Genomic DNA, 69,813 nt, shown 5'->3' on the forward strand with positions numbered 1-69,813 from the left:
TTGAAGATTAGTTGACCATAGAGTTGAGGGTCCATTTCTAGGCTCTCTATTCTGTTCCATTGATCTATGTGTCCATTTTTGTGCCAGTACCATACTGTTTTGATGATGACAGCTTTGTAATAGAGCCTAAAGTCTGGAATTGTGATGCCACCAACATTGGCTTTCTTTTTCAACATTCCTCTGGCTATTTGAGGTCTTTTCTGGTTCCATATAAATTTTAGGATTATTTGTTCCATTTCTTTGAAAAAAATGGATGGGATTTTGATAGAGATTGCATTAAATGTGTAGATTGCTTTAGGTAGCATAGACATTTTCACAATATTTGTTCTTCCAATCCATGAGCATGGAACATTTTTCCATTTCTTTGTGTCTTCCTCAATTTCTTTCATGAGTACTTTATAGTTTTCTGAGTATAGATTCTTTGCCTCTTTGGCTAGGTTTATTCATAGGTATCTTATGGTTTTGGGTGCAATTGTAAATGGGATTGACTCCTTAATTTCTCTTTCTTCCCTCTTGCTGTTGGTGTAAAGAAATGCAACTGATTTCTGTGAATTGATTTTATATCCTGACACTTTACTGAATTCCTGTACAAGTTCTAGTAGATTTGGAGTGGAGTCTTTTGGGTTTTCCATTTATAGTATCATATAATCTGCAAAGAGTGATAGTTTGAATTCTTCTTTGCCAATTTAGATGGCTTTAATTTCTTTTTGTTGTCTGATTGCTGAGGCTAGGACTTTTAGTACTATGTCGAATAGCAGTGGTGATAATGGGCATCCCTGCCATGTTCCTGACCTTAGGGGGAAAGCTTTCAGTTTTTCTCCATTGAGAATGATATTTGCGGTGGATTTTTCATAGATGGCTTTGATGATTTTGAGGTATGTGCCCTCTATCCCTACACTTTGAAGAGTTTTGATGAGGAAGGGATGTTGTACTTTGTCAAATGCTTTTTCAGTATCTATTAACAGTATCATATGGTTCTTGTTCTTTCTTTTATTAATGAATTGTATCACATTGATTGATTTGCAGATGTTGAACCAAACTTGCAGCCCTGGAATAAATCCTACTTGGTTGTGGTGAATAATCCTTTTAATGTACTGTTGTATCCTATTGGCTAGTACTTTGGTGAGAATTTTCGCTTCTGTGTTCATCAAGGATATTAGTCTGTAATTCTCTTTTTTGATGGGATCCTTGTCTGGTTTTGGGATCAAGGTGATGCTGGCCTCATAAAATGAGTTTGGAAGTTTTCTTTCCATTTCTATTTTTGGGAACAGTTTCAGAAGAGTAGGAATTAATTCTTCTTCAAATGTTTGGTAGAATTCCCCTGGGAAGCCATCTGGCCCTGGGCTTTTGTTTGTTTGGAGATTTTTGATGACTTCTTCAATCTCCTTACTGGTTATGGGTCTGTTCAGGTTTTCTATTTCTTCCTGGTTCAGTTGTGGTAGTTTATATGTCTCTAGGAATGCATCCATTTCTTCCAGATTGTCAAACTTGTTGGCATAGAGGTGCTCATAATATGTTATTATAATTGTTTGTATTTCTTTAGTGTTGGTTGTGATCTCTCCTCTTTCATTCATGACTTTATTTATTTGGGTCCTTTCTCTTTTCTTTTTGATAAGTCTGGCCAGGGGTTTATCAATCTTATTAATTCTTTCAAAGAATCAGCTCCTAGTTTCATTGATTTGTTCTATTGGGTTTTTTTGTTTGTTTGTTTCTATTTCATTGATTTCTGCTCTGATCTTTATGATTTCTCTTCTCCTGCTGGGTTTAGGCATTCTTTGTTGTTCTTTCTCCAGCTCCTTTAGGTGTAGGGTTAGGTTGTGTATTTGAGACCTTTCTTGTTTCTTGAGAAAGGTTGTATCAGTATATGTTTTCTTCTCAGGACTGCCTTTGCTGTGTCCCATGGATTTTGAACTGTTGTGTTTTCATTATCATTTGTTTCCACGAATTTTTTCAATTCTTCTTTAATTTCCTGGTTGACCCATTCATTCTTTAGAAGGATGCTCTTTAGTCTCCGTGTATTTGAGTTCTTTCCAATTTCCTCTTGTGATTGGTTTCTAGCTTCAGAGCATTGTGTTCTGAAAATATGCAGGAAATGATCCCAATCTTTTGATACTGGTTGAGACCTGATTTATGACCCAGGATGTGATCTATTCTGGAGAATGTTCCTTGTGCACTAGAGAAGAATGTGTATTCTGTTGCTTTGGGATGGAATGTTCTGAATATATCTGTGATGTCCATCTGGTCCAGTGTGTCATTTAAGGCCCTTATTTCCTTGTTGACATTTGCTTGGATGATCTGTCCATTTCAGTGAGGGGAGTGTTAAAGTCCCCTACTACTATTGTATTATTGTCAATGTGTTTCTTTGATTTTGTTATTAATTGGTTTATATAGTTGGCTGCTCCCATGTTAGGGGCATAGATATTTAAAATTGTTAGATCTTCTTGTTGGACAGACCCTTTAAGTATGATATAGTGTCCTTCCTCATCTCTTATTATAGTCTTTGGTTTACAACCTAATTTGTCTGATATAAGGATTGCCACCCCAGCTTTCTTTTGATGTCCATTAGCATGGTAAATTGTTTTCCACACCCTCACTTTTTTAAAAAAGATTTTTATTTATTTATTTTGAGAAAGAGAGAGAGACACAGTGAGAGAGAGCATGAGAGGGGAGGTCAGAGAGAGAAGCAGACTCCCCATGGAGCTGGGAGCCCAATATGGGACTCTATCCCAGGTCTCTGGGACCATGACCTGAGCCGAAGGCAGTTGCTTAACCAACTGAGCCACCCAGGCGCCCCTCCACCCCCTCACTTTAAATCTGGAGGTATCTTAGGGTCTAAAATGAGTTTCTTGTAGACAGCATATTGATGGGTTTTGTTTTTTTTTTTTTAATCCATTCTGATACCCTGTGTCTTTTGATGGAGCATTTAGCCCATTTACATTGAGGGTAACTATTGAGAGATATGAATTTAGTGCCATTATATTGCCTGTAAGGTGACTGTTACTGTATATTGTCTCTGTTCCTTTCTGATCTACTACTTTTAGGCTCTCTCTTTGCTTAGAGGACCCCTTTCAATATTCCCTGTAGAGCTGGTTTGGTGTTTGTGAATGCTTTTAGCTTTTGTTTGTCCTGGAAGCTTTTTATCTCTCCTTCTATTTTCTTCTTTTTTTTTTTTAAGTTTTTTTGTTTTGTTTTGTTTTGTTTAATTTGACAGACAGAGATCACAAGCAGGCAGAGAAGCAGGCAGAGAGAGAGGAGAAAGCAGGCTCCCCTCGGAGCAGAGAGCCCAATACAGAGCTCGATCCCAGGACCCTGGGACCATGACCCGAGCCAAAGGCAGAGGCTTTAACCTACTGAGCCACCCAGGCGCCCCTCTTCTTCTATTTTCAATGATAGCCTAGCTGGTATAGTATTCTTGGCTGCATGTTTTTCTCGTTTAGTGCTCTGAATATATCATGCCAGTTCTTTCTGGCCTGCCAGATCTCTGTGGATAAGTCTGCTGCCAATCTAATATTTTTACCATTGTATGTTACAGACTTCTTGTCCCAGGCTGCTTTTAGGATTTTCTCTTTTTCGCTAAGACTTGTAAATTTTACTATTAGATGACGGGGTGTGGACCTATTCTTATTGATTTTGAGGGGGGTTCTCTGCACCTCCTGGATTTTGATGCTTGTTCCCTTTGCCATATTAGGGAAATTCTCTACAATAATTCTCTCCAACATACCTTCTGCTCCCATCTCTCTTTCTTCTTCTTCTGGAATCCCAATTCTTCTAATGTTGTTTCATCTTATGGTATCACTTATCTCTTGAATTCTCCCCTCAAGGTCCAGTAGTTCTTTGTCTCTCTTTTGCTCAGCTTCTTTATTCTCTGTTATTTGGTCTTCTGTATCACTAATTCTCTCTTCTGCCTCATTTATCCTAGCAGTTAGAGCCTCCATTTTTTATTGCACCTCATTAATAGCTTTTTTAATTTCAACTTGGTTAGATTTTAGTTCTTTTATTTCTCCAGACAGGTTTCTCTAATATCTTCCATGCCTTTTTTGAGCCCAGCTAGCACCTTGAGAATCGTCATTCTGAACTCTAGATCTGACATATTACCAATGTCCATATTGATTAGGTCCCTAGCCTTTGGTATTGCCTCTTGTTCTGTTTTTTTTTTTTTTTGTTTTGTTTTTTTTTTTTTTTTTTTTTGTGGTGAATTTTTCACCTTGTCATTTTATCCAGGTAAGAATATATGAAGGAGCAAATAAAATACTAAAAGGGTGGCAAAGATCCCAGGAAAAGTGCTTTAACCAAATCAGAAGAGGCCCCAAATTGTGGGGGGAAGAAAGGGGGTAAAAAGAAGTTCAGAACAAAAATTTTTAAAAAGAAAACAAATTAAGAAAAAATATAAAAAAGAAAAAATATTTATATATTAGGCTGGTGAATCAAACAGGGTCACCCACTTAATTTTGGGAGTATTTTCGTCTCTTAGAAGAAACTACCTCCCAAAACTTTAAAGAATGAAAACCACATATAAGGGTAAACATAATGAAGGGATGGAATATGACTATAAAGATGAAAAATTTTTTTTAAAATTTCTAAAAAAGGAGTTGATAAGATAAGTTGGTTTGGAGAATAAAGAAAAAGAACGTGGAGAGAATTTGCTCAGGCTGGAGGCTAGAACAAAGCCCTGTACTAGATTTAGGGTGTATTTAGATCTATTAGAAGAAGTTGTACCCCAAATTTTTTTAGAAGAATAAAGCCTATGTGTATACAAAAAATAAAGTTAGATACAATGAAGGATAAAATATGACTATAATAATGAAGTTTCAAAAAAGATTTTTTTTAATGAAAGATATTGTTAAGATAAACTAGTTAAAAATGTTAAAAGGGGAAAGGGTAAAAATTTTTAAAAATTAGCAGAAGAAAAAATAAAATAAAATAAATTAACTTTGCAAGACTAAAGAATCATGGGGAGAAAGCCATGTACCCCATGCTTTGCTTTCTCCTCCTCTGGAATTCCGCTGTTCTCCCTGGTAAGTGAACTTGGTCTTGGCTGGATTTCTTGTTGATCTTCTGGGGGAGGGGCCTGTTGTAGTGATTCTCAGGTGTCTTTGCTGGAGGTGGAATTGCAGTGCTCTTACCAGGGGCCAGCTAAGTAATACGCTTGGGTTTGCTTTTGTGAGCTTTTGTTCCCTGAATGCTTTCTGTAGAGTTCTGGAGGACAGGAATGAAAATGCGGCCTCCCAGTCTCCAGCCCGGAGAGCTTGGTGCCCCGTGCCTCAGTGCGCCCTCAGAGAAAAGCGCTCAATCACTCCCATCTCCCTGGCCTCTGTCCACACTCCGAGCTCACCCAGCCTGTGACCAGGCGGTCTCTGGCACACACCCCCGCCTGGAGTCTCTGAGCCGCACAGATCCCTGAGCGTTTCCGGGGGGTCTCCCTGGATCTTGTGGAGTCCCTAATAACAGAGCAGTGACCTCTGCCACGGATCACGATTTAAGGTAACCCCGAGTTGAGAGCTCACTCTTCTGCTCCATCTCTGTAGCCGGCTTCCCTGCTCTAATACCTGTGAGCTCTGTGACAGTCAGCCCCAATCCTTTTGTGACCTCGTGGGACCTGAAGCCACACTGTCCCCGCATGGGCTTCACCCCGGCTTAGCCTCTGGAGCGATGTCCCTCAGTGGAGCAGACTTTTTTAAAAGTTCTGATTTTATGCCCCGTTGCTCTGCTGCTTGCCGAGAGCTGGCCCTTCCCCCTGCAGGCTATCCTCTCATTGCTTTGGATTCACTTCTCCGCCATTCCTACCTTTCAGAAAGTGGTTGATTTTCTGTTTCTAGAATTGTTGCTCTTCTTCTCTTCAATCTCCTGTTGGACTTGTAGGTGTTCGGAATGGTTTGATAAGCTATCTAGCTGATCTCCTGCTGCCTGATGTCATCTCAGCCTTCTACTTCTCCACCATCTTGACTCCTCCCCCCAAACCAGACATTTAAAAAAGGATTAATACCTATTCTTCTGAAACTGTTCCAAAAAATAGACATGGAAGGAAAACATCCAAACTCATTTTATGAGGCCAGCATTACCTTGATTCCAAAACCAGACACAGATTCCATCAAAAAGGAGAATTACAGATCACTATTTCTGATGAACATGGATGCAGAAATTCTCACCAAAATACTAGGGAATAGGATCCAACAGTACATTAAAAAGATTATTCACTGTGACCAAGTGGGATTTATTCCTGGGCTGCAAGTTTTGTTCAACATCCACAAATCCATCAGTGTGATACACTACATGAATAAAAGAAAGAACAAGAACCATATGATACTCTCAAAAGATGCAGAAAAGGCATTTGAAAAAGTACAGCATCCTTACTTGATCAAAACTTTTCACCCCTATCACCACTGCTATTCAACATAGTACTAGAAATCCTAGCCTCAGCAATCAGAAAACAAAAAGAAATTAAAGACATCCAAATTGGCAAAAAAGTCAAACTCTCACTCTTTGCAGATGATATGATACTATATGTGGATAACCAAAAAGACTCCCCAAAAAACTGCTAGAACTCATACAAGAATTCAGGATATAAAATCAATTCACAGAAATCAGTTGCATTTTTGTACACCAACAACAAGACAGAAGAAAGAGAAATTAAGGAGTCAATCCCATTTACAATTGTCCCCGAAACCATAAGATACCTAGGAATAAATCTAACCAAGGAGGCAAAAGATCTGTACTCAGAAAACTATAGAATACTCATGAAAGAAATTGAGGAAGACACAAATGGAAAAACGTTCCATGCTCATGGATTGGAAGAACAAATAAAGAAAGCCAATGTTGGTGGCATCACAATTCCAGACTTTAGGCTCTATTACAAAGCTGTCATCATCAAAACAGTATGGTACTGGCACAAAAATGGACACATAGATCAATGGAACAGAATAGAGAGCCTAGAAATGGACCCTCAACTCTATGGTCAACTAATCTTCAACAAAGCAGGAAAGAATGTCCAATGGAAAAAAGACAGCCTCTTCAATAAATGGTGTTGGGAAAATTGGACAGTCACATGCAGAAAAATGAAACTAGGCCATTTCCTTACACCACACACAAAAATAGACTCAAGATGGATGGAAGACCTCAATGTGAGACAGGAATCCATCAAAATCCTTGAGGAGAACACAGACGGCAAACTCTTTGACTTCAGCCACAGCAACTTCTTTCTAGAAACATTGCCAAAGACAAGGGAAGCAAGGTCAAAAATGAACTATTGGGACTTCATCAAGATCAAAAGCTTTTGCACAGCAAAGGAAACAGTTAACAAAACCAAAAGACAACTGACAGAATGGGAGAAGATATTTGTAAACGACATATCAGATAAAAAGGCTAGTATCCAAAATCTATAAAGAACTTACCAAACTCAATACCCAAAGAACAAATAATCCAATCAAGAAATGGGCAGAAGACATGAACAGACATTTCTGCAAAGAAGACATCCACATGGCCAACAGACACATGAAAAGGTGCTCCACATCACTCGGCATCAGGGAAATACAAAACAAAACCTCAATGAGATACCACCTCACACCAGTCAGAATGGCTAAAATTAACAAGTCAGGAAATGACAGATGCTGGCGAGGATGTGGAGAAAGGGGAACCCTCCTACACTGTTGGCGGGAATGCAAGCTGGTGCAGCCACTCTGGAAACAGCATGGAGGTTCCTCAAAATGTTGAAAATAGAGCTACCCTATGACCCAGCAATTGCACTACTGGGTATTTACCCTAAAGATACAAATATAGTGATCTGAAGGGGCACATGCACCCGAATGTTTATAGCAGCAATGTCCACAATAGCTAAACTATGGAAAGAACCTAGATGGCCATCAACAGATGAATGGATAAAGAAGATGTGATTTATATATAGAATGGAATACTATGCAGCCATCAAAAGAAATGAAATCTTGCCATTTACAACAATGTGGATGGAACTAAAGGGTATTATGCTTAGTGAAATAAATCAATTGGAGAAAGACAATTATTGTATGATCTCCATGATATGAGGAAGTGGAGAGGCAACATGGGGGGTTTGGGGGTAGGAAAAGAATAAATGAAACAAGATGGGATTGGGAGGGAGAGAAACCATAAAAGACTCAATCTCACAAAACAAACTGAGGGTTGCCAGGAGGGGGGGCTAGGGAGAGGGTGTTGGGGTTATGGACATTGGGGAAGGTATGTGCTATGGTGAGTGCTGTGAAGTGTGTAAACCTGGCAATTCACAGACCTGTACCCCTGGGGCTAATAATACATTATGTGTTTATAAAAATTTTTTTTAAAATTATTAAAAATTTTAAAAAAGGAAAGAAAAAAAAGGTCTGGTTGAAGTCCCCTGGGAAGTCATTTGGCCCTGTGCTCTTATTCTTTGGGAGATTTTTGATTACTGCTTCAATTTCCTCACTGGTTATGGGTCTGTTCAGGTTTTCTATTTCTTCCTGGTTCAGTTTTGGTCATTTATACGTCTCTAGGAATGCATCCATTTCTTCCAGATTATCTAATTTGCTGGCATATAGTTGCTCATAATATGTTCTTATAATTGTATTTGGTGTTGGTTGTGATTGCTCCTTTTTCATTCATGATTTTTTAAAAATTTGGGTCCTTTCTCTCTCTCTCTCTCTCTCTCTCTCTCTCTCTCTTTTTTTTTTTTTTGATAAGTCTGGCCAGGGGTTTATCAATCTTATTCTTTCAAAGAACCAGTTCTTAGTTCTGTTGATCTGTTCTACTGTTCTTTTGGTTTCTGTTCCATTGTTTTCTGCCCTGATCTTTATTATTTCTCTTCTCCTGGGCTTAGGCTTTATTTGCTGTTCTTTCTCCAGCTCCTTTAGGGGTAGGATTAGGTTTTGTATTTAAGACCTTTCTTGTTTCTTGAAAATCATTGTATTGATATATACTTCCCTCTTAGGACCATCCTTGCTGCATTCCAAAGATTTTGAACAGTTGTATTTTCATTTTCATTTGTTTCCATGAATTTTTAAAAAATTCTCCTTTAATTTCCTGGTTGACCCATTCATTCTTTTTTTTTTTTTTTTTAAGATTTTATTTATTTGACAGAGAGAGATCACAAGTAGGCAGAGAGGCAGGCAGAGAGAGAGAGAAAGACGGAGGAGGAAGGAGGCTCCCTGACTAGCAGAGAGCCTGATGTGGGACTCTATCCCAGCCCCTGAGACCATGACCCAAGCTGAAGGCAAAGGCTTAACCCACTGAGCCACCCAGGTACCCCGACCCATTCATTATTTAGAAGGATGCCCTTTAGGCTCCATGTATTTGAGTTCTTTCCAAATTTCCTCTTGTGATTGAGTTCTAGTTTCAAAGCACTGTGGTCCAAAAATATGCAGGGAATGATTCCAATCTTTTAGTACTAGTTGAGGCCTGATTTGTGACCTGGAATGTGATCTATCCAGGAGAATGTTCCATGTGTACTAGAGAAGAATGTGTATTCCGTTGCACTGGGATGAAATGTTCTGAATATATCTGTGATGTCCATCTAGTCCAGTGTGTCATTTAAAGCCTTTATTACCTTGTTGATCTTTTGTTTAGATGATCTGTCCATTCAGTGAGGGGAGGGGGTTAAAGTCCCCTACTATTATTGTATTATTGTCGACATGTTTTGTTGATTTTGTTATTAATTGGCTTATATAATTGGCTGCTCCTATGTTAGGGGCATAGATATTTAAAACTGCTAGATCTTCTTGTTAGATGGACCCTTTAAGTATGATATAGTGTCCTTCTTCATCTCTTATTATAGTCTTTGGTTTACAATCTAATTTGTCTGATATAAGGATTGCCACCCCAGCTTTCTTTTGATGTCCGTTAGCATGGTAAATTGTTTTCCACCCCCTCACTTTAAATCTGGAGGTGTTTTAGGGTCTAAAATGAGTTTCTTGTAGACAGCATATTGATGGGTTTTTTTTCTTATCCATTCTGATACCTTGTGTCTTTTGATTGGGGCATTTAGCGCATTTACATTGAGGGTAACTATTGAGAGATATGAATTTAGTGCCATTGTATTGCCTGTAAGGTGACTATTACTGTATATTGTCTCTGTTCCTTTCTGGTCTATGTTACTTTTAGGCTCTCTTTTTGCTTAGAGGACCCCTTTCAATATTCCCTGTAGAGCTGGTTTGGTGTTTGCAAATTCTTTTAGCTTTTGTTTGTCCTGGAAGCTTTTTTTTTTTTTTTTTAAGATTTTATTTATTTATTTGACAAACAGAGATCACAAGTAGGCAGAGAGGCAGGCAGGGAGAGAGGAGGAAGCAGGCTCCCCACGGAGCAGAGAGCCCAACATGGGGCTCGATCCCAGGACCCTGGGCTCATGACCTGAGCTGAAGGCAGAGGCTTTAACCCACTGAGCCACCCAGGTGCCCCTGTCCTGGAAGCTTTTTATCTCTCCTTCTATTTTCAATGATAGTCTAGCTGGATATAGTATTCTTGGCTGCATATTTTTCTCGTTTACTGCTCTGAATATATCATGCCAGTCCTTTCTGCCCTGCCATGTCTCTGTGGATAGGACTGCTGTCAATCTAATGTTTCTACCATTGTAGGTTACAGACCTCTTGTCCTGAACTGCTTTCAGGATTTTTTCTTTATCTCTGAGACTTGTAAGTTTTACTATTAGATGATGGGGTGTTGACCTATTTTTATTGATATTGAGGGGGAGGTTCTCTGTATCTCCTGGGACTTGATGCCTCCTTCCTTCTCCAAATTAGGGAAGTTCTCTGCTAAAATCTGCTCCAACATACCTTCTACCCCTCTCTTTTTATTCTTCTTCTGGGATCCCAATTATTCTAATATTGTTTCTTCTTAGGGTATCACTTATCTCTCAAATTCTCCCCCTTGTGATCCAGGAGTTGTTTATCCATCCTTATCTCAGCTTCTTTATTCTCTATCATTTGGTCTTCTATGTCACTAATTCTCTCTTCTGCCCCATTTATCCCAGCAGTTAGAGCCTCCATTTTTTATTGCACCTCAATAATAACTTTTATTTTGACTTGATTAGATTTTAGTTATTTTATCTCTCCAGAAAGAGATTCTCTAGTATCTTCTATGCTTTTTTCGAGACCATCTAGTATCTTTATAATTATCATTCTGAACTCTAGTTCCGACATTTTACTAATGTCCATATTGATTAGGTCCCTGGCAGTCAGTACTACCTCTTCCTCTTTTTTTTTTTTTTTTTTTTTGAGGGGAGTTTTTCCGTTTTGTCATTTTGTCCAGAGAATAGATGAATGGGGGAACAAAATGCAAACAGGGGAACAACCACCCCAGAAAAATATACACTAAACAAATCAGAAGAGACCCAAAACTGGGGGTGGGGGGTAAGGAAAAAAGCGAATATGATCAGACTGGTGAATAGAACAGAGCTACACACTAGATTTTGGGTGTCTTTTGGTCTGATAGAAGAAACTGTCTCCCAAAATTTTAAAGAAAGACTTACATAGATACAAAAATAAGGGTAAATATGAAGAAGGATGGAATATAACTATAAAAATGAAAATTAAAAAAGATTTTTAAAAAGGTATTGTTAAGATGTTGGTTAAAATAGGAAAGAGGAAAAATTTTTAAAAATAGAAAAAAATAAAGACAATTTTAAAATTTTGAAAAATGAAAGAATCATGGGAAAAAAGCCAAGAATTCTATGTGGTGTATTCCCCTAACTCTGGAGTTCAGCCGCTCTCCTTGATTGGTAAACTTGGTCTTCGCTGGATGTTCTTGCTGATCTCCTGGGGGAGGGGCCTGTTGCAGTGATTCTCAAATGTCTTGCCTGAGGCAGAATTGCACCGCCCTTGCCTGGGCAGGCTAAGTAATCTACTAGGGTTCGCTCTCAGAGCTTTTGTTCCCTGAAGGCTTTACATACCGCTTTGGAGGACAGGAATGAAGCTGGTGGCCTCCTAGTCTCTGTCCCTGGAGAAGCCAAGAGCTTGGAGACTCACTCCTCAGTGTGACCTCAGAGAAAAGCAGTCAGTCCCTCCTGTTTCCCTGGTCTCCAGCCGCTGTCCATGCTCACCTGGCCTACGACTGAACATTTCTATCTCTGGTGCATGGCTCCGTTTGGAGTCTCCAAACCCAGCAGATTCCTGCAACGCACTCCTGCGCCACTCCTCCTAGGGGGAGGAAGATGAGTCTCCCTGGATCAGCTGCTTGTGGAGTCCTTTCTCAAAGGGTAGTGATCTGACTGTGCCAGGTATCACGGTTTAAGGTAACCCCAAGCTGAGAGCTCACTCCTCAGCTCTGTCTCTGCAGCTGGCTTCCTGGCTCTGATACCTGCCACATCAGGCACACCTGGTCTTTCTGTGACCCCATGGGTCCTGATACCACATTGTCCCCATGAGGGCTCCACCCCCACTTAGCCACTGGAGCCACACCCCTCCATGGAACAGACTTCTAAAAGTTCTGATTTCATGCTCCACTGCTCTGTCACTTGCCGGTAGCCGGCTGATGGAGGCTCCCTCTCCATAAGGTCTGTCTTCCCAAATATTGCCTTGGATTCACTTCTATACACTTCCTACCTTCCAGAAAGTGGTCGTTTTTCTGTTCATAGAATTGCTGCTATTCTTTTCTTTGATCTCCTGTGGAGTTTGTAGGTGTTCAGAATGGCTTGATAATTCTCTAGCTGAATTCCTGGGACCAGATGAAGTTCAGGTCTCCTGCTCCTCCACTATCTTGCCCCCCCACCCAGGGTTTCTTTTCTACCTCCTTAACTGGTTTTGGTATTCAAGTCCTGGCTGCTTAAAAGAATGAATTGGAGCTCTCCATCTTCTTGATTTACATAACAATAACAGAAAGTGTTAAATGACATTAAATTCATCTGATTTTTGATGCATTAAACATCATTATAACATCATACTGTAAAACACATAAAACATAAACATACCATTCAACAAAATTATGAAGCAAACACCCATATCACCACCACCCACTCAATAGAGAGCGGCCAGCACCCGGGAGCCCCCTGTGCTGTCCCCTCTTTCTCCCCAGGTAGATCCATTCTGACTTCCTCTTCTTTAGATTTGCCCCTCAAAATGGAAGCATCCCCAAAGAACACTTTCACTGAAGCCTGGTTTTGAATTTCCTTCTGATGCAATCACACTGTGTTATTTTGTGTCTTAATTACTATTGATGAAATAGGCCTTGCTCCCCAAATAGGTCATCCTCCCCCCACTTTCTTTTTGAGAGAGAGTGCAATTAGGGTGAAGGGCAGAGGGGGGAGAGAGAGAATCTTGAGCAGACTCCCTGATGAATGCAGAGCCCGACACAGGGCTCAATTTCACAACACTGAGATCATGACCTGAGCTGAAATCGGGTCTAATGCTTAACTGACTGAGCCACCCAGGTGCCCCATTGTATTCTTCAAGATTCTTCATGATTCTTGGCTCTGACCTTCCATGTGAATTTTAGAATTTGCTTGTCAAGTTCCACAAAAACCTGATTGGGATTTCAAGTGGGAATGCCTTCAACCTGTAAATAGTTTTGAAGTCTACTCATATCCTATTGCTGCTGTAACAAATTATCACAAACATAAAACAACACGGATTTATTAACTTGAATTCTGGAGGTCAGAGGTCTGAAAGTGTCTCATGGGGCTAAAGCCAGGGTGTCAGTGGGGCTATGTTCCTGCTGGGGACTCTGGTGAGAATTTGTCTCTTCCTTTTCCTGCTTCTGGAGGCAGCCTGCATCCTTGGCCCATGGCCCCTTCCTCCACCTTCACAGCCAGCAACCACAGACTGGGTCCCTCCCACACTACTGCTTTCTGCTTCTCCCTCCTCTGTCCCCTTCTTCTACTGTTAAGGACCATTGATTACACTGGCCCCACCAGATGGATCAGGGTAACCTCCCCATTGTGGTCAGTGGATTAGCAACCCTAATTCCATCTGCAAACTTAATCCCCTTTGCTATGCAACTTAACACAGTCACAGGTTCTGGGGACCACGGACATCCTTGTGGGGAGCTATTACTCTGCCAACCACAGGGATTATTAGCATCTTGACACAGACATCCATTCTATGACAAGGACATACCCCCCCTGCTTTAGGTCTTCCCTGAACATCCTCCATAATGTTGCCCATGAGGCCTTGTGTATTTTTTAATCCCAGGTACTTCATTTTTTGAAGGGGGGGGTACTGTTGTCAATAGTTTGTAGTTGGCTTAAGGCTTATTCTTTTTTTTTTTTTTTATCATAAATGAATGTTTAATTTTATCAAACACTTAACCTGCACCTATTGAACTGATGACCATAAATGTTTTCCTTCCTTACTCTTTCTAAGGCAGTGGATTAGATTAACCCATTTTCCAGCATTAAACTGATTTGGTCTAAGATTTAACCTTAGACCCAAGGTTATGTCCTTTGTATACATCCCCACTTCCCCTCTGATTTTTATTTAGGATTTTCACATCTATGGCCATCAGTGAGATTGGCCTATCATTTTCCTGTTTCATATTGTTTTGAGGAAATGCTGGTCTCACAGATGAGTCAGGAAATGTTTCCTATTTTTCTGTTCTCCGGGAGAGTTTGCTCAATTCTCTTTTCTCCCAGTGAGTGTTGGGTAGAGCTCTCCTAATAAGGCCATCTGGGCCCGGAGCTCTGACTGGCTCTGGCTCTTTAGTAGCCATAGGACTGCTCAGATTTTTTTCTTTCTTTTTGGGTCAGCTTTTGTCCTCTAGGAACTTACTCATGTTAGTTAACACTTTCAAGTGCACTGGCACAGAGTCACTCCCAGCATCCCTCACCCCTTTTGGGGTTTTCGGGTAGCTTGGACAAGGACAGCCCCTCCTGGGTGGCTGGAGCTCCGGGGGCACGGGCGGCCTAAATGCCCCGTGAGGTGGCAGCTGTCCTGCTCTAACCTCTTTCATGTTTGAGAAGCTGCAGTAATGTCTTTCGTTGCCAGTGAGAGTAACTTGTGCCTCCTTTTTATCTTGATCCAACTTCTTAGCAGCTTTATTCATTTTTTAAAAGAACGAACTTATAGTTCTGCTTTTATCGAATGTTTGTTTTCTATTTCCTTCCTGTCAGCTATTATTTCCTGCTATGCTTTTAGTCTTTTGTTGTTTTTTTCTGATTTCTTGAGATGGATGATTAGCCCACTGTTCTCAGTCTTTCTCTTATATATACTATACTAAACATCACATACAGAAAAGCTAATAGTGGGAGGGCTTGCGGACAACCTTGTCCCAAGCATTGCTGGGAACAGAGGCCCCCCCTCTACACTGCAGATGACCACTCTCTCTGTCCCACAGGGGCTCTGGGGGCTGCAGCTGGGCCTCCAGCGATGGCAGTGAGGATGAGAAAAGCTGTTGGGGCGCCTGGGTGGCTCAGTGGGTTAAGCCGCTGCCTTTGGCTCAGGTCATGATCTCAGGGTCCTGGGATCGAGTCCCACATCGGGCTCTCTGCTCAGCAGGAAGCCTGCTTCCCTCTCTCTCTCTCTCTGCCTGCCTCTCCATCTACTTGTGATCTCTCTCCTCAAATAAATAAATAAAATCTTTAAAAAAAAAAAAAAAGAAAAGAAAAGAAAAGCTGTTGGACCTGAGGTCTTCTGGAGGGAGGCCAGGCTATGGATATGGGTGTTGGCAGTGAGGGACGGGGCATCAAGTGTGCCTCCAACAGCCCTGGCCCAAGCCCTAGGCCACGGCAGTATTCTTTATTCAATGCAGGTGAGAGGCCAAGCTCCTACTTGGGCTGATGCCCACTAGTCCTCCAAGGGCGAGCTGGGTGATATGGGAGAGGGACAGGGGAGAACAGCCCTTGAAGGCAAGAGTGGGTGATCCAGGCGGGGCCAGTGGCACAGATGGGGGTGGCAGGTGTGAGGCAGGTGCCCACTGTGGGAAGACAGGGTGCTTCCTGCCCAGGAGCCCCTGCCTTAATCCCCTCTGTGGACCAGGTAGCGGTTCTCAAACTCCAGTACACGCGTGAATCATGTGGAACCTATGAACGCTCCTTGGCAGGTCAGGGTAGATCTGTGAATGTGCATTTCGGGCGAGCTCAGAGGGGACACTGACGCTGCTGCTCCGAGGACCGCACTCTGAGGGAGACCATCGGGCCGGCGCGGGGGTTGGTGGGAGCCCCGCACCTGCCCCTGCTCACCCAGGAGGAGTCAGCCACGTGCCGCATCAGAGGGAAAGCAGGCAGCACCTTTAAGTAATGGAATTTAATGTAATCGTGACACGAACATAGACAGGGTGGTGGTGGGGTGACCCAGCACAGATGGGGGTGACTTGTGCCCCCAGCCCTCTGAGGCCACCACCTCCTTGGTGGGACAAACACTGATGTGGCTGAGTGACAGCATCGCACGGTGCGGCGGACTCTGGGAGAGCATCTCCGAGAGGCCTCAGTGAGGGTGCGGGGGAGGCCGGGAGCCCCCAAGGAGGAGCCTCTGCCACAGAGGCGCGGGCCGGGGTCCACTGGGAAGGAACCCAGTGTCACGTGGGCCTCGCTGCGGAGGAGGGCACTGTGCCCTCACTAAGTGCTGCCCGAGAGCTTCAGGACAAAGGGCGGGAGGCACGGACAGTGGGGTGAACGTAAACAACCACGAACAGATGGGACAGAAACTAGGAACACTCATGAACCTGTAACATTCGACAGAACAGCAACCGAACAGCGGCCCAGCCGGCCTGGCCAGAGGCCGCGTGCAGCCAGTGGCTGGGTGAGCGTCTCCCCATCTTTTTGGTGCCTGGGGGCTCAACAGCACAGAAGGCTGTATTTGATCTCTAGAGGGAAAGATTTCATTTCCTTCCCCTCAAACTGACTCAGGGGGCAGAGAAACAAGACTTCTCGAAGACGAGCCTCGTCCAGGAGAAGGGACCCAGAGACAAGAGCGGCAACGGCAGAGCAGGTGTGCCTGGAAGAGGAGGGGTCCCCGGGAGGAGCCGGGAGGGTGGCCGGTGGCCAGGGGTGCCCCCTCCATCCAGCAGGCTTGGCAGGTGCTTCCTCCGGGTGCTTCTGCCAGGAGCCCCAGCGCCGGGGCCGGGGGCCGCTGGCTGCAGGGCCCCTCACTGGGTCCGAAGCTGGTAATCTACAATCAGGGAGGGAGGCGTTGGTTTTCTGCTCTGTTGGGGCGGGGGTAAGTCCCCGCCCCCAGACCCAGGGGCTGCTGCACACCCACCGCCCTCTCAGCCATGCGCACCTCCGTTCTGAGTGATGTAGCGAACCCACGGCAGGGCCTGGTAGCCGCTCTTCTCGATGATCTTCAGGTAGCGCACCTAGGGCACAGGCAGCAGGGCGTATATGCGCTGTCCCCTCCTTGTCCTCCCCCCCCAACCCCCTCCCAAGGTCAGGGAGGGAAGGCTGTGACGAGGACCAGGACAGCACAGGCAGAGAAGGAGACGGGTGGGGCAGGGCCTGTCACTTGCTGATGCCAAGGGAGGGAGGAGTCACTGTGGAAGGGGTGGGAGAGAGCTGGAGGTGAACCCTCAGGCCCAGCGCTCCAGCAGACTCCTGGGGCGGGGGGCCCATAGTTCCCCGCCCCTCACAGACTTGCCACGGAGGTGCCTAGGGAAACAGGCCCCGTGGTGGCAAGTGTGTGGCCACTAGAGGCTTGGACTCGAGTTCTGGGGGTCAAACGAGTCTCTGAGCTTGGGGCTGAAGCGCGGGGTCAGGTCCGAGGAGACAGGTGTGGAGAGAGGCAGAAGCAGGGCAGCACCGCGGCGCCCCAGGACAGGCTGTCTGGCACCCTCGCTGAAGTGGTCATCTGCAGCTCTCTGAGCCGGGACAGACAGCCGGGCCTGGCCACGTCTGCTCCGGGGCCCTGGCGACCCCAGCCGTACGCACCTGGATGCCAGAGGTAGTGAAGTAGGGGATCTCAAACTTGACGCTGATCGGGGGCTTGCCCTCCTTGTCCTCTGCCTCCACGCTGGGCAGGCCAAAGTGGGCCCGCATCAGGTACTCCTTGCCCCCCTGGAGGAGCAGACGAGCAGAGACGGTCAGGCGGACAGCTGCCCCCAGAGAGTTCCAGGTTCCTGGCCTGGCCAGTGAGCCCCTTCCTGCATGGCCATGGTCACCCAGAGTCTCGGCTCCTCCAGCGCACTTACACTCACCCAGGCCTCACGGACTGTCCGGCCAGCTGTGCCAGGGAAAATCGGTGAATTCCAAGCATTGAGAGAGTTTCACAAACTCTCAGGGAGGGCAGACTAGTCGCTGCAAGGAAGCCTAGCCCGACAGGCCTCGGGAAGGAAGGAGGGGGGCACAGAGCACCGAGACAGACAGACAGTGCAGGTGCCTCTGTGGGACACGGGCCTCCTGGCCCAGGCCAGAGTCCAAGTGAACACCCCCACTTGTCCAACGTCCGGGCAGCATGTGTAAGCAAGAGGGGAAAGGTTCAAGTGAGGGACGGTGAACAGAGAGAGGTGACAAAAGAGACCAGGGTCGGGGGCTGACCACGAGCTGGACTGGAGTCCTGCTCCCAGAGGGCTAGGGCGGGGGCAGCTCTGGCCCCAGAGGCTGAGCAGTGGCTCTGGAGATGGGGCCTGAGGCAGAGCCAGGAAGAACCGGAAGCCCAGTCCTGCATAGGAGGAAGGCATCGTGCTCTGGTTGTCCAGGGGCCCGGTGTGCCTTGCCTACAGCAGTGGGGAGCAAAGAGAGCCCAGCTCTGGCCACACCAAGAACCGTGTAGGCCTCAATCCCCAGGCTCTTGGAAGGAGTGGTGCCGACCAGCTGCCTCCACCCCGAGCCGGGGGCTGTCCTCGCACTTCTCGGGTAGAGCAGAGCTGCGCCCTGGTTCCCCAGGGCGGCACTCCGGCTCCCTGCCCTGGGACGGTGCCAGTCTCTGCTCACCACCCCTGGGGCTGGCGTGAGAGCGGGGACTCCGCCCGAGTCAGGCACATGTGCTGAGTAAAGACTCTGGGACAATGAGGGAAGAATAATGGGGTCCTAACAGCAGACAAAGCAGGTGGTAAAGGAATAAAATCAGCTCCACCAGCCTGTGTATGAGGCAATAACCAGACCCCAAATCTGGGCCTTACGAAGACAAAAGGGAAAATGAAAGCAAAAGCACCTGCAGGGGGCAGGCCCTCCCGGTGGGGCAGTGGAAGTGGGCTCCCCTACCCTGGGTCTGTCATGTTGATGTCCCTGGGTCTGATTCTCCCACGAACGAGGCAGGCCTCCAGGCTGGCTCACAGCCCAAAACACAGCTCTGTGCTGGAACAGCAGACAAAAGATCCCCCAACAGGAGGACCAGGTGAAACAGAGTGGGGGCTACTGTCACCGGGGAGAATTCAGGGCAAGAAGGGAGGCCAGGCCACAGTCCTGGAGGCTGCAGTCCTGTGTCCACAGGGAAGGGATCATAGTCCCGAGTATCCACAGGCATGAGCTAACACGGCCACAACCTCTGTTAAGCAGATGCTAGACGACGGGCAGAGGGCACCAGAGGAAGGCAGCGCCAAGCGGGCAGACCTCGAGGGCTCCCTACCCCGATAACAGAAGCCTCGTCCTCCTATCAAGTACATCTGCGTCATTTACAAACTCGGACCTTCTGTTAGCACACGACAAACACGCCAAGAAATCCCAGAAATAGAAACAGTCCAAACAACGCTCTCTGGCTCCAGCACTCCCTTAAGTGAGGACAGATGAAAGTCAGAAGGCCCGCCCCCTAGGGACTTAGGAAAGAACCACAGGGCGCTTGTGTGGCTCAGGTGGTTGAGTGCCTGATTCGTGATTTTAGCTCAGGTCATGATCTTGGGGTCCCGCACTGGGCTCCGCACCCAGCAGACAGTCTGCTTGAGATTCTCTTGCCCTCTGCCCCTCCCCCCATGCTCATGCACGCTTGCTCTAAAATTAATAAATACATCTTTAAAAACAACAACAATAATCAACTCTATCCAGTTACAGAATTTCTAGATGAGCAAGTCAAATATTACGTGTCAGAAACTATGGGTTACACAGGTAAGGCGGGGCTCAGAGGAACATCTATGGCTTAAATACTTGTATTAATATAAATTTTAAAACAAAATCATCAAATGAAAATATCTAACTTGAAAAATTAGAACAAAAAAAGGATGAAGAAATTCAAATCAAAGACTTATAAAAGACAGAAAAATATTACAACAAAATTAAAAAGCAAACCTGGAAAATAAAAACAAAAAGATAAGCTGCTAGGCAGCCTTATCCAGGGAACCAGAAGGCCCAAAGACACACAAGAAGAAAGAATAAGGAAGAAGTAACTGTTATAGGTGAATGGGAGGGAAAAAAGACCTCCAACTGCATAAAGCAGACAATGGTGAAAATCTGCTCAGGATGGATCATTTTGAAGGGAAATATAATTTACCCAGTCTCCGACAGAAATGGAAACTCTGAATGACCCGATTTTTACAGAAGAGATGAAAGTAGTCAAGACCTGTAAGGTCACATGGCCAAATTCTATCAACCTTCTCAAGACCAGACGATGTCCTGGCCACTTAACTGTTCTGCAGCACGGAGATGGGACACAGAGTACTTACAAAGCAGGCATAACACAAACACTGGCAGACAGTACACCAAAAAAACAGCCTCATCAAAGTGAAACAGGTCATCAAAGTGAAAATGTCACATACAATGTTACTGTGTGGATAGAATCCAATGGTGCATGGAAAAGGAAAGATTAGGCGGAGTTTGCCAGAATGCAGAGACAGTCCAGCTCCACCCACTGACAGACCCGAACTGAGACACACTGAAGGGGCACCTGGATAAGTCTGTCACCCATTTGTGTCAAAACCGCAGTAAAGTGGGGCTGGATCGAATCCCCAGCCCAGTGCAGTGTCGGACTTGGAAGGGACACCTGACTGGCATCTCCGGGTTGGGGCAAGACCAGGCGGCCATTGTTCACCGCGTCTTACAGGTCCCAGAGACAGCAGCCAAAGCAAGGAGGCGCCAGAACCATCAAATGCACGAGAAGAGCAGAGAAGGGAAAACTGTATTTGGCTGAAATGATATGAGAGGATATCTGAAAACCCACGGGAACTGAAAGAAAAATTACCCCAAAGCAGACACCCGGTAAGGAACCAGGGCAGAAATTACCATGCAAATAGCGGCTACCCACTGGAGGGCACAGCGGAAGACCAGACCCCACTCACCAAGACGCTGACTTAAAGCTCATCTTAATGAGAAATGTGCAAACCGGCAGGAGCCCTGGGGGCTCCTAACAGTTGGGGGGCTTTCTGCGGCTTTCATCTGGTTCTGGACACACAGATGTATCCCCGCTGAGGAAATTCATTGAGCTGTCCACATTTCATCTGTCTACTTTTCTGCATGTTGTACTTCGATGAAAGTACTTTTTAAAGCAAGAGAGAAGCTATGTGAGGTACATAAGGTAAACGTGAAGACAGTCCCAAAGCACTGAGGTGACACTGGCACAAAGCCTCATAAAGGTGTTTGCACTTCCACTTGACTTATAAATTTAGTGCCAACAAACTGATTCTAAAACTTATAAGGAACACCGAACAAGTAAGCAAGCAAGAATCACCAGGAAACAAACAAGTGATGTATGTATGGGGGGATGGGAGTAAGTTCGGGCGGGGTGGGCCTGGCCTTATCAGATGTTAAAACAGAGAATAAAGCCCTGAGTTAAAATATGGCCTTGCTGCATGGACAGAGAGACAACAGGACATTCAGAAAGACATCTTTTGCTGTGTGAAAATCTGATTATTTAATAAACATGGCATTTCAAAGCACTGGGGAGAAGACGGACCTTTTAGTAAATGATATTCAAAAACTGGACAGCTATTTGGAAAAAGATAAAACAGAACCTGCACCTCCCCCATTTACCAGACCCAGCTCTGAAAGCACCTAAAATCTAAGGTGAAAACTGCCACCATACAGGTTCTAGAAGTAAATATGGATGAATTTCTTTACATCTGGGAATAGTAAAGCTTTTCAAAGCATGACTTATAATTCAGATATTATAAAAGGAAAAGATCAAGAAATCTGACATTAAATAATAATGAAACAAAGGATTAACTGAATCAAAAAAGGTCATACAGCAAAAACTACCAGAAACAAAGCCAAGAGAAATATTAAATGGGGGAAAACCATTTGCAACTTACATCAAAGAAAAAGTGCTCATTTTGCTTATATAGAAAGAGCTCTCGGAAATGAAGGAAATGACCAAACCTGACAGAAAAATGAGCAAAAGGTGGCTGCTACAGCTTCCAGAGAAAGAAATGCAAATGGCCCTCAGACATAAGAAAAGGTGCTCCATCTTGTTTACAAGAAGAAAATGGCGGCGGGCAATAACAGGCATGGGAGCACACATCCACCTTCCAGGCCCTCTGGGCACCACTGGCCGCACACCCGGACTCCAGTGCTGAAAATCCTGAACACAAGCCAGGCAGCTGGGCCAGCCTGAAGTGTTCTACATTCCTGGAGCTGGTGCTGGATTCCCGAAACCCATGCTGCTCAGGCCGCAAGGCAGTCTGGTCCCCTTGAGGGAAGCTGAGTTCTGAACCAGTGTCAGAGAGAGGGCAAGGGGGGTGGGGGTGCTGCCCCGATGCGGAAGACAGGCCGTTCACGCACAAGCTGCCTCTCCCAGCTCCAGCTTCCTCTTCCTCTCTTTGCTCAGCCAGCCCCTCAGCTCTGTCCACTGGCCTCCCAGAATCCCCAGATGGGGATCACAGCTCCGTGCCACTGTGGTGGGGACAGGGAGCAGGTGCAGTGTGCCTGGAAGTCAAGGGGCATCCCACTGAAAAGAGCACTCACCGGGAAGGACTTGATGGACCACACGATCTCGCTGTTCTCAGGGACCCACTTGACACTCCCCACTGTCGTCTTGAACTTGGGGGAGTCGGCATCGTTGGGCACGGGGATGTGGATCTCCACGTTATTGGCTGTCGACCGCCGCTTGAACTGGCTCTTGGCCTGGAGATGAGGCCGGTGCGGCCAAGGTTTTGGAAGGCACAGGTGAGAGCCCAGCCCCCACCCAGCCTGTTCCCACCAGGGCCCTACACCCCTTGGCCTGTCCTGTGGGCCCCACCAAGCCGACCCCCAGTCCTCTAGGCACAGCTCACATCCTCTCAACCACCTGAGATTCTCCCTATGCCCTCCAGTTCCTTTGACCTTCAGGGCTCCCCGTCCTTCCCTCTGGCTCACAATGAGGCAGCACGAGCATCAGTCACAGGCCTTATCTCCCAGGATAGGGAGGACAGAGGCATGGGGCCCCTGCCCTGCTTAGGACCCTGTGCCAAAGGCCCTGAACAGGCGGGGTCATCCACCAGCCCCCTCTTTCTGCCCGCATCCCCAGGCTAATTCTGTGTGCGGGCTGCACACGCACCTTGATCATGTACTCGATGCGGCTGTGGGAATGCTTCTCAATCACGGACTCGATCCATATCAAGGGCTTGACCTGTTGAGGAGAGTGAAGGTGGCACTCACACATGGTCATTTTACACAGGCCCATCTCACAGAAGGGAAACTGAGGCCCAGGGCAAGGGACTATTTGCCTGGGTGTAAGCCCAGCGTGCCAACACCCAGGGCTATCGAAGGAGTCCACAGCCAGACTGGGATGGACATCAAGACCAAGGGGTCTCCGTGAAAATGCAGAACACACCACGGGGGCTGCTTAGAATGGGGTCTGGCCCCTCAGAAAGTGCAGCGCCCCGGGCTGTGGAACATGGGCTCTGTGGAGTCTGGGCAGGGGCCTGTGGGCACACTCACATGTGTGTTGAGGCGGTAGGACATGAGCTCAAACTCGCCATCTGGAGGGATGAAGGAGATGGTGCGGTCATTCTCGAAGCGTGAGAGTCGCACACACTGGTGGAATTTCACGTCCTCCAGCTCCACGGACTTGCTTTTGCCACCTGGGGGGGGTGGGGCAAGGGTGAGGGGCGGGACAGATCCTAGGTCCTCTGGGTCTCTCTGTCAGCGACACTCCCGTTGTTTGGGGCTTACCCCTGGCAGAGCAGAGCTGCCTCTCAAATCTGTGGGTCATGACGGCCAAGGGGCTTGGGTTCCCAGGCAACCTCCCCTGTCCCTCCTTAGCCTCTCAGAAGCCTTGTCGCATCCCGACACTGGGCACATGCTGAGGGCAGGGCTGGGCGGCCTGGTTCAGTCTGAGTCCGCAGCAGCTAGGCCAAGGTCTAGCCAGGGCTGCCACTCAGGAACATTTGCCGAATGACCAGTAGACCAGGGTGGCAATGCACAGTGACGGCTCAGGGCTCCCAGGGTACCCTGGCCCCATCATCATCCCTTGGGTTCTGGGTTCCTGTCTTGGTTTTCTACCCCCCCAGAGGAGCTGTGCAGGCCAGGCCCAGTCAGAGACAGGAGCCGCCCCGATGGCCCAACACCGGAGAGACCCTCAGTTCTGCTGCAGTGGAGGTAGGTCTGACAGTGCGGCCATAGCTCCTGCGGCTGGCGGTCCAGTTTGCAAACACAGAGCCTCAAGAAGCCAGGCCCCGGGGGTCTCCCACCACATCCAGGCCAGATGGGAGAGCTAGAGCCACTGTGTGTGGCCTTCCAGCAGCCCGGACCCCATGCCCCATGCAGGGGCAGGAGCTCCGCAGGGAGGGGAAAGAATAAGGCCTAACCTTGAGCCCGCTGCTCTCTCCAAGATGGTATAGGGCGGGGTCGCGGACCTGCTGCGTGACCCTCCCGGAACTTAACATCTAAGGCACTGGCCCGTGTCCTCTGGCCCATGGGGCCAGAGGGGAGTTGAGTTTAGGATCAAGTGAGGGGACTTGACTTTAGGATCTTCCCTCTTCCGTACTTTCTATGTCTGGGTATTGATTTGTTAGTTTTCATAGCTGTCTCGTACACAACGTGAAAATGTGTCTGAAGCAAGTGCTTGAGATCCGCGTTTTCCCTCACGCAGCTAACTATCCCCTCGGCTCTGCTCTGAGCTCAGCAGGAGGCCCGCTCCAGCCACAGGGACTCAGTGGGGTTGGCGGGGTACTCACGGCCCGTGTTGTCGAAAAGGACCTTGTCATTGAGGCCCAGGCGCAGCTCGGGCATGCCGGACAGGAAGACCCGCATCTTGATGGAACCAACGATCTCGCTGCGTAGCACGTTGCCGTTGGCACTGACCTGGGGGGTGGCGAGGTGGGTGTGATGGGACGTCCCACTCACCAGCTGCCCCTTCTCGATGCCCTTCTCGCCATCCCCTGAGCTGGGCGAGCCTCACCTGCCTCTCATCCAGCCTCTGTGCCAGGGCCTCAGGCCACACAGGCAGGCCTCTTTCGGAGCAGGCCATACTTGCTTTTCTTCTACTTCTACTACTTCCTAAAGATGGGGTTTCCAGGACCCTGACCCCTCCCTGCTCCCCAGGGGTGCCCTGAAGTCTGGTACCACCGAGCCAAAATAACAGTGCATTTACACAGGTACAGTAACTGACGGAGCCCTTTCTCTGCTCCGGGTGGGGCTCTGCGTGCCTCGACAGCCTGCAGGCCAGGGTTCTGACTCGGGCAACCCTCTACCTCACGTGCAGACCAGGGAGCAACTGAGCGCAATGAGACAGTCACGGCAGGCCAACAAGCAAGCCCTGAGACTGTCCTGAGAGAGCCAGGCTGCTGCAACACCTCTTGACACACAAGGACACAGAGCAGAGGCCACGTGGTGGCTGGCAGAGGTGCTGGGGCCACAGCTGGGACTGCCACCCCATATCAGCATGTCCACATGCACAGGCAAGAACCAGGGCTGTGAACACAGGGGCCCAGAGGGGCCAGCCACACTCCCGTGCTGCAGGGCTGCCTCTCTTGGGAGAGGAGGAGGAGAACCCGTCCAGCCTTTAACTGGAGTGTCTGGAGAGCCCCGCATGCACACAGGTGAGCCCTCTACCTCTGAGGGAGGCACAGACCTGAGGCACCAAGTAGATGACAACCCCAGAAAAGGCACACAACAGGCCAGAAGGCCCTGCACAGTCTGGCTCCATCACCCCCACCCTCTCAGCTCACACCACTCTAGCCACACTGTCCCCCACTGACCCCAGTGGGCAGGTACCTCCCTGTCCCCAGAGCACACAGCAGCCACCTCTTCCTCCCCTGCCTCTCGCCAGCTCTGCCTGCCCATCTCTGCCCCTCCTCAGGTGACGGGCTGTGTCAGGCTGCTCACCGCTGGGCCAGCATGAGGACAGCGCCTGGGGGCAGAAGGTCTTCAGAGAGCACGTGCTAATGGGGGCCCTCGCTGGCCAGCCAGGCTCTGGCACTGACTGGCCTTACTCAGGAGGCCCTCCAGGCTCCCAGAGGTGACTGTCCCTAGATTGGGAGGGCTGTCTTCCCCTTGGGGAGTAGGGACTCCTCAGCCCCCTGTAACTGAGCACATGAGCTGGGAAGGCAGGCTCAGGAAGGGTGCAGCCCACAAGGCTAATCTCAGCTCTGCGGGCAGCAACCAGGCCGGGTGGGCACAGCAGAGACGGCTGCTGAGCTGCTGAAGGACCCCACTGCGTCCAGATCACCAGAATCTGGAGGCCCATGTTGACTCAGCTGCTGGCTCTGCAATCAGACCCCGGAGTCTGGTGTACTGACACATCGGGGTATCCACACCCACCTCATGCTGCCCTGTGTATGGAAGAAAAGGGCTCCTTCGGGCACAGACGCATGCTGGGGTGCACTGTGCTGGATACCCCGTGAACTCGAGGTGCCTTCACATAGAGCTATTTAGAAGCTACTCCTTGGGATTTGCTCTTCTAGCCCAGGACACTCTAGAGCCTGAGAGACCATGTTCTGGGCGCAATAAACAATTCAGACAAAGGTCCCGAGACAGGAGAGGCCTGTGGTTACCGAGGCCACTGACTTGCTCCACGACTTTAACAGTAAGAAGGCAAATATGATTACGTTAAGTCCACTGGGAGAATCTGTTGGGGAAGCCCTATTGACAATTCCACAACGGGGAACTCAACCTTCCAGGAATCCCACCCAGGGATGGGAGATGCCCCAAACACATGTCTGAGGATGAATAAGTTTGCCTATTTCTGCACTGTCTGCAGCACCTGGAAATGGGCACAACCAAGTGAGCCACACAATGGGATTGGCCCAGTCATGGTAATCTCTGAAGGGGAGACAGAGCAGGTTGAAGGTAACATGGGGTCGGCTCTCATCCCCCATCCCTGCCACTGACTACAATGACAAACCTAGGCAGGGTGCATGGGCAACCACGGAAGACTGGAAGGCACAGCAGGGGGATCTGGGAAGAACCCCTCTCGGTGTAGGAGAGCGCCCTCCCCACCTCCCCTTCGTGCAGAAGTGCAGAGGAAATCTGGAAGTGGAAGTGAGCACTAGGGTGCAGACAGAGCTTGCAGAATCCTCTAGCTCTGGTTTTAGGGCCAGAAGGGGAACTCCTGACTCTTAGAGCAAGTACTGAAATCCCCTAATTCCCCCCTTTTGTCTGTTCTCTCACACCCAGGCCCCAGGCCACAAAACTGCTGTTCCCAGAGGGTGGGGCAAACCCAGGATGGGAGCCCACTGCAGACAAGCATGACAGAACGGGGATCAAGAGTCCTCAGTTGGTCACAGAACCAAAAAGGGATGCCCAAGGCAACTGGAAAGTACCAGAAAGATAGCTGAGAATGAGGAGTCCAGGAAAACAAACCCATGCACTTGTTTACGTCTCCATGGAGCTCTCTAGAACTAGGCAAGGGTGGCTATGATGCTCATTAGTATGCCAAAGGCTTTGAGATACAAACTGTACAGTCCCAGACTGACCACCGGGTGGTGCATACTCCGGATAAGCTCAAAGAGCAAACAGCACGAAGGCTTTGAAAACTGAACTGATACTCATCGCCCATGGACTGGGAGGGTGCAACTTGTGGCCTGAACCTAACCAGGTCAACTGTCAGCTGAAATACAAATAATGACGCTTCTGGTATAATCTAAACAATACCTAGAATCTTAGAATATTCAAAAAGTCCAGGATCAAATCTAAAAATACTTGGCTTACAAAGAACCATGAAAACTTTAGCTCAGATGGAAAAATACAGTCAATAGGTCCCAACCCTGATGCAAATGCTAGGATTATCTGACAAAGACTTTAAACAGCTAGGTAAAAATCACAAACACCCTGGTAGCAAATGTTAAATAGAAAGTCTCAGCAGAGAAACAGACTACAGGAAGAAGGATCAAATGGAATTTTTAGAGCTAATAAATACAATGACTGAAATACAAAACTTGTTGGATGGGCTCAATAGCAGAATAGGGACAAAACAGGAAAGGGTCAGTGAATTTGAAGACAGATCAAAAGGAATCATCCAATCTAAACAACCAAAAGAAAAAAAAAGTTGGGATAAAATGAACAGAGCCTCAGAACCCTTGGGTCACTGACAAAAGGTCTAACATTCATGTCCCTGGAGTTCGAAAGGAAGGAGAAAGAGTAAAGTGATGCAAACCTATTTAAGGAAACACTGGCTGAAAAAAAATCCCAATTTCTATAGAAGACGTAAGCCTATAGATTTGAGAAGCCAAACAAATCCCAAACAATAGAACCCAAAGATACCCATACCCAGACACATCATGATCTAGCTGCTAAAAATGAAAGACAAACACAAAATTTGGAAGGCATCCTAAGAAATGCAATGCCCTACAGGGGACAAGGATTTGAGTGACTGTGGATTTCTCACCAGGAAGCATGTAGCCCTGAGGGATGGCAGGACATTTTCAAGGGATCAAAGGAGAACTGTCAACCCAGAATTTGATATCCAGTCAAAACATCCTCCAGAATGAAGGTGAAAGGAAGACATTCTCAGATGAGGGAAAACCAAGTGGACCTGTTCTGAAGGAACGGCTAAAAGCAGTTCTACCACTTAGGTGGAAGGGACAAGATCCCAGAAGGAAACCTGGAAAGTCAGGAAATGAAGGGAAAGCAACAGAAGTGGCAAATGTCTGGGTTATGTGGAAGACTGTTACTCTTCCACTCTTGATTGCTGTCAGTGTTTGAGAATTAAAAGCAAAAATCTTAACATTGTCTGGGACGCCTGGGTGGCTCAGTCAGTTAAGCATCTGCCTTTGGTTCAAGTTAGGATTCCAGGCTCCCTACTCAGTAGGGAGTCTGCCTGTCCCTCTCCCTCTTCCCCTCCCTGCTTCTCATGCTCTCCCTCACTTCCTCACTCACATTCTCATGTCCTCTCAAAAAAATAAATTAAATCGTTAAAAAAAAAAAATCTTAACACTGTCTGATGTGGTTTCCAATGTATCTAGATGGATATATGGAACAACTCTAGCATCAAGGGGTAGGAAAGTTTCTGGATTCCAACTGAAATGATAAAATATATATTGATTCTAAGTAGATGATGAAAAGATAAGTATGCATTTTATAGCAACAACATTTTATAGAAAAAAAAAACTATACAGAAATATAGTAATGACCACAATGAAGAAATGAAATGGAAAACTAAAAATATCCAGACCATAGAAGGATAGAGGGGAAAAAAAACCCAAAGGAATAAAAAACAGAGGGAACAAAAAACAAGTAATACAATGGTAGATTTTAATCTAACAAATTAATAATTACTGTAAGTATAAATGCTCTAAACATATCAATTAAAAGACAAACTCCTAGAATAGATTTTAAAAAATGACCCAGTTTGAGCACTGGATAATATATGGAAGTGTTAAATCACTATATTGTATACCTGAAACTAATATTATACTGTATGTTACCTTAGTGGAATTTACATAAAATCCTTTTAAAAATGACCCAGTTATATGCTGTCTACAAGATATATGATACATGTAAGTTAAAAATAAAAGGACAGGGTGCCTGCCTGGTTTAGTCAGTAGAGTGTGTGACTCTTGATCTCAGGGTTGTGAGTTTGAGCCCCAAACTAGGGGTAGAGATTACTAAAAAATAAGATCTTTAAAAATAAAATAAAAGGATTAGAAAAAGAAGTAAAAGGATAGAAAGACACATAATGTGTAAACACTGATTGAAAGAATTCTGGTATAACAATATTAATAACAGATTTCAGAGCAAAAAAAATTACTAGGGATAAAGAGGGACATTATATAATGATAAAAGAAAGGGTTGGTTCACCAAGGAAACATAAGAATCCTAAATGTGCTCGTGCTTATCGGCACAGTGTCAAAATCTGCTAAGCAAAGGCATTAATTTACCATTAACAGCTGGAGCTTTTAACACTGTCAATAATAGAACTAGTAGACAGAAAATTAGCAAAATAAGCTAGAAGAATTGAACAACATCACCAACCAAGAGGGTTTAATTGGCATTGATAGAACACTCCACCCAACAAAAGCAAAATATACATTTTTTTCAAGTGCATAGGAACATTCACCAAAATAAGATTATATTCTGGGTCATAAAATAAACTTTAACAAAATTTAAAGAACCAACCTTATTAAAAGTATATTCTTAGATGATAATGCAATTAAATTAAAAATCAGTGACACAGAAAAATTTGTGAACACTTAAAAATTAAACAACACACTTTTGTTAAATAATCTATGGGTCAAAAAGGAAGTCTCAAGGGAAATCTGAACATATCCTTAACAAAAATGAAAATCCAACAAACCAGTTATGGGTTGCAGCTAACACAGTACTTATACATTAACAGCATTAAATATTTATATTAGAAAAGAGGAGCAAAATAAACTCAAATCACAGAGAAGAAAATACTGGTGCTAATAGCAGAAATCAATGAAATTGAAAACAGGAAAACAACAGAGAAAATCAATGAAACCAAAAGCCACTTCTTGATAAAGATCGATAAAATAGATGAAACTCTCACAAAACTGACAAAGAAAAAAAATGACATATGGCCAATATCTGGAATGAAAGAGGGGACAACAGCATAGACCCTGCAGACATTAAAGAGACAATAAGGGAATACCATAAACAACACTATGCATATAAACTCAATGACTTTGAGGAAATGGAACAGCTTCTTAAAAACAACACACTACCAAAACTCACCCAAGATGAAAGAGAAAATCTGAATAATTCTATAACCATTACAGGATTGAAATTTGTAGCTAAAATATCCTGAAAAAGAGGTGCCTGGGTGGCTCAGTTGGTTAAGTGTTCAATTCTTGATTTTGACCTAGGTCATGATCTCAGGGTGGTGAGATCGAGCCCCATAATAGGCTCCGCACTGGGCATGGAGCCTGCTTAAGATTCTCCCTCTCCTTCTGCCCATCCTCTCTTAAAACAAAAATTCTGAAAAAGATATCTCTAGGCTCAGAGAGTTTCACAGGTGAATTCCACTAAATAAATTAAAAATACACAATTTATGATACCTTCAAAAAAATGAAATAGTTAGGTATAACTCTAACAAAACATGCACATGGTAAAAAACTACCAAACATTGATGAAAGAAATCAAAGATGACCTAACCAGAGAAAGAGATATATAGCACTTGTGGCTTCTGAGACTTAATATACTAAAGATATCAATTTTCTCCCATACTGATTAATAGAGTTATTTAGTAAAACACCAATCAAAATCCCAGCAGGATCTTTTTGTAGATAAGACAAGCCAATTCTGAAATTTTATACAAAGGAATTAAATACCTAAAACAATTCTGAAAAAGAAGAATGTTGGCAGGACCACACAGTCTGATTTTCAGACTTAATAAAGGCACAGTTATGAAGACAGTGAGGTATGGGCGAATGAACAGATATACAGATCAATGGAAGAGTAGAGAGTCCAGAAATAGACTCACAGGAATATAGTCAATTGCTTTCTGACAAAAATATAAAAGCAATTCAGTGGAGAAAGGGATAGTTTGAAAAACAAATGATACTGGAACAACTGTAAAACACTGTTCCAGGTACAAAAAAAAATGCATATAAACCTCCTACCTTATATAAAACTTAACTCAAAACTGATCATAAATGTAAAACTATAAGACTTTCTGAAGAAATTTAAGAAGAAACCTATATGACCTTGGGTTTGGCAAGGAGTTCTCAGACACGGCACCAAAAGCACACAGACTAAAAAATCAGTAATTGGACTTTGTCAAAATTAAAAACTTTTGTCCTGTGAAACACACTGCACTGGAAGCATGAAAAGACAAGTGACAGACCAGGAAAAAACATCTGCAAATCACATCTGATGAAATACACGAATACAAGAATACACGAAGAACTTTCAAAATCCAACAATCAGGAAAAAAAACAACCCAGTTTAAAAATACTCAAAAGACATGAAAAGACACTTCTCCAAAGAGGATATATGGATGACAAAGAAGCGCACGAAGAGGTGGTTATAGTTAGCCATCAGGAAAATTAAAACTTACAAATTAAAGCCACGACTAGCTAACACGACACACCGATGAGGATGGCGAAAATCAAAACACCCGACCAAGGATGTGGGACAGCCAGAACTCCGCTCCACTGCTGGTGGAAAGGCGAAGATGCTGCAGCCACTTTGGAAGACGGTTTGGCAGTTTCTTACAAAGTTAACACACACTTACCATATGACCCAGCAATCTCACTCCTGGAAATTTGCCCTAGAGAAATGAAAACTTCTGTCCACACGTAAACCTGTATGTGAAACGTTTACAGCATCTCTATTCACAACTCCCCAACACTGGGAACAACCCAACAGCCCTTCAGTCGGTGAATGGACCCACAAGGTGTGGTTCAGGATATAAAATAAATGTAAGTAAATATAAGAAGAAACAAACTTTTGATAAACATGGTAACTCGGATGAATCTTAAAGACATTATGCTAAGTGGAAGCCAGACTCAAAAGGCCACATACTGTATGATTCCGTTCATAGGATAATCCCAAAACAACACTAGAGTAGACCTCCTTTATCTGCAGGAGATACGTTCCAAGACCCCATGGATGCCTGAAGCCAGACAATAGGCAGACAATAACAAAACTTCTATGTACTATGTTTTTTCCTATACATATATTTCTCTAATAAAGTTTAATTTATCAACGAGGCACAGTGAGAGATGAACAATGAACTAATAATAAAAACGGACAATTAGAACAATATACCATACAAGGTATGTGAATATGGTTTCTCTCTCTCAACATGTGATGTACTAGACCACGGGCCTGGTGGTGCAGCGTGAGGCTGCTACCAACCTTCTGACAATAATCCGGAGGACCACCCTTGGATTCCAGACCACGGTTGACTGGGGAAGAGAAACCATGGAGGGTGGGGGCTACTGGACAGTGAAGGGGACCAGAGTGGTGGCCGCTGGGCAGAGGGGAAGGCAGAAGGCGGGAACTACCAACGGGTGGCAGGAGGGAGGCTTCAGCGGGGATGTGTATCCCCATTACGGCAGTGGGCTATAAAAATCTGCGCATGTGCTAAATTTAACAGACAAGAAGCTCAATTTTACTTAGTGAAAATTTAAAAAATAAAATCAAAGGAAAAAGCAAACCTGCACAAAACAGCCAAACAACAACAAGGAAAGAAGCTGTGGGAGAACCACACGTTGCTGCTCTCAGCTTTACGGAGAGACCACGCGTTTGTGGATGTGTAGATGGGGTGGGATGACAGCGAGTCTTCAGTGAGGTGGTCTGTCTGCATGTGGAGGCCTTTGCCTTCTCACTTTGCGCCCTGCTTTAAACAGCAACAGCGCAGTGTGCCCGCACAGACCTGAATAGGAACAAGAGCTAGCGTGAGAGCACAGGCGCCCCAGGGGCCCCGCAGGGCCTAACCTGAACCGCTGGCCAGCATCACACAGAAAGTAAACGTCTCTCAGGGCCTGGCTAGTTTTAAAAGTCTAGCTCTTTTTCTTCAATCACGGAGAAGACAAAATTTCTCTAAAAGCAGCAAAGAAAGGAAAGGGAGCCTACCAAGAGGTTGACAGATTCGATGACGTCCAAGAACACCTCATTCTTCCGGTACTTGATGCCCTCAGACCGCCATGACACTGCGTTGGTGACGGTGGCTGGGGGCCTTGGGGCCCCCGTTTCCAGCTTGTGGCCTTCCTGAGTGATGTATCTGTGGGACCACACCCAGGGTCAGGAGCTGGGGCACCGGCATTTGGAAAACAGTCAAGAAGCCCCAACAAACTCATTACACTGAGTGTAGAGCATGCAGTTTGGGGGCAGGGGGTGGCAAGGAGACAGCAATGGAGAGGAAAACAAGGAATGGACACCACCTGCTCTCCTGCTGGGCAGGCGGAGGGGACCGACCCCTGGGGGGGGAAGCTGGTGACCCTGATCCCACCTGGGGACTGACGGGTGCAGGATGCCAGCCAGTGATGTGGCTTCTCCGAGTGTCCCCTGCGCCATGTAAAATGGGGAGCCACGCCCCTCACACAAAGAGTGAAGGTGAAGCTTTCGCCACGGGGCCTGGTGCCCAGGAGGGACTTGATCCGTCTGCTCCGGTGCAAAGGGCAGGGCTACCAAGAAGAATGTGTTTTTCTCTCGGCCTCATGTATGACAATGAAAACAGAGGGAGGTGACTCCCTAACGACAAGGCACGTAGTGCACCACCTAGCACGAGTGACATGCTTGTGGTGTGCAGGGACGCTGAGCGGCCAAGAATCTACGACCACCCAGGAGCCCGCAAACGCCCAGGCTGGGCCGGAGACGGAGACAGGGTGGCAGCTCACAACGGGAAGGTGCTTTCGTCTCCTCCTGTCTCCACACCTGATGACATCAACGCTGTGATGTCGCCAGGCCTGGGTCCCCACCCTGCCCACTCACTCCTGCAGGATCTTGCTGTCGGTGGTTTGGGGGTAGCCGAAGTCCATGAGCTCATCCAGCAGCTCGTAGATGATGACAAAGTTATCACGAATACTCTCCTCCTCCAGCTCCTTGAAGTACTCAGAGAACACCTGCGGGGGGGCGGCAGATGGGTGACACGGGGCCAAGTGAGGGGAAGCGCCTGCAGGAAGCCACTTGGCCTTCAGGCCCCAGAGCCCACAGCCCTCTTGCCCACCCGCTGCATCTGCCCATGTGCAAGGCTGGGTGACAGGCCACTGATGAGGCCTCAGGCTCGGCAACTGGGCAGGAGGATAGCACTGGCTGCCAGAGAGCAGGCTTCGGGCAGGGCAGGCATCCTCAGGGGCCTGGCAGAGCTCTGCATCTCCATCCCTGTGGGTCTCCTCTCCTCTCCATCCCAATGGTCCCCACTAGGTCTAGGGTCCCATTAGAGCTTCTCTTTAATCCCCACTGTTAACTGTCACCCTGAGCATGTCACAAGTGACTCAGGTGAGGGGCAAGAGCCACTGGGGACAGAACAAGGAGTTCTTCTGAACTCTTCCAAATCCCCTGAGCTGTGACACATCTCCCCCAGTTCAACAGGAAATTAAGAGGATCAAAGAAGGGAAGGGAGAAAAGTTTCATTAGCACTAACCCTAAAGGAAAGTCACCAAGGCAAAAAGGAAATGCCAAACGCTGCAGGGAGAAGAAACTTCCTCCTTCCCCCCTCTCTGGTCCACTGAAGCCCCTCTGCATCCTGGGACCAGCCGCTGGGCCTCTCTCTACTCAGAAGTCATTCCTGCACCGGCGCCACTGCTCTGGGATGAGCACCTACTCCTCAGCCTGGACTCGGGCTCCCCAGGGGGATACACACTCTCCTGCCCCTGTGTTCTCATTGCCCAGACCAGCCCATTCCCCAGTGTTCAGCAATTGTGGCTCCTGAGCTAGCTGCAAATGGCACCACCTGGGGGACCACAGCTCTCCTGGGCCCACCCAGGCCTCCTGGGTCTGGTTCTCCACTTTCTTCAACCCCCCAGCCCCTGCTCCAGTCAGGCCCTCCATTTGCCCTGTGGAAGCTTGCAGCAACTTCCTCACTGGCCTCCTGCCGCCTTCTAGTTCCTCCTCCATTTAGCAGCCTGCCAGATGATCTCAACTCCAGTCAGGTCTTGTCAATCTCCTGCTTCAAGTTCCCTACCATCTCTCATCACTCTTGGAATGAAATCCAAATTCCCCCCAGCCCCTGCATTTCCCTAACCCCAGTCCAGCTCCGCCAACCTTGCTGACCTCAGCCCCACACTGTCCTGAGCACAGTGGCCAGCCTGATGCTTCCTGACCGTACAATCCCACATGCACTCCTGGTCCAGGGCCTTTGCGTGTGCTGCTCTCCCGGCCTCCCCATCTCTGAGCAGAATCTGGTTCTGCCCTCCTCCTGGCTAGCCTACCTTGCTAAGCTCTGACTCTCAGCTGGATGCCCACCACCCTTCCCCAGCCAATCCTGGATTCAGGGCGCACTGACCTGCCCTGAGCTCTGCCTTTTATTCACTTTCCCCTCCTCACCATGTCAGATGGACAACGAAGGCCATAAAATCCCACACGTGGGGCAGCTGGAGCTCCCCCTTCCCATTTTCCGGGGTTCTAGCCCCGCAACTCCCTAGGGTGCTGCAGCCCTCAGTGGGTGTGGGCAGAGGCCCGTAGGAGAGCCAGGGTGACTGCGGTTCGACTCACCTGAACCACCTTATAAAGGAAGGAGAACACCAGCGACACGCATGCGTTCTTCTTCGATGTGGCGACCACTGATTAGCGGCCCCAGTTAAGGAATGTTCCGAGGCCTGGGCTGGTACCTCGCAGACCCCGAACCACCACAGGTCCAAGGGGGGACCCCACAGCCATGCGGGGTTCAGAACCTCCCTCAACCCAACTCCAGACATTCACTTGGCCTTGAGTGAGTTACTGAGCTTATGACCAGAGCCAGGCCTAAGACACAGCAGTCACCCAACGTGGTCCCAGCCCCAAGGGAGTCCTCCATGTCAGAGAGGCCGCAAGGGGCACAGGGAACCCACCCCAGCCACTGGGCTACCATGAGGAGCTGCTACCTGAGCCGAGAGCCAAAGCCCAGGGTGGTGGTGGGGGTGCACCTCAGGTGGGGTGAACGTCCCGGTGTGGGGAGCAGAAAGCAGGACCACGACTGGTCCTTCCCCAAAGCGAGTGGTTTAGGCGATCCCCCTGAGGCCCACGGCTCCACAGCCAGGCTCTGGCGGAGACAGCCAGGGCCAGCGCCGGCTCAAGCCCTTCCTGCAAGCCTTGGCTCCTAAAGCAAACCTTTCTAACGGACTCTCCATTTTCCTACTTGTTTGATGGGGGCCTGACAGTGGATTCATCGAGGTGATGTGTGTAACATGTGCGGCACAGACTCTTCAACACAGGGGAGGGTCCCCGCCTCATGGGGTCAGCGTGTGCTACACACTTCCCGTTCCTGTCCCCTAAAGGGCCTCGAGCCACCTGGGGAGGCTGGTTCCTCCACTGTAGGCCCATGTGCTATGCCCTGGACATGCCCGTTCATGACACACCCGTGCCGCCCAGCCCCTGGGGCTAAGCCCGGAGCTCCAGGCAGAAGGGATGGCGGGGCCCATGTCCACCTCACTTCCTGCCCAGAGCAGGGACCCAGGAAACCAATGGTGGGCCAGTCAAAGGAGTGCTGGCCTCTGTCCTCCAGCCTGGGATCACATGCCCTTCTGCTGCTTTCTAAGGAGGGACAGCAGACCCTCAAGGCTGGGCCCTGCTGGAAACTGTCACTGACAGTGGAACCAGGGAGCAGGAAGGGGATGTTGGGCAGCAGCACCCAGAGAGGTGAGCGGCTGCCGTCTCCTCCCCGGGCCCGACTGGGAACTGGTCAGACAGCTCCTGCTGTGCTCACACCACCATCACCTCCACACCTGGGCGGCCACTACCCAGACCCAGGGCAGCTTCACAGACCGCCAACCCCTGGGCTACAGGCTGCCTGTGGTACTCTGGAGCCACCCCTGAGTCCCTCCGGAGCGGGAGGGGAAGGAGCAACAGAGGCTGCAGGAGCGGGACCTCCGGGAGCTCTCGGTCGCCCGTGCGTGCCTGTGTGTGCGCGCACAGCAGGCCCCGGGGAACTGCCCTGCAAAGGGATACGATACAGATTGTTGTGCTTGATCCACATGAAGCGGACGCCCCCGTGGGCCAGGATGGGCGACAGCATCCCTTCCTCCTCCTTCTCCATCAGGATAGGCATGAAGTGCTCCACCTCCGACATGTCCACGTCACCGCGGTAATTCCGGCAGATGAGCACCTGGGTAGGGCGGGGAGGAACACTGCTTTCACCGTGAGCCCACAAGCCAGGTGCCTGGAGTGGGAAGGTGGCTAGTCACAGCCCTGTCCATCAGAGACTCCAGGCCATGCTGATCTCTGTCCCCCAGGGAATTCCTCAAGGAGAGCATTTCCCAAAGTGGGCCAGCCGGCTGCCCTGCAGGGGAGCGGAACAGAGGACAAGGGTCTGGGACTGAGCCAACTGTAGGGTGCCAGGTTAAAACAACATCCTGTCAGCTCTCTCAATGCAGACCTTCCCAGAGCCTTGCCTGTGCTAACACATCCCACTCTTCTGCCTGTGTCAGGGTGCCCACCCATTCAGGGGACACTGCTGAATGTCTGTGTCCACCAGAACCCCCCTGTGGTCTGAGAAGCACCTCCTAGCGCTGCTGCTTCCTTCTTGCTCTTTCACAGCCCCTGTGTGAGGACACGCAGCACCCAGAACCCTCGTCTGCTGCTCCTGGAGACTTGACATGGGGCAAGCACTTTGGGAAAGTCTGGCAGGCTCTCACACAGGGAGACCTAGCATCCATTCCTCTCTTAGGTATCTACCCAAGAGAAGGGAAATCGTACATGTACACCAAGACCCGTATTCGCTGCAGCTTTACTGTAAATAGATCAGGCTGGAAGGAGAGCCACCGTCCTCTGACGGGCGAATGGAAATAAGAACTCTGTCCATCCACAGCCCGGAAGGCTCCTCAGTCACGACAAGGAACGACTACTGCCATGGGTGGCAGCATGAGGGACTCCTAGAACCACTGGGCCAGGTGAGCAACCAGACAACGGGCAGAATATACCGGCCCAGGGGACTGCATTCACATAAAGCCTTTGCAAGGGGTGACAGAAAACACGCCCATGGCAGCCTGGGGATGGGCTCGACACAAGGGGAGTGAGGAAGCCTCGGGGGTGATGGACTGTGTACATGTGGCTTCCTGGGTTTACACAATGACCGAACTCATCAAATAAATGCGGTTTGGACCATGAAAGCGACCCCTCCCGGAAGAGATAAAGAGGAGGCCGAGCTCTGCCAGGCTGCACAATGCTCTCTCTGGAGACGGGTGTTCTGGGCGGCCGTGCCTGAGTCAGCCGTGGGCCCCTTGTTGCCTGTGTGTGCCGGGCTGCTGCCACAAGCCTGGGAGGACAGCGGCAGCAGGACTCAGCACCAAGGCAAGAGGGGCCCTGCGGAGCTGACCACACTGGCAGCGCCAACCTCAGAACCTCTAGTTCCACAAAATACACTGTCTTTGTTGTTTCAAGCCAGGACAGAGAGAGAATCAGAGAGAGTCAAAAACGAGAATCTCTTTCCTAGTTTCCCTTTCCTGATCTGTGTCCTCTTCCTGCGAGGTCCAGAAGGCCTTAGGGAGCCAGCACCCAGTGGGTAAGCTCATGGGCACGTGGGCCAGGCCCGGGCTACTCCTTGCCAGGAACAGACAAGGCAGGACTGTTACTTTTAGAGAGATGCACAGTCTACCTGTGGTCACACGGCCTGTCCGCGGTCACACAAGCCAGCAGAGGTGAGTCTGGATTCTAACCAGTTCCCGCCCCCTGCATGGTCCCTTCTGCTCCCTGAACATTGCTTTCCTGGCTTCTCAAGGCCCAGCTTCTTCCCCAGGTATACAGTTTTGGGGGCTGCTGCTGGCAGGGGGCCCCAAGTCCCCAGAATGGTCAGAGGAAAGAGCAGGGAGCAATTTCTCTCGCTCACCTTCTTCACCAGGGCTGAAGAGAGGCCCGCTCACCACCACAGCAGGTACTGTGTGCCCCTATGCCGTACACTGGGCCGGACCTGGGGACACGGAGGTGACCAAAACAGAGTCCCTGCACTGGGACGCTTGCTTAAGAGGAACTGAGAGCCTCCCAAGGGTGTGACCTTCTAACTGAGGCCGGAAGGGACGGGGGGATAGAGGCAGGGGGACCAAGACAGCTGAAGCTACGGGGTAGAGTCGGGGGTGCAGCCCATGGTGGGACCTGCGAGTGCTGGGTAGGTGGAGTGAGGAGAACCTCAGAACTTGGGCTGCAAGTCCTGGATGAGAGGACAAAGGCAGGAGACAGGACAGATTGAAGGGGGGCAGGCAACGTTGATGAGACAAACCTCTATCCTTATGGCTACTCTTGACCCCCACAATTTCTTCCCCACAAAAAAAGAGGGGTCTTCTTATGCAGAACTCGGACTGGGATTCTCCCTGCTGAAACTGCTGTCTACCACAGTCTCCCCAATCCTGAAAGCAAACTGCACGTTGAACCCCATGGCAAACTGGTTCTTCATGGCTCCGCCAATGCCTCTCAGTCCATCTCACCCCTACCCTCACTCCCCCACCCCCAGGTCACTCCATTCCAGCCATCCTGGTCCCCTCGCTGCTCTCTGAGCCCTCCACATCTGTTCCTGCCTCAAGGCCTCCGCACCTGCAGCTCCCTCTGCCCAGAACGCCCCGGCCTCTTCTAACTTCTCAAGCCTCAGGTCAGGCGGCACCTCCCCCAAGAAGTCAGAGAGAGCAGACCCTGTCCCTCCCTAGCCCAGCTCCACTTGTCCTTCACTGCCCACAGCACCGCTGCACTATAATTTCTATCCTCTTTCATGGTCTGTCCCTTCTGCCAGAGTCTAACACTCCCTGAGAACGATGACCACTTCTAACTCGTTCACAACTGTGTCCCAGCACCCACAACAAAGCCTGATCCCGGTGGGTACTCAGTGAATGTCTGTGGGGTGAACATGGGGTGAGGAGAGAAAGGAGGCCGGGATAATGCCCAGGTCTCCAATGAGGGCAGTCCTGTGGATGGCGGTATCACTCACTGAGATGGGGAGAGAGCCGGTCTGGGGTGGCAGTGAGCTCATTTTGGGAAATGCCAGGTCTGTGGTGGCTGTGGGACCTCTGAGGTGTCCCAGAGGACGACGGATCTCCAGATAAGTACTCTGGACTGTGGCACAAACTTGAGTCCCTGGTATAGGGACGTGAATCAAAGCCTGCCCAAAGTGTGGGTGGGACTCCTAGGCCTGAGCAGGAGGAGTCAACATCCAAGGGGAGAGGCCAGTACATGGAGACAGAAATGGGCAAAATAAGAGGGAGCAGCAACTTGGGAGACCAAAGGGAGCCCACCGAGGAGTATGGTAGTGGTGTCAGAAGCTGCAGAGAAACAAGAAAGGGCAAGGAGATGTCCATGAAGGCTTTCTAGCAGCTAACTGTGGCCATGCTGGTTTCCCTGGTGATCAGAGGTTCTGGCTGGCAGATAGACGTGTGGTCATGAATTTCTTAATGGGCCATTACCTTACTTTTTATTAAATATAGTCTGCACAAAAGGTCCTTTTAAAACCTGAGGTCCACGGGGAATGGAGTAATAAACAGCATGATGGTTGCTGAGGACAGGAGGCAAGTCCATGACTGCCCTGGGAGAGTCCCAAAAGGCAGATCTGGTCATGCTCCTCCCCGTCTACAATCTCCTCTGGTGGCTCCTGTTTCTCGGGATCCCACTGGCCCCTTATGTTCCTCATTCCCATCTGGACATCCTCAACCACCCATGGCCCTGCTGGTGCCAGCCTCCAGGCTCCAGCATTACCCAGGTCTTCTGGCTCACCAGCCCCAGCAGGCCGCCCCGACCCCTCAGGCCAACCATGATGCTTCCATGTCCACCTGACTGTCACCTGGTCCCAGCTCTGGCACCTCCCTCCTCCAGGAAGCCTGTTGTAACTACTCGTCCTTCTGCAGCCAAAACTGAGGTTGGCATCTATATTACCTGGGGCTGTGTCCACACCCTCGCAAGCTACCTAGATCTGACCATTTGGATCCATCTGCTTCCGTGTGTCTCCCCTGCTAGTCCTTGAGGCCCCAAATGGCGTTAATAAGGATGGTGGGCCATGGGTGGTACAAACGTCTGCTCAGAGAGTTTGCACAGTAACACCAAAACCAGCCTGTGTGAGCAGTGAGGAAAACAAGGCTCAGAGAAGGGAAGGTACTTGCCTGAGGTCACATAGCTGAGCAGCAGAGGTGGGTTTTGAACTCAGCCCTAACTGCACAGTCACGATAAGACAGTCTGCATTGGGCTTGGTGCATGCTAGATGCTCATGAAATGTTTGTGGAAGGAATGAGAGATCTGACATAAGGCAGCCTTTGGGAACCCGGGACACAGTGGTTCCCGTGGAAGGAAGAACACGCGTGACAAGAACACTAGGAACACTGCACCCACTTGGCCCCGGTGTGCCCTGTGTCTTCCCTTGCCTGAGGGCTGGGGAAGGGAGTCCAGCACCGGGCCTCACTAGTTGTTGACTTTGGGTGGCATCCAGGGCAGGTGACCCACTGGAGGGACTCTCAGAAAGTGTTAGAGGGCGGAACTCTGGGATGGGGCAGGAAGGGATAGCCACCTCACCTCTCCACTCCCCACTGCTTTGGAGCTGACTCCTACTTGCCCCCCTGGGCCCAATGCCCACCTCTCTTCCAGTGATCCACGCAGGACTGGTTTAGCATTGTTGGTAGTGTTCCTCTTACGTCCAGATGCAAGAGGCCAATACTCTCACTTGCCTAGTCAGGACAGACTTGGGGGAAGGCAGCAGCCCCCCTGGAAAGGCTCTGAGATCCCTCCTTGAAGAAGTTTTCCTGGAGTCCCCTGAGAATGGCGCCTGGGTCCTAGTCATGTGCAACTCTACCTTTAGGTCTCAGCCAGATTTGTCACTCCCTCCCGGAAGCTCTCCCTGACCCCCAGCCATGGCACAGTCTCCTATTACATCGTCACTGCTTCATGATGGCAACTGACATCGATTCGTGCTTTCTGAGATCAGTGTCCCTTTCTCCCACCAGACTGTGAGCTCCAGAAGGATTCCGATTTTGCTTACCAAAGGCAGCCCAAGGCTAAGCAACCCTAACGGGTGCTCTCCAAATATTAGCTGACTCCTAGACCTGCCATTCTGTGGCTGGTGTGACCTTGGGCAGGTGGCGCGCCTCTCTGTGCCTCAGTTTCTCCCTCTGTAAAATGGCCCTCCCACCATCCACTTCACTTAATCCTGTAACTAACTCTGTGTCACTCCGAACATTAAGAAATTCACGCGGGGACTGGCCAAGAGAAATCACCGGATAAGGAGGGCGGGACTGACTCGAGGGCACACTGTCCCCGACACGCCTCACCACGACCGGCCAAGGGTCGCACGGCCCCTGAGCGCCAGTCCTGGCTTCGAAGCCGACTGAGGCCCGCCCTCCCAGCTGCCTCGGGTTCCCCTATGCCCCCACGGAGGCTTGAGCACCCGACCCACAGTGGGAGGGGGGCCATGCAGGTGTGTTACCTAGCAACAGGGCGGGGCTCCCGGATGGAAGCCCCCGCCAGGTTACCTAGCAACAGGGTCGACCAGCCTCCTTGCCTAAGACTAGGGTGGGTCCCATTGGCGGGTTACCTAGCAACAGGGTGGGTCCCCTCCAGGGGGCTAGGCCCCACCGGTTGCCTGGCAACGGGGAGGGTGGAGAGCCGTATGTACCTTGCCCTTTAGGTCCAGCACGTAGACGGCGCTGGCGGACATGACGGCTGCGGGAAGCCTCGGCAGCTGCCGAGGGCGGCGGCGACGGCGGGGACTGCCGGGCGTTGAGCAAGGCCGGGCGCACCCCGCGACAGTTCGCCTCCACTTCCGGTCCGGGGAGCCGCGCGCGGACCGTTATGTCCGGTCGGGGAGGGGCTGCCAGAAAGGCGCAGGCGCGAGGCGGAGTATGCGCAGGCGCAGTACACCCGATGTGACCTTATTTCCCGCCCCTGCCTCAAGCATCCCGGAAGTAAGGCCCGGAGGGGCGGGACCGGGCGTGGCCGACTGAAGCAGGGCACTCCTCAAATGCCAGGCGGGGCGAGGAGGTCAGGGAAGGTGGAAACCCCGTCCCGCCGTGGGCCAAGTGAGGTGACATACCGGTGGCAGAACCCACCTTGGGCCCAGTCCCAATGAACCCCACAGTCTGGTGGGGGAGTCTAGGAATAAATATAGTTACCAATTATGATATGCTTTATAGGGAAAGGGAAGGCGGTGGTTACTTGGAAAGAGGCCAGACTCTCTGAATGTCAATCCAGCCTTACCAACAAGTCACCGCTTGTTACCTGTCAGTGTCAACATTCTTCAGTGCCTGTTTATTGCCTGGAATGATCTGGAAACCACACCCCACCGAACCTCGGTGAAAAGCACTTCTCTTGTTTCTGTAGTTAGTGACCGTAATGGGTGATGCAAATTGTGACCCCTGGTCTATCGACTGGGTATCTCATTGCTTTTAATAACACTCGGGATGTGGAGAAATGCCTGCATTTTGTCCTAGTGAACCATCACAGTGCTCTGGAGACCACAACCCTGCAATCTTCCTCCTATCTCCTTCAGGGTTTTGAAAGATGGCTTTTGCAATACATCCTCTGCTTAGGATAAAGATGAAGTGCAAGAAAACCCAGAGAAGAAAACTGGAGTATTTAGAAAACTCCTAAGTAAATCCTGGGCTGGAAGCATTCTTTCACAAAACGTCTGGGAGATTGTTTTTGACAGACTTCAACTGTCTTGTACAATACCCTATTATACCTAGCCTCATAGTTTGCCCAAAATATTTCAATGTTTTAGGAAAACATGTCTTTTGAAAATTACAAAATTATACACTTCCCTGGGGAAAAAAATCTACGGAAATGCCAAAAAGTACAAGACAAAAAGAAAAACCACCCAGGAGAGGTGACCCCTCTCATTATGGAGTATTTCAGGCTTGCTCTAGGCAATGTTTAGATGTTTAAAATCAGTATTGGGGGGCGGGGATAGGGCTGGGAGGAACAGATTGGACAAAAGTCTTGAAGAAACAAGACTCCCAAGTGCCAAGAGCACCATGACAATAAACACTGTTTACATAAATTATTTGTACCCTCCCTTCTCCGTGTGTGGGCGGAATTCAAGTCACCGTCCTTGGCAGTTACACTTAATGTATAAGCCAGATTTGACCTCTGCACCATCTCAGAAAAGACCAGACCCACTGTGGCAGACCAGGGCTTCTCAAACTTTGCTGCCTATTAGGGTCATCTGAGGAGCTCTGAAAAATCTCAGTGACAACCCCACCCCAGGAAGCATCAGTGGTTCTTACTGCTCCCAGGAGAGTCTAACATCCACAAGAGTTCGAGAAATGTGGTAGAAGAACAGTGATGGCCTGAATCAAGAACGTCTCCTGGTATGCGTGGCCATGGAGTTCTCTCCCTCACTGGGTCTGCCAAATGTGACTTGTGTTGGCCAACGAAATAGAATACACAGAGATTCTGAAGAAGGCGTAGCTGCCACCTTAGACTTTCTAATCCCCAGGCAAATTAACACAGTGACACAAGGGAACTATACCACATGGCGTAGAACCGTGCAGCCCAGCAGTCAACCCACAGAAGAGAAATCCTGCTGTTTTAAGTCCTTCGGCTTTGATTAGGTAGGCAGGGCAGTGGAGGAGCTGTCTTCCAGCGTACTGACGATGGCTTTTCACAGCATCCCATCATGCTCACAAATCCCAGCTGCGGGCTCGTGGATGAAAAAGCCCTCCAAGTGCCTTTCCGCTAGGCAGAGGGGGAACCTGCCCCAAAGAGCCACTACTAATGAGTGGACTCTCAGGTGGGCTGCAAGCCACAGGTGAAAAAATACGTCACCTAATTTCTTCCAAGTTGAGGGTGAATGGTCACTTTGTAGCATCCACATTCTACAGGTTCAATAACCCAAAAAGCAGTGTTTCTAGTGATAACCAAACCACTTTTAATTAAGACACTCAGACTTCTGTTTAATAACTATTTTTTTGCTTTATTCCATTCATAGGTGACAGCCTCAAACACAACACTTGGTTTTTCTCTTTTGACTTTGCTATTCTGTCACTACCTAGGTCAAAAGAGTCTTCCTCCCAATAGTATATGCAGTTTGTTCCTCAGCAAGTAGGGTACTGGTAGGTCCTCAGAGATCACGGCTCTCCAGCACCAGGATCTGGGTCCTCCCCTTTGACTGCACTGTCTGTGCTGGGGCTCTGCCCAGGTCCTGTCACCCCTGAGGTGTCCTTAGGCCAGAAAGGCCAAGCGGGCTATATGCCATGTGCCAACTCTGAATAAACCCAGGGGATGCTTAGAGCCCAGGGTCAAGGGTAGTGTGGTAGGCTGTGTCAGGGTTCTATTACAAAGGGATGCCATGCTTGATTAGTGATGTCTGCCATGCCAACACCCTCTAGAGACACCAGGGGAAGAGGCTGCACGCCAGCCACAGGCTCAGATAGGGACAAGGCAAGCATCCCATTCTTGCCTTAGACAGTCGTTCTGCTTCCCAAACTACATTGTCTCACAAACCACGTGGCTGGGGAGGCATTCTGAAGGCCATGAATGTTCAAGCGGCTTCCTTAGGCTCCAGAAGGAACAGCCTAAGCCCCAAGCTAGAGGAAGCTTGGGAGGACAGCTCACGCAGGGCCCCGTGGGGGCATTAGCTCCTCATCTTCTGGAGTCTGTTTCATCTGGGGAAAGAGAGCTGGCTGACTGTCAGAGTTAGATGCAACTTGGGAGGTAAAGACACTTCTGTGACACACAGAAATAACCTTAATCTCTGGGTAAACTTGCAAAAATTTCCAGTCCAAACTAAAAAGGTTTATCCTCTGTGCTACTGACAAACCAAAATAGAGTAAAAGGACAGTCTTATTACTTTAATCAAGTTCCAGAAAGAGGGCATACTGCTTTGGAAAGCACTTGTCTCAGCAGAAGACGCAAGAGTGTGTGTAAAAGTATGTTTCTAGAAAAGACCAAAGGCACCAAACATAACCCCAACTTTGCCTTCCACTTCCCCTTGATGCCACTCCATACCCTGGATGGGGAGGCTACTTCGTCCAGCTGACTTTGGGAATGTCATAGTGCTCCGTGAGGGTGTCCAGGTGTCTGTTGAAGTCCTAGGAAAGCCGAGAAGAAAACCCACATCAGTATAGCCTCAGACAGGGCACTACTGCTGTGTGGCACTGCCCACTCCCACTTCTCCACATCCTGCCTCTCCTCTGTGAGCGCCCTCCTCTCAAAGCCACCTGGCCCTGAACTCTGGGCTCATCCTTAAATGACCCTGGGGAGGTGTCGTTTCTGCTGGGTACCCCCACCCCAACACTCCAGTGGCTCCCTCTGCCAGGCTACATAGCCTGGTCTTCCCCACTGGGCATGTAACTTACCTCCACTCTCTGCTTGTGGGTTTTGGATGCTTTCTTTAGGATCCTTTCCATTTGCTGAAGAGAGGAGAGAAATGGAGGTGAGTTCACACACTTGACACAGCCCAGGCCAGCATGGGGTGGAAGACCGAAGCCCCTACCAGCTTGGCTCTCACACCTAGCACAGCTGGAGGTCTCAGGGGGTACATCCTGTCCCTCCCTTAACTCTTCAGGCTGGTCCAACAGGGATGCCCAGCCCCCAATATGTCCCACCAGGAACCCTGGTCGACTGCCCTTCGGTCAGAGTGGCAAGGACTGTACTAGCACTGACGTGAGCAGGCTCTGCTGGGAACTGTATGTGCTTCCTGCATCCCCAGGCAACTGACTGCATTCCCATTTTGCAGAAAAAGAAAGTTTCAGATGGGGTTTGAAGAAGGATGAAAAATGAGGAAGGAGAAGGGCCCAACACCTGGTAGGAGCTCAAGGAAGTAGGTGCTGGTGACACAGTGCCACGAGGGCTCCAAGATCCAGATCGCCCCAATGAGTGTGACTGTGGAATGTGTATCTTGTACCACCATGACCTGCCCCACACCATTCCCAAAACTGGATGGGACCTCGTAAGAGCTAAGAGCATGGGACACAGAGCCCGACAAACCTGGGGCTGCACTTGGCTCTATGTTTACTGACTGAGTGACTATGGCCAACTTTGGTGCCCCCCTGTGACCCATGCTGTCTGGTATTGGTGCCCTAGTGCAGTTCTCTGCCACAATGACTCTGGGATGGCCCTGTGACTCAGTTTACTTAACAGAATGCAGTGCCAGTGCCGGGCCAAAGATGTAAGACCCAGCAGCCTTTGTGTGTTCTTGGAAGCCAGCCACCATGCAGGAATTCTGATGACCTTACTGGAGAGAAAGGACCTGGAGTATAAGATGACATGTGGGGAGAGAGGCCATGGGAGGAGCAACAAGGCATCAGACGTGATGGTGATGCTAGCTTGGACGTTTCAGCCCCGTTGGGGCTCCAACCTCAGCTGCCATCTGACTGCACAGATTCCAAGCGAGGCAAGCCGGAGAACTATCCAGGTAAGCTGAGCCAACCCACGGAGAACCCACAGAAGACCATGTCAGCCACCACCTGGCTGCTCCTTCCTGTCCCTCATCTCATTTGCTACCTGGCTGACCTGCTTTCCCATCCCTGCCTCTCTTCCTGCTGCTGTGAGCCCCTGTGAGGCCTGTGCATCCTCACAAGAGGCCACACTGACCTAACCAGTTGTCACCAATGCCAGGCACTCAGTAGGGCTCTGCCTTCCCTCTCCCCACTTCATGTACCAAGCTCACAGGGTATCCCACTTCACAGATACAGAAAATGAGGACCAGCCTGTGCAGTGGGTGATGAGACTGGAGATGCCAAGCCCTATCTCTTCAGGCTAGGGCCCTGCCCCATGGGCCCTTCTTCGAAGAACTGTCCAGCCTTCATGCTCACTATGCTCAATCAAACACCCTTCTACAAAGGAATCCGCATTTCCCAATTCCAGCTACTTTTGCCCACACTTTCTCCCATCTCTCTCCTGGGTCAAAACAAAACCCATTGCAGAACTTCCAGTTTTCAGTGCCAGCAACAAAAAACTCCCCTTGACCTTCCACCATCCTCTAGCTACAGATTCATTTCTGTTCCTCTTGACAGATCTCCCAAGAGTTATTTCTGGGTCTTATCTCCACCTCTGCCTTTCCCCACCCACCCCATGATCCCCTCTAATCAGCCATTCTTCCTCCTCATTCCAACTAAGAGCTCTCTGTACTCACCCCACAAGACCCTTGACAGCTTGATACTGTTGATCACTTCCTCCTTCCCCCTTTTTTTTTTTTTAAAGATTTTATTTATCTATTTGACAGACAGAGATCACAAGTAGGCAGAGAGGCAGGCAGAGAGAGAGGGGGAAGAAGGCTCCCCACTGAGCAGACAGCCCAACTCAGGGCCCGATCCCAGGACCCTGGGATCATGACCTGAGCCTAAGGCAGAGGCTTAACCCACTGATCCACCCAGGCACCCATACTTTCTCCACTCGGCAAAGGAAACACTCTCCTGGTTTTCCTCCTTCCTGTGATCATTTGCAATTTCAGATTCTAGACCTCATCTCTGTCACTGTGCCTCCTCAGAGGATCTCATCCAGTCCAATGGCAATCCAGAACGTTTGTAAAGGTCCAGAGAGGCCTAGACCTCTCCTCCAAACTGGAGATTCAGATCTCAAACTGTTCACAAGAGTCCTTCATTTGAATGTCTAACAGCCATTCAACATTCAAGTGTTCTCTAAAACCAAGGTCTTGATTCCCCACTTTAGAAGCCTGCTCTACCTGCTGTCCTTTCTACTGCAGTAAATAGAACCTTCATTTACCCAGTATATCCCACCAAAAATCTTGTTCATTCCTCATGTCCCAGTCCACACCCAGTCCATCACCTAATTCTGCTGTTCTTGCTCCAAAATCAATCCCAAACCTTTGCTTTCCATTGCTTCCACTATTACTGTTCTATTCTGTTACTAGTCACCTGATGGTGACTCTCCCCCACCATGCTTTCACTCCCGGAGTAACATCCCAGCCCAGCCTGGGACTGTAACCTCAGGGATGGAACTTAAGTGCATTCACTTGTTAAATTCTCACCACAAACCTGTTAGGTAAGGACTTCACCCCCATTTTACAGGTGAAGAAAATGAGGTGTGGGAGATTAACCAACCTGCCCAGAGTTATACTACCACCAAGAAACAGTAGAGACAGAATGGAACCCAGGTCGGTCTCGTCAAAGCCAGTGAGTCTCACCACCCGCCTTTTTAAAAAATGACTCAACTAAGCCTGAGAGTGATGAGTTAACTCTTTATGATGTTACTGGACAAAATCACCCAGAACAGGGTTAGGGTTTCTCAGCTTGGACACTTGACATCTGGGGCCAGATCATTTTTGCTGTGGGGGATGCTGTCTTGATTACTGTAGGATGTTGAGCAGGATCCCGGGCCTCATCCCACTAGATGCCAGTAGCACTACTTCCCACCACCATCAGCACACCCTGAAGTTTTAACAAACAGAAATGACCTCAACCACTGCCAAACGTCTTCATGGGAGCAGACGTAGGTTACAATCACAACCTATTTGAATCTGCCAAACAAAGTCATCATGGAAACAGACTTTGTGGAAACTTATAGCCGGGAGCATCACCATTTAACATGAACAGCTACCATCAACGGAGCACTGACTGACTTTGCCAGACTGAGTGCCAAATGCTTTATCTGGATGACTTTATCTAAAGTTCCCATCCCTTTTAGGAGAAAGCACTATTCTGATCCTTACAGATAAGTAAACTGAGGCAGAAAGAAGAGGCGTCATTAGCCCTGTCACTGGGCAAATGAGCAACTGCGCTGGAATCCAAAGCCAGCCCCCAGCTCTGGCCTTTCGATGCCAGCTCTAGCTTTCTTCTCTGCCGTCCACTCTGACCAGAGGCTCTTCCTGTCTTCGGAACTGCCCCAAGCGTGCATACCATCTTCCCGGAATCCAGGTCTCTCTGACCGCTCACACCCCTCCGAGACACCCGGGGCTGACCCCAATTTCGAGTCGTCTGGCCCTGCCTCTCCATCCACCTCCGGAAACTCAGACCTATCGCGCGGAGCATCTCCAGCTTCCCCACCAGCCTTACCCGCTTCTCTTGCATCTTCTCGAAGGCTGCCTGGGCCGGGGTTCGTTTGTCCAGGCCGCGCCTCTTCTCCTCCTCGTTCTTTTTGCTCGTTCCCATCGCTTCCAGGAGTTTCGCCTTGTCTTTGTCCTTCTTTTTCTTCTTTCTGGGAGGGGAGAAGCGGGGAGAGGTGAGGGCGCATCAGGGAGAAAGAGTTCGGAGACTCTAGAAGAGGCTTAAGGGGACAGAAGACAAACTTCTGAGGGGCTCTCGGGGCCTCACCGCTTGGTGATGCCAAGCTCTGCAACGCCTTTTAGTTTCAGGGGCCCCTTTTGAACTTGCTCGTAGGCCGCCATGATGCCGCTCGCCGTTCTGTAGGTAAACTGCCACACTTCCTGTTTGCGTACGCCCTTTACGTCCGAACGCCCGCCTCACTTCCTCTTGATTGGTTGAGCTGGGAGGCGCGCCTGCGCTCTTGGCATCCGAAGCAGGACCACACTTTCTGGTTGTAGGTGGGGCCTGGAGGGTCTGAGTGGATCTCATCCCTCGCGGGCAGTATCCTGCCACGATTGCGGCTGGATGCGCTCGTTCAGTTTGCCCGGCTTTGGGCCCCCTCGATCCAAGAAGCTCCTTTGAGGGGCTCCTCATTTCCTCCTCCTCTTTTCTTCTCCTCCTCCTCCTCTTCATTCCTCATCCTTTTTTTTTTTTTTTTTTTTTTTTAAATATTTATTTGAGAGCGAGAGCACACGCTAATGGCTAGTGGGGGAAGTGGCAGAGGGAGAGAGACTCTAAAGCTGACCTCACACTTAGCGGGGAGCCCAACGTGGGGCTTGATCTCAAGACCCCAGGATTTTGACCTGAGCTGAAATCGAGGGAGTGGGATGTGCAATCAGTTGAGCCACCCAGGTGCCCCAGAATCCCCAGTTCCTAAAACTGCAGTGTTCTCTTAAGTGTTTTGTGTGAACAGGGATGTTCCGTTCTCTTTTACTGCTGTATTTTGAGAGTTGTTTTGTTTCTAAGGTTTTATTTTTAAGTAATCTTTACACCCACGCTGGGGCTTGAGCTCACAACCCCAAGATCAAGTGTCATGTTCTGCTGACTGAGCCTGCCAGGCACCCCTGAGAGTTTGATAACCTAATTTTGTAAACCTAATCTGTACTTAACTAGTTTTTTCCGGTCTTGGTGAATGATGGTATTATGCGAAGTACATGTAAATCATATTTGAAAAAAAATTAAATATATCCTATTGAGGTATAATTTATAAACAGTAAAATGCATGCATTTTAATTGTACGTTTTGATGAATGTTGGCCTGTTTACACACCTTCGTAATGACCTCCGCATTCAAGATCTAGAACATTCCATCACCACAAAGTCCTTTGTTCCCTTTCCCAGTTAACCACCCACCCCCACCCCACCGTTCTCCTCAGGCAACTCTGAACCTGTTTTCTCTCACTGTAGATTAGATTTGTTTTTTGTTAAAAGTTTCATATACATGGAATTATACTATATGCATGGAATTATATACAATCTCTTGAGCTAGAGTTCTTTCAATGAGCATAATGTATTTGAAATTCTTCCTTTTTTAAAATTTATTTTATTTTATTTTATTTTTTATAAACATAATATATTTTTATCCCCAGGGGTACAGGTCTGTGAATCGCCAGGTTTACACACTTCACAGCACTCACCATAGCACATACCCTCCCCAATGTCCATAACCCCACCCCCCCCTCCCAAACCCCCTCCCCCCATCAACCCTCAGTTTGTTTTGTGAGATTAAGAGTCACTTATGGTTTGTCTCCCTCCCAATCCCATCTTGTTTCATTTACTCCTCTCCTACCCCCTTAACCCCCCATGTTGCATCTCCTCTCCCTCATATCAGGGAGATCATATGATAGTTGTCTTTCTCCGAATGACTTATTTCGCTAAGCATGATACCCTCTAGTTCCATCCACGTCGTCGCAAATGGCAAGATTTCATTTCTCTTGATGGCTGCATAGTATTCCATTGTGTATATATACCACATCTTCTTTATCCATTCGTCTGTTGATGGACATCTAGGTTCTTTCCATAGTTTGGCTATTGTAGACATTGCTGCTATAAACATTCGGGTGCACGTGCCCCTTCGGATCACTACGTTTGTATCTTTAGGATAAATACCCAGCAGTGCAATTGCTGGGTCATAGGGTAGTTCTATTTTCAACATTTTGAGGAACCTCCATGCTGTTTTCCAGAGTGGTTGCACCAGCTTGCATTCCCACCAACAGTGTAGGAGGGTTCCCCTTTCTCCGCATCCTCGCCAGCATCTGTCATTTCCTGACTTGTTAATTTTAGCCATTCTGACTGGTGTGAGGTGATATCTCATTGTGGTTTTGATTTGTATTTCCCTGATGCCGAGTGATATGGAGCACTTTTTCATGTGTCTGTTGGCCATCTGGATGTCTTCTTTGCAGAAATGTCTGTTCATGTCCTCTGCCCATTTCTTGATTGGATTATTTGTTCTTTGGGTATTGAGTTTGCTAAGTTCTTTATAGATTTTGGACACTAGCCCTTTAACTGATATGTCATTTGCAAATATCTTCTCCCATTCTGTCAGTTGTCTTTTGGTTTTGTTAACTGTTTCCTTTGCTGTGCAAAAGCTTTTGATCTTGATAAAATCCCAATAGTTCATTTTTGCCCTTGCTTCCCTTGCTTTTGGCGATGTTCCTAGGAAGATGTTGCTGCAGCTGAGGTCGAAGAGGTTGCTGCCTGTGTTCTCCTCAAGGATTTTGATGGATTCCTTCCTCACATTGAGGTCCTTCATCCATTTTGAGTCTATTTTCGTGTGTGGTGTAAGGAAATGATCCAATTTCATTTTTCTGCATGTGGCTGTCCAATTTTCCCAACACCATTTATTGAAGAGGCTGTCTTTGTTCCATTGGACGTTCTTTCCTGCTTTGTCGAAGATTAGTTGACCATAGAGTTGAGGGTCTATTTCTGGGCTCTCTATTCTGTTCCATTGATCTATGCATCTGTTTTTGTGCCAGTACCATGCTGTCTTGATGATGACAGCTTTGTAATAGAGCTTGAAGTCCGGAATTGTGATGCCACCAACTTTGGCTTTCTTTTTCAATATTCCTTTGGCTATTCGAGGTAAATTCTTCCTTTTTTGAAAAAAAAATTTTTTTTTTTTTTACTTGAGAGAGAGCATGCTATTGAGAGAGAGAGAGAGATGTGGGGTCCAATGCTGCCCAAGGCAGCCAGTTAACCAACTGAGCCACTCAGGTGCTCTGCTCTTGTTTGTTATAAAAGTACTCCATTGTATTGCTGAGTGTTATTTCACTGTATACATATACTAAATTTTTATTTTTATTTATTTTTTTAAAGATTTTATTTATTTGAGATCACAGAGATCACAGGGAGAGATCACAAGTAGGCAGAGAGGCAGGCAGAGAGAGAGGGAAGCAGGCTCCTCGCAGAGCAGAGAGCCCGATGCGGGGCTCTATCCCAGGACCCTGAGATCATGACCTGAGCCGAAGGCAGAGGCTTTAACCCACTGAGCCACCCAGGCGCCCCCATATACTAAATTTTTAAAAAATCCACTTATCTGTACGTGGGCACTTGGGTTTCTTCCAGTTTGGAGCCCTAATGAATGGAGCTGTTGTGAACATCAGTCTATAAGTCTTTGTATGGACCTAAGTTTCATTTCTCTTGGGCTCAGTTCTGATGCCTTCATTACTTTAAGTAGAATAGTAGCAAGGTTTGGTTTTTCTCATTTTAAAATGTTGAGTCTTGGGGCGCCTGGGTGGCTCAGTTGTTAAGCATCTGCCTTCGGCTCAGGTTATGATCCCAGGGTCCTGGGATCGAGTCCCGCATCGGACTCCCTGCTCAGCAGGAAGCCTGCATCTCCCTCTCCCACTCCCCTTGCTTGTGTTCCCTCTCTCACTGTCTCTCTCCCTCTCTCTGTTAAATAAATAAATAAAATCTTAAAAAAAAAAGTCAAGTCTCAGCCACTCTGTTTTGAGGGTTTGATAAGAGAAAATAACTGCATAAGATATACTGAAAACCCTGATCCAGCAGAGCCATAACACTTGGGGCTCCAATGAGTTGGGTTTTTTCATTCCCTGATAGCATAAGTAATTTGCTTATTGAATAAGCAGAGCTATTGTCATAACCGAAACATTCCTATTTTTCTTTCCTTCTTTCCTTTTAAGCATTATATTTCTCAGCATTTTAAGCATTATATTCCTCTGGCCCTGGATGAAAATGCTGTCAGGCCTTCCAGCTTTTCTCTCATTGTTTACGTGATATACGGTACTATTGTCACTTTAAGTAGTACATGGTTCTCAATTCAATATGTGGAAGGTGTGGAACTTGATCTAGGAAGAGTAGTCTCTCCTTTTCCTTAGCTGGGACTAACACACATTAAAAAAAAAATAAGGTGGGGCACCTGGGTGGTTCAGTAGGTTGAAGCCTCTGCCTTCAGCTCAGGTCATGATCCCAGGGTCCTGGTATTGAGCCCTGCATTGGGCTCTCTGCTCAGCAGGGAGCCTGCTTCTCCTCCTCTCTCTCTGTCTGCCTCTCTGCCTACTTGTGATCTCTCTCTCTCTCTGTCAAATAAGTTAATTAATTAAAAATCTTTAAAAAATTAAAAAAAAAATAAGGCAATGGGCCCAAAATGCCTTATGCTAATCACCACATCACCAAACAGAGACTTGACTTCATTACAGTTTTGGCTCTTCAGAAATGAAATCTTAAACCAGTCAATCAGGATTTCTCTGATCAGCACTAGGGAGGTAATCTGCCTGACAGGGTCATGGGATTGAGCCTGGAGTCAGGCTTTGCAATGAGCATGGAGTCGGCTTGGGATTCTCTCTCTCCCTCTGCCCAATCCTATCTTTCTCTTAAATAAATAAATTTAAAAAAATGGGATTTTAGGTCTTCTCCCCATCAGAATGTTGTGCTTTGCTTTTGTATGTTGAGCTAATACTAAGGGAAACAGAGAAGACTCTAAATCTCCCACAATCCTCTGCTGACATTAAAAATATACACACACATACATTCCATTCAGGAAAAGCACACAGGGGGCACCTGGGTGGCTCAGTGGGTTAAAGCCTCTGCCTTCGGCTCAGGTCATGATCTCAGGATCCTGGGATCAAGCCCCGCATCCGGCTCTCTGCTCGGCAGGGAGCCTGCTTCCTCCTCTCTCTCTCTCTGCCTGCCTCTCTGCCTACTTGTGATCTCTGTCTGTCAAATAAATAAATAAAATCTTAAAAAAAAAAAAAAAGCACACAGTATGGAAAAGGTTAAAAGGAAAAAGAAAAAAAACGTAGAAACGTCTCTTCCTACCTCTTTTCAAAATGATTAGCAATTTCATTTTTAATATTTTTCGGCACAAAAGTGTGTATGCCAACATCTGTATATCTGTGCAATGTTCTTTTATTTATGTCCTCAGTTTTTCATTTAGCAAACTGTCTTTTTTTTTTTTTTAAGATTTTAAAAATTTATTTTAGAGTGAGCTAGCGCGCGAGTGCGGGGAGGGGCATAGGGAGAGAGAGCCCGCTTCCCCCCCCCCCCCCCCCCCCCCCCCCCCCGCGAAGGGGACTCCACGCCGACACTGGAGCGCAGTGTAGGCTCCAATATTATCAAAATGTCTTGAAGCTCTTTACAAGGCCCCAGTTACCTCCACTCACCTTCCTCAAAGGCTGGGTGTTCTGAAGCTGAGTGAGGCCCTCCCTAACCAACGCTCATCTACTTGCCCACAAATCTCAGCTCACTTTTTCAATGGCCTGAATCCGTAGTATTATATACTACTGTACTACATATTCCAAGACTATGTACATTTGTGCATTTTAATTTAGGCTGCTATTGCCCAAATTGTGCCAAAGACTTTTGAGGGAGTGCGAAGGAGGGAGAAACAAGCCTTCCTTCAGGCGTTAGGCCAAAGGAGGGCTCTGGACTGACATTTCCAGTTCTACCTGCAGGGGGCAGCAAGAGACTGCCCAATTCTTCAGCCATAAACTCTACCCTTGGTATTCAAGAATTGGAAGAGAGCGGGGGCGCCTGGGTGGCTCAGTGGGTTAAGCTGCTGCCTTCGGCTCAGGTCATGATCTCAGGGTCCTGGAATCGAGTCCTGCATCAGCCTCTCTGAATCGAGTCCCGCATCAGCCTCTCTGCTTGGCAGGGAGCCTGCTTTCTCCTCTCTCTCTCTGCCTGCCTGTCTACCTGCTTGTGCTCTCTCTCTGTCAAATAAATAAATAAAATCTTAAAAAAAAAAAAAAAAAGAATTGGAAGAGAGCGTCCAGAGAGAATGGGTTTCCTGGTGCTGCCAGCCGGTCCGGGTTTGCTGGTGGGGTGATCCTTGACAGAATTCGCTCCTCGGGGAGGAATAGGACAGACTCAGCTGGGGAAATCCGTTCTCCCTCAGCCAGCCTAGCAAGTTTGACACTCCTCTCCGGCACTTCCAAGGCTGTGCTCCCTGCAGGAAGTGGCTTGATCTCTCTGAGCTTCTCTTTCCTCTTCTATAAAATGGGGCTCCTGCTGCCGCTGCTAACAACAGCTAATACCTCCCTTGAATTTCCATGGGTCATCTCATTTACTCCCAAAGCCACCCTGTTACACAAACCATCCTGATTTTACAGGTAGGGAAACTGAGGCACAAACTGTAATCCAATCTATGCTGATTGTTCCAGCCTTCCTTTTGTCACCACAGAGTGAGGCCATCCATTGTAAGATGAGTCACTATTTTATAAACCTCTGTGACAGCATTTCTCTACCTCTCCCCCCCCACCATTATCATCCCCTAAAGAGAACAGCCCCTAAAGAGAGCTCAATTCAATTTAATTTAAGGAGAGAAGTTCAGTATCACTGATGAGGTTTTTGTCAAAGATTGAGCTTTAAGGGACGCCTGGGTGGCTCAGTGGGTTAAAGCCTCTGCCTTGGGCTCAGGTTATCTCAGCAGGGAGCCTGCTTCCTCCTCTCTCTCTGCCTGCTTCTCTGACTACTTGTGATTTTTGTCTGTCAAATAAATAAGTGAAATCTTAAAAAAAAAAAAAAAGATTGAGATTTGGAGGGCCACAAGCCATTGAAACATCTAGGGTTTTTGTGTCCCCTCCTCCCAGAACCGATTTTCACCATCTTAGGAGCAATATTGCCCCCATTGATAATTAATGTTCTAAGAGGGGATTTGTGCTAAATTCCTGTGCTTTTGCTCACTTAAAATTGTTTGTTTGTTTATTTATTTATTTATTTATTTATTTATATTTATTTTTTTGAACATTTTATTTATTTATTTGACAGAGAGAGAGAGATCACAAGCAGGCAGAAAGAGAGGGGGAAGAAGGCTCCCCACTGAGCAGAGAGCCCGATGTGGGGCTCGATCCCAGGACCCTGTAAAATTTTTTATTTTATATCCACTTAAAGAGTCATGACATTTAGGGGCACCGGGGTGGGTCAGTGGGTTAAGCCGCTGCCTTTGACTCAGGTCATGATCTCAGGGTCCTGGGATGGAGTTCTGCATCGGGCTCTCTGCTCAGCAGGGATCCTGCTTCCTTCTCTCTCTCTCTGCCTGCTTCTCTGCCTACTTGTGATCTCTGTCAAATAAATAAATAAAATCTTTTTTTAAAAAAGTCATAACATTTAAATACACAGAGATTTTTATTATATATTATTTTTGCATATACATACAAAGAAAATACAATAAATCAGCTGAGGTTTTCTACGTGTCTTCAGACACAGTTACAAATCATCAATATCACTGTCCAACTGTAAGCGTCCACACTGGTGCTTTATCACATGACACTGCCCTCTGTACCATCGAGGACCCTGATAGGGAGGATTTCTTTAACACAATCTACAGTGTTTCCAAAGAATAGTGTATGGAAAGGGAAAGCAGTTACCCAAGGATGGGAAAACAGGCAAATGCCGCCATAATCCAAGAGATCAAGGTCAACATTGTCGGTGACATCATGTAGCTATCAAGTAACTCCAGGTATGATGTGATGAGGAGGATATCTCACCTCTGAGGTCTTCCCCCCAAAACCCATAAACTCAGTCCGATCAAGAGAAAATACCAAATAAAAATAAGGGACATTCTATACAGTACCTGACTGGTAATCATCAGGATTATAAAGGTCATGGGGGGAAAAAAGGACTAAAAAATCAAAACCAAATAAAACAAAACAGACTGAAGATCAGCAGCCTAAGATCCCAAGTGCGACGTGGGATCCTGACACAGAAAGAAGGACGTGACTGCATATGCACACCCATGTTCATAACAGCGTTATTCCCAGTAATCAAAAGGTGGAAAGACACCAATGTCCATTGATAGAGGAATGAATGAACAAAATGTGATCTATCCATACAATGGAATATTAGTCTTAAGAGGGAAAGGAATTCTGACATGCTACAATGTGGCTGAACCCGGAAGACATGCTGAATGAAGAAGCCAGACGCAAAAGGACAAATACCATATGACTCCATTTACATGAGGTTTCCAGAATAGGCAAATTCACAGAAATGGAAAGTGGGATGGTGAGTTCCAGGAACTGGGGGAGGGGAGAATGCAGAGCTGTTTAATGAGGACAGAGTTTCAGTTCTTCAAGATGAAAAGAGGTCTGGGGACAGATGGTGACAGCTGCCCAACAGTGTGAATGTATTCTATCCCACTGAGCTGTGCACTTATAAGTGGTCAAAATGGGGGCGCCTGGGTGGCTCAGAGGGTTAAAGCCTCTGCCTTCGGCTCAGGTCGTGATCCCAGGGTCCTGGGATTGAGCCCCACATCAGGCTCTCTGCTCAGCAGGGAGCCTGCTTCCCCCTCTCTCTCTGCCTGCCTCTCTGCCTACTTGCGATCTCTGTCTGTCAAATAAATAAAATCTTTTAAAAAAAGTGGTCAAAATGGGGAGCACCTGGGTGGCTCAGATGGTTAAGCATCTGCCTTTGGCTCGGGTCATGATCCCAGGGTCTGGGGATAGAGCCCCACGTTGGGCTCCCTGCTTGGCGAGGAATCTGCTTCTCCCCCTCCCTTAGCTTGCTGCTCCCTCTGCTTGTGTGCTCTGTCTCTGTCTCTCTCTCTCTTTCAAATGAATTTTTTTAAAAAAATGGTCAAAATGGTAAATGTTATGTGTACTTTACCACAATTTTCCCTCAATGGTAACATCTTACCAAACTCTAGTGCAATTTCACAACTGGGATATCGGCATTATTATAGGCAAGATATAGAGCAGTGCATTATCACCAAGACCCTTCTTGATGCACTTGATCTACACCCATCCCCCACCCCCACCCCATCCCTGCACACTGGCAGCCTGCTGTTCTCATTCCTATAATTTTGTCATTTAAAGAACACTATGTAAGTGGAAACTCACATTACATAACATTTAAGGATTGGCTTCGCCCCACAACAGTCAGCAGAATTCCCCAGAGATTCATCCAAATTGTCAGGTGTATCCCTTTTATCGCTGAACAGTGTTCCGTGGTTTGGATGGACCAGTTTGTTTAACCATTCATCTGTTGAAAGATATATGGGTTGTTTCCTGTTGGGGCTGTTTTGAATAAAACATCCATTACAGGTTTTTATATGAATGTAAGTTTTCATTTCTCTGGGATTTCCTGAGAGGGCAAGTGCTGGGTCCTATGGTGGTTACATTTTGTTTTTATCGTATTTTATTGTAGTAAGAGCACTCAACGTGAGCTCTAACCTCTTCATAAATTTTTAAGTGTTACAAAGCATTATCGTTGGCTATAGATATAATGTCCAGTAGACCTCTGGGACTTATTCGTCTTGCTTGATGAATCTTGCTTTGTGCCTGTTGGCTAGTAAGCCACTTTCTCCCTTCCCCCAGCCCCTGTGAACCACCATTCTACTTTCTCCTCCTGTAAGTGGAATCCCGTAGTATTTGTCTTTCTGTGACTGGTTTATTTCACTGAGCAAATGCACTCAAAGGTCACCCGTGTTGTTACATATTGCACAATTTCCTTCTCCCACCCCCTGCCATGCATATACGCCCTATTTTCTTTATCCTTTCATCCATCCATGGACATTTAGGTTGTTCCCATATCTTGGCTATTGTGAATAATGCTGTAGTGAACGTAAGAATGTTAATACCTCTTTTGAGATCCTGATTTCGTTTCTTCTGGATGTATACTGGCACCTATGGGAGATCTATTTTTAATTTTTTGGCACTTCCATACCTGTTTCCATGGCTGATGCTATGGAATTTGCATTCCAACACACAATGCACAGGGTTGCCATTTCTCTACATCCTCATCAACACTTACCGGCTTTTGTTTTTTTCATGATAGCCATCTTGATAGTGATATCTCACTGTTGTTTTGATTGGTTTTCCCCTTATGATTATTGAAATGCCGTATTGTCATTACGATTCTAAATTCTTTATCCTATATTACCAGGGGGGAAATTGTTGCCCACTATTTGTCATAATATAAGCTGGTATTTATCCATACAAAGATAAAATTAATTTATTTGTGCCATGAAAAATTATTTCTTGGAAATGCAATAAAGAAAAAAATCCCATGATTGGAGCTGGGTGAAAGAGAGGCAGCCTCTGGTGGCTGACCAACTGGAGGAGCAGCTTGGTAATTGTAATTAGTGCTTGGTGAGCTCCAACACAGAACCACCCTCCTGCTCTCCTCCAACTGCGTCAAACTTACTCCAGCCTCAGGACCTTTGTACTTGCTCTTCTCACTGCCAGGGACTCCCTTCCCACTCACGATTCCCTCAGTTCCTTCCAGTCACTACTCAAATATTGCTTCATCAGGGGGGCTTTCCTCTCCCAATCCATTTAGCCCAACCTCTTCTCTCTCTATCCCTGCCCCATTTTATTTTTCTTCCTGGAACTTAACACTCCTGACTAATTATGTGTTTATTTGGTTGCTTCCCCACTGGCACGGGAGCTCCATGAGAGCACTGCTTTTGTATCATCAGGACCTAGGACAGTGCCTGGCACACATTAGGTGCTCAATAATTAATTGTTTATGGGTGGGGAGGCACATAGCCAAATCACGGAGTCCCTGATAGGGTGAGGCATAGGAATCTGGACTTCAACCATGAGGCACTGGGGAGTAAGGAGGTGTTTGCTAATTCGTTTTCTTACTGTTTTCATTTTTTAAGATGTTTTTACATGCAAAAAAACTCACCCTTTTTGGTGTACAGTTCTATGAGTTTTGATAAACGAATATAGCCATGTAACCAATACTACAATCAAAATATAGAACAGTTTCATCTCCCCTAAGTTTCCCTTGTTCCTCCATCTGCAGCCCCTGGCAACCATTGGTCTGTTTTCTGCCCCTATAGTTTTGTCTTGTTGAGTATGTCGTACTGATGGAATCATCCAGTAGGTAGCCTCTTGAGTCTGGCTTCTTTCGGTTAGCCTAACGCATCTGAGGTTCTTTCATTTTGTGTGTATCTGTAGTTAATTCCGTTTTATGGTTGAGTAGTCATCTCTTGCATGTACGGACCCCAGTTTGTTTAACCATTTCGCAGGTGAAGAATATTTGCGTTGCTTCCAGGTTTTAGTCATTACGCATAAAGTCGCTATCGCTCTTCCCGTACAGATATTTTTAAAAACAGAGATATAATTCACCCACTCTACAAGTCACCCTTTAGAGTGTGCAGTTCAGTGAGATTTATCCCCTTCACAGAGTTGTGCAACTGTCACCACCGTCTAGTTCCAGAACATTCTTGTCACTCCAGAAGGAAATCCCACCCCCTTGAACAGTCAATCTCCCTCCCCCTCCCCCAGCCCCTTAGCAACCACTAAATGTGCTTTCTGTCTCTGTGGACTTGGCGCTTCTGAACATTTCATATACATGGAATCACTCACTAGGTGGCCTTTTGTGTCCGACTGCTTTCACACAGTGTGGTATTTTCAAGGCTCATCCACGTTGTGGCAAGCATCAGTGCTTCATTCCTTTTATACGACTGGATAGAATTCCGTTGTATAAATGGACCACGAGGGACGCCTGGGTGGCTCAGTGGGTTAAGCCGCTGCCTTCGGCTCAGGTCATGATCTCAGGGTCCTGGGATCGAGTCCCGCATCGGGCTCTCTGCTCAGCAGGGAGCCTGCTTCCCTCTCTCTCTCTCTCTGCCTGCCTCTCCGTCTACTTGTGATCTCTCTCTGTCAAATAAATAATAAATAAAATCTTAAAAAAAAAAAAATAAATGGACCACGATTTCTTTTTTTTTTTTTTAAGGAAAATTTTTTTTAAGGTTTTATTTATTCATTTAACAAAGAGGGAGAGTACAAGCAGGGAGAGCACCAGGCAGAGTGGGAGGGAGAAGCAAGCTCTCTGCTGAGCCAGGAGCCGGATGTGGGACTCCATCCCAGGACCCTGGGATCATGACCTGAGCCAAAGGCAGACACTTAATGAACTGAGCCACCCAGGTGTCCCACGAACCACAATTTCTTTATCCATTCATCCACCGACAGACATCTGGGTTGTTTCTACTTTGGGGCTATTTTGAATAATGCTGTTATGGACATTCACATACAAGTCTTTATGGGCACATACATTTTCAATACTCTCCACCTCGGAGTGAACATTTCGGGGTCATATGTTAACTCTATGTTTAACTTTCTAAAGAACTGCCAAACTGTTTTCCAAAGCAGCCGCACCATTTTGCATTCCCACCAGCAGTGTATGAGTGTTCCAGTGTCTCCACATCCTGGCCAGCAACTTGCTATTTTCTGTCTTTTTTTGTTGTGATCCTGGGGTCCAGGGATTGAGCCCCGCATTGGGCTCCCTGCTCAGTGGGGAGTCTGCTTCTCCCTCTCTCTGCCCTTCCTCCAACTCGAGCTCTCCCTCTCTCTCAAATAAATAAGTAAATAAGTAAGATCTTCAGAGGGAGAAAGAATCTCAAGCAGACTCCGTGCTGAGCAAGTAGCTGGACATGGGGCTCAATCTCGTGACCCTGAGGTCATGACCTGAGCTGAAACCAAGAGTCAGAGGCTTAACTAACTGTGCTACCCAGGCACCCCTATAGGAACGTTCTAATCCATTTTCCAGAATGGCTGGACTTTCAGCAACACCACCAGCAATTAATAAGAGCTCCAGTTCCCTCACATCCTCTCCAATACTTGATATTGTCAGGGATTTTTTTTCTTTTAAATCATCCCAAGGAGGTCTTTAAAGCCTAATCATAGTCACATTCTACAAGATGGCCTCACACACTGGGCGGAGGAGAGTTGATGAGACTAGGAAGAACGTGATGGTCCAGGCCAGAGAGAGTGGGAATGAGGGAAGGGGAAGATCCCAGAGCAGTTCAGTGGGGGGTGGGGTGTCATAGTGGAAAAGGCTGAGCAGGAGAAGAAAGTGGAGGGACAGGAGAGACCCAAAGGAAGAAGACCGTGGAGCACCCGGTTGAGGACTTTTGACCCCCAGGTGTTCTGCCCCAAAGGATTCTGGGTCTTAATAAGGTTGGCAGCTGCTACATTGTATCTATCTACCCATTGAGGATTCATGGTGAACATTAGCATGCTAACTGCTCTGAAAAAGTCCTGCAATAAAGTATTCTGTTTGGTATTATTTAACCGACTGTTCTCTAACTTACACCTTGGATCACTTTTCTTAAGCTGTAACATCAACAATCATCATCATCACCTTCAATGTACATCTGGGGACCTCTTTAGCTTGTTTGCCCAGTTATTATGCTCCCAGTGCCTAAAACTGGCTTAAACCAAAGGGTTAAAAAATTTTTCTTTGGTTGCATTAATGGTCTCGTTAGATCTTCAGGATGACTCGATGAGTTAGGTACTAATATAACTTCCATCTTACAAACGAGGCTTACAGAAGTCAGGTGACGTGTCTAAGGCACAAAGCTGGTGGGTGGATAGGTGGTATTTGAGCTGGGATCCGCTTGCTGTCGCCCCATCACTCTGCCTGTCTCTGGAAGGGGCCCCATACCCCCAGCCTCACCCAGTCATGACAGATGTGGTCTGCTGTTCTGGGACCTCCTGCAGTCCTTCTTGTCCTGGTAGCCATGAACGTACTCGGAGAGCTCAGCTGTAACTTGATCTTACCAGACTGGGGGTGACAGGGCGGGTGGGCAGGTGACGCCAGGGCAGGGAGATTTGCCCAGACACTGGTGTGCAGCCGCCTGGAAGCCCGTGTGGTCCTGAGGAGACTGGGGAGCTTCGGGAGTTTGTCTCAGAGTCTTGGCAGTGGTCTTCAGCATGGGCAACAAGCAGACAGTCTTCACTCATGAGCAGCTGGAAGCGTATCAGGTAGGGGTGATCGGCTGGACCCTCAGGAGGTTTGGCAGCCTTGGCTTCCTGGCCTGAGAAGTGGGGACAGCATCATTTGTCCTGGGTGTGCAGCCAACAAGCATTCCTGGTGTAGCTCTGTGTGCGAGAACAGGCAGAAATGGCCGTGCAGTGGGAGGGAGAGGAAGGTGGCCTCTGAGGCAGGCTCTGGGCCAAGCCAACATCTCTCTCTGCAGGACTGCACCTTCTTCACAAGAAAGGAAATCATGAGGTCAGTCCAGGGAGAAAAGGAGGAAGATCTGGAAACACCTTTCTCTCCTTCGCTGGAGGATGTTTGCCAATGACCAGGACTGAGTGCCCCATGGTGGTTAAAACACAAAGGGAGGGATTGCGGGCATGGTCAGTGGACGGAGGCCGAGATGGGGATGCTGAGAAGCCACATCTTGTCACATCGTCACTGTCTCTAGGTTGATTAGCTTGGGCTTTCTCCCAAGGGTTGTGGGGAGTCATGGAGAGTATGTGAGCAGGGGTGCGGTGGGGGTGGGTGGGAAGGACAGATCTGCATGTTAGAAAGATCCCCCCTGAGGCCAGTGTGAGGAGGCTGGGACTAGAGGCTGGGCACCTGGGGGCAGAGGCTAGAAGCAGCTGTGGGTTGCGGGGGTGGCATCCAGGTAAGGGTGCGGGTAGGCAGTCTGTGGCCGCTGCAGGTTGTTAGCATGAGCTAGAGAGGCATAGATGGGTATCCCACGTTACTGCTCAGTGCCCACGCAGCCATTGTCCAGAGGCCCCGACCCATGAACTCGGAGCTATGAAACCCAAGCCGGCCGGGGTTCAGATACAGAGTGATAGGGGCCAAGGCCCGAATTGTGTGGGCACGGTATATCCATTATTGATGGGCACACCTTTCACCAGTGAGCCCCATTGTCTGGGTGAGGACAGCTCATAGGGTCACCCTGGCCATCAGGATCAGATTACTGATGGGGAAACTGAGGCTTGGACAGGGGAGGCTGACCCCAGCTCTGCAGATGGGCAGAGCTCCAAGGAGTTAGAGGGCTGACATTTCGTCTGCCCAAGCTTCTTGTTTATCAGCAGAATAACTCAAGCTCAGAGGGGAAGAGGAAAATGCTCACAGCCATGCAGAAGCCCAGACCCAGACTGTACCCTGAGGGGGCCCGGACAGGGACCTGGGTGGTCAGGACTGAAATCCCAGATACCTCCTCCTCGAGTTCCTAGCCATCATATGACCCAGGGGCTCCCATCTCCCTTGGAATCAACCCTTAGCAGCTTGGGGACCTCTGACTCACCAAGGATAGTTTCACCAAGGCTGCTGCTTTTCATGCCCCCAGTGAAGATAGGGTGACAGCAGGTGAGGACATTGGAGTGGAGAGCTCACCTCACCAACTAGGTGGTGTCGGTGGCATTTGGTATTTTGCAAAATGTCTTGCATGCATTAAAAAAACCCTAATATTGGCCTTTTGTCTCTGCTCTGGCCCAGTTAAGGAATGCTTGCATTAGGGGGGTGAGAGAAGGAAAATGTGAGAATGGGGGGTCTCTAGAGCCAGCGGCCAACAATGTGATGATACTCAGAGATTCAGAGATTCACTCAGACTCTCTGAATTTTGATGTGAAACGATCTCACCTTAAGCACACTACCTTTTGCCATCCCCACCTGCCTGGTCAGCTCCTACTCATTCTTCAAAGCCCAGTATCAATGTCCCCACTGAGTTTCCCCTAGCTCTGGGGCCCTCTCCACTATGGCCCTGTCCCCAGGGGGTAGATGTGCCTATGTTTGGCTCTGTGTGCTTGAGGACTGGGCCTAGAGCTGATGACTCTTGGGGACCCACGATCCTTCAATCCTCCCGTGTGGAGTGAGCAGTGGCAAGAATGAGAGAAAGGGAACAAGTCCTCCCCATGCCATCTCCAGCCCTGCCCGGTGTTTCCCTCCCCATACCAGGCTCTTCTATCGCTACCAGGACCTGGCTCCCCAGCTCGTTCCCCTCGACTATACCAGCAGCCCTGATGTGAAGGTGCCCTACGAGCTCATCAGCAGCATGCCCGAGCTGAAGGTATCCGCGGGCCATTGGGCAGGCAGGGAAAAAATAGTAAGGATACCTGCTGTGGCATTCCTATGAAGTGGATGCATTTTACAGATGTAAGAAGTGAGGTTCAGAGAGGTTAAGAAACTTGGTCATGGTCACACAGCTAGGATGTGACAGAGACAGGATTCAGACCGGGGGTCGTTGGAACAATGGGATGAGATAATGCTGGTGAAGGGCTTGGCACGGAGTCTACGGCATGGCAAGTAGTCAGGGAACGTGAGTTCTGCTTTTCATAGCAAGAGCCTCTAAAAAGGCAGGTCCTTCTCAGCTGGATGTTTGTCACATAGTTTGTGCTGCCGAAGGGGATTTGTGGGGTGAGTGACTGAGCAGAGATGATTTTACCACAAGGGACAGAGACCTCATTGGAGAGGGACAAAATGTATTGGAACACCGGAGGAGAAACCCCAGGGGGCAGAGCTATTACCAGGTCTGGCTGGAACCCGGGTTTCTGAGGGTGTGCTCAGGAGTCTCCCTCCATCTCTCAGCTTCCCCCAGGAAGGGGCTTTAGTCTCAGGCAGCCTGTCTGCCCGAGGTGGTGAAGGGAAACCCCGGTGGTCCCAGATCCCTCCTGCCAGTTCTGCAACCACCCGACACCAGGTCCCTCCAGCTCCATCTTCCAGGGCAGCCTCTGATTGGCCAGTTTGAGTCACGCTACCTACCCCAGAACCAATCATGGTTGCCAATGGTAGCGCTGTCTGATTGGGCTCAACCAGGTCACGTGGTTCCATCTGGAGCCACAAGTGGGGTCAAGGACACCCAGACCACAGGTCCAGCGCAAGGAGTTGCCTGAAGGCCACGGGCGGGAGGAAGTTTGAAGTTGGGGGGTACTTGAAGGTTTCAGGAAGGCGGGTGCTGAGAGCGTTTCCATAGGGAGCCCAGAGTCCCGGGTCAGGGATGGCCTCCCGGTTTCCTGCCTCCAGGACAACCCGTTCCGCCAGAGGATTGCCCAGGTGTTCTCTGAGGACGGGGACGGGCACATGACCTTGGACAACTTCCTGGACATGTTTTCCGTGATGAGCGAAATGGCTCCCCGCGACCTCAAAGCCTATTATGCTTTTAAAATTTATGGTGCGTGCAGGGCATGGGGGTGGGGGAGCGTGGGAGTGGGGTGGAGAGTGGGAACAAGACCCTGTCTGGGGCCAGAGGCTGCGCTGCCATCACTGATGTCTCCCCGGGGGTTTCGAAGCCCTGCGTGGCCCTGTCCTGCACACTTGGTACTTGCTCTCCTCACCCCCTTACTTACTCCTTTCCAGCCACACTGGCCTTCCTCTTCCTCCAACACTCCAAACTCTTCCTCCCTCCGGGCCTCTGCATCTGCTGTTCCCTCTGCCTGCCAACACCTTTTCCTTGACTCCTGCTCATCTTGAAGTCTAGGTCAAAAGCAGTAACACCCTCAATCACTCTCCACCCCATATCCTAGTTCCCTCCCAGCACGGAGCAGTGCTGCTTAATTTCTGTTCATAATCTGTTCATTTCTTATGGATTTCTCTCTGATGAGACCCAAGGGCAGCAACAGTGTCTGTTTTCTTCCCCACTGGTCTCTCATGCCTGGCAAAAAGTAGGTGCTCAATAAATACTTGTTGACTCACCGAATGAATGGAAATTTATCACAGTGCCTGGAACATAGTAGGTGCTCACTAAAAACCTGTCGAATTAACGGAACTTTGTCACAGATGAAGAACATAATAGGCACTCTCTAAATCCTTATTGAGTGAGTAGATGAAAAACAGTCACATATGCCTGGCACATAGTAGGGGCTCAATAAATACTTGGGAAGTGAATGAATGACCTCCCACCAGGACTCTGCTCAATTCCAAAGCAAGACCTGGCTATTATCGCAGGGTCTTGGGTTCTCTCCAGTTCCTCAGTTTGCTCCTCTGTAACATGGGGTCAAGAGGCCCAACCTGCCTGTGCCCAGCTGTGCCCCCACTCCATATCCCCTCCATCCCACTGCACAGACTTTAACAATGATGGCTACATCTGTGCGTGGGACCTGGAGCAGACAGTGACCAAGCTGACGCGGGGGGAGCTGAGTGCTGAGGAGGTGAGCCTGGTGTGTGAGAAGGTGCTAGATGAGGCCGATGGCGACCACGATGGGCGGCTGTCCTTGGAAGACTTCCAGAACATGATCCTGCGGGCACCTGACTTCCTCAGGTGTGACACTCCTTGCCACTTTGCATGTCTGAGAGGGGCTCCTACAGAACTAGTTCACAGACTCCATTTGTGAAAGTTCCTCTGTTCATTCATTTGTGACCTTGGAGAACTTTCCCAGCCTTCCTGGCCTCAGTCCCTGCATCTTTAAAATGGGGATAATTGGGGACCCTGTGAGTGACGCCCTGTGGGTGGATGCAGCTCTTTGGGTGAATGCAACATGGCTGGTCTTCAGCTCTCTCTTGCCTGAACATTTGGCAGTGAACAGAGTGTACAACTGTACTAGGCAGTCCTGGAGAGAATCAGAGCCCCCATCGTAGGGCTGATAGCCAGTTAATACAGGGGGTGGCCCAGCCACCTGTTTTTGTACCTCCCGTGAGCAAAGAATGATTTTTATGTTTCTTAAATGGCAGGGGAAAGATTAAAGACTAACAGTGCTCTGTGACTCATGAAATGGATATGAAATTCAAATTTCCGTGTCCAGCAGTGGTTTATTGGCACACGGCCAGGCCTGCTTGTACTTGGATTGGCCATGGTTGCTTTCGAGCTACAAGGCCCAGCTGAGTCCTTGCATGAAGCTGGAAATACCAACCATTTGGCTCTTTATGGGAAAAGTTGGCCGATCCCTGAGTTAGTACATGGAAAGACTTTACGGCAGGGTTGGCACACAGTAGATGTTCAATATCTATGTGCTGGGGTTGCAGTCGTGGCTATTACTACGTGTCCTGA

At 48.2% G+C, this 69,813-nt stretch overlaps 3 protein-coding genes across 5 annotated transcripts in view; 1 reads left to right on the forward strand and 2 right to left on the reverse strand.

Annotated features, from left to right (window-relative positions):
• Window positions 1–16,151: 16,151 nt before the first annotated feature.
• Window positions 16,152–43,484, reverse strand: AP1M1 (adaptor related protein complex 1 subunit mu 1). Its single transcript, XM_047698893.1, has 12 exons — window positions 43,317–43,484; window positions 37,691–37,847; window positions 36,260–36,327; window positions 34,538–34,668; window positions 33,680–33,827; window positions 24,874–25,000; window positions 23,636–23,778; window positions 23,253–23,324; window positions 22,682–22,840; window positions 17,786–17,911; window positions 17,142–17,217; window positions 16,152–17,030 (listed from the first exon to the last, which is right to left on the reverse strand). Exons 1-12 carry the CDS (start codon window positions 43,356–43,358, stop codon window positions 17,008–17,010), a joined length of 1,272 nt encoding a protein of 423 aa, XP_047554849.1. The 5' UTR covers window positions 43,359–43,484; the 3' UTR covers window positions 16,152–17,007.
• A 2,109-nt stretch (window positions 43,485–45,593) lies between these two features.
• FAM32A (family with sequence similarity 32 member A) lies at window positions 45,594–51,054 on the reverse strand. 2 transcript variants are annotated; one of them, XM_047698903.1, is made up of 5 exons: window positions 50,914–51,054; window positions 50,656–50,797; window positions 46,999–47,052; window positions 46,649–46,731; window positions 45,594–46,305 (listed from the first exon to the last, which is right to left on the reverse strand). In XM_047698903.1, exons 1-4 carry the CDS (start codon window positions 50,985–50,987, stop codon window positions 46,663–46,665), a joined length of 339 nt encoding a protein of 112 aa, XP_047554859.1. In that variant the 5' UTR covers window positions 50,988–51,054; the 3' UTR covers window positions 45,594–46,305; window positions 46,649–46,662. The 2 variants fall into 2 exon arrangements, with proteins under 2 accessions (XP_047554859.1, XP_047554855.1); XM_047698899.1 differs by lacking the exon at window positions 45,594–46,305 and having other exon boundaries at window positions 46,477–46,731.
• A 13,662-nt stretch (window positions 51,055–64,716) lies between these two features.
• Window positions 64,717–69,813, forward strand: part of CIB3 (calcium and integrin binding family member 3) — a 5,691-nt gene continuing 594 nt past the window's right edge. Inside the window, exons 1-5 of one of the 2 annotated variants that reach the window (XM_047698911.1) lie at window positions 64,729–64,855; window positions 65,071–65,105; window positions 66,789–66,900; window positions 67,854–68,001; window positions 68,892–69,087. In XM_047698911.1, coding sequence (XP_047554867.1) covers window positions 64,805–64,855; window positions 65,071–65,105; window positions 66,789–66,900; window positions 67,854–68,001; window positions 68,892–69,087 — 542 coding nt within the window. In that variant the 5' untranslated portion in view covers window positions 64,729–64,804. Of the gene's footprint in view, window positions 64,856–65,070; window positions 65,106–66,788; window positions 66,901–67,853; window positions 68,002–68,891; window positions 69,088–69,813 lie in introns of both variants that reach the window. The other variant, XM_047698919.1, reaches the window with a different exon arrangement.

Source organism: Lutra lutra, chromosome 1 (assembly GCF_902655055.1).
Source record: "Lutra lutra chromosome 1, mLutLut1.2, whole genome shotgun sequence".
Lineage (NCBI taxonomy): Eukaryota > Metazoa > Chordata > Mammalia > Carnivora > Mustelidae > Lutra > Lutra lutra.

Bases quoted from the DNA above. Each gene is read 5' to 3' on its own strand.
- AP1M1 (XM_047698893.1), bottom strand. From the start codon at position 43,358: ATGTCCGCCAGCGCCGTCTACGTGCTGGACCTAAAGGGCAAG. The intron at 36,328-37,690 runs GTATCCCTTTGC...GCCGCTAATCAG, and splicing joins CAAGCACAACAATCTGTATC to TGGTCGCCACATCGAAGAAG. The intron at 17,912-22,681 runs GTGAGTGCTCTT...CTGCTCCTCCAG, and splicing joins GGTCCATCAAGTCCTTCCCG to GGGGGCAAGGAGTACCTGAT.
- FAM32A (XM_047698903.1), bottom strand. From the start codon at position 50,987: ATGGCGGCCTACGAGCAAGTTCAAAAGGGGCCCCTGAAACTAAAAGGC. The intron at 47,053-50,655 runs GTAAGGCTGGTG...TCCTCTCTTCAG, and splicing joins AGAAGATGCAAGAGAAGCGG to CAAATGGAAAGGATCCTAAA. The intron at 46,732-46,998 runs GTAAGTTACATG...CGGCTTTCCTAG, and splicing joins CCCACAAGCAGAGAGTGGAG to GACTTCAACAGACACCTGGA.